General features: G+C 38.6%; 1 protein-coding gene across 1 annotated transcript; it reads left to right on the top strand.

The window, feature by feature from the left end:
* Positions 1-15627: 15627 nt before the first annotated feature.
* On the top strand, positions 15628-56629 carry zgc:163022 (putative ferric-chelate reductase 1). Its single transcript, XM_036578561.1, has 16 exons — positions 15628-15718; positions 20062-20245; positions 23488-23621; positions 28623-28720; positions 31698-31833; positions 32961-33155; positions 35009-35110; positions 37494-37638; positions 40906-41019; positions 44481-44596; positions 48164-48250; positions 49805-49896; positions 52726-52784; positions 53707-53844; positions 54254-54279; positions 56158-56629. Exons 2-16 carry the CDS (start codon positions 20062-20064, stop codon positions 56245-56247), a joined length of 1716 nt encoding a protein of 571 aa, XP_036434454.1. The 5' UTR covers positions 15628-15718; the 3' UTR covers positions 56248-56629.
* Positions 56630-72089: the final 15460 nt, after the last annotated feature.

A 72089-nucleotide genomic window follows, 5' to 3' on the forward strand; every position in this document is an offset into this window, starting at 1 on the left:
TCATAGCATGTTATAATGCATTCATAACACATTATAAACATAGCTATAAATATTTATAAAAATGCATTACACATTATAGTCATGCTTATTATGCATTATGAATTGTTAACATAATACATTATAAGTACTGTTCATAACAAATTATAAGAGCTCATAAGTTGTATTTGTCCGCTCTAAGTAAAGTGAAGCGTACTGTACTAAAGCCTCCTCCAGTGTTAAGAGTGAGGCTTCAAGTTGAAGTATTTACTGAAGGATTTACTGAAACACTAAAACATCACAGTAAAGCACATTACAGGCTTCAAATGTCAGAGTTTAAACTAGAGCTGCATCAGTGTTTTACCCAATGTGGGAAAGGTAATGTACACCACCGTTAGCCTGGTATTTGTCTTTACTTTACGCTCTCCAAGCTGGGACTGACTTCTTTGGCACTGACAGTATAACATGTTATTAACACTATTTATAATGCATTATATTCACAACTCATAATGTATAATAAACATGGCTATAAAGTGTAATTCAGTGTAATTCATTTTTATAAATGTTTATAATCATGTTTATAATGCCGTATGAAGGCATTATAACATGTTATAAATGTGTTTATAGATGCTTACAAACGTGACATTCATAGAAAGTGTTACCTAGTTTTCTAGTAAACGATGCACTTGCAGGTCCGGAACTGAATATTTCTTGTTCATTTATCTCTGTTCTTTCTCTCTTGCTGTTTTGAAAGCTCACATACCAAAGTGCTGACAGAAAGATCTTTTTATAAGCCACTCCTCATGAGCGGCGTTTGTCCTCAGAAGACTCACCTGTTCAGATTCTTTTGTATTTGAGACTCACTCCACACAAGGTCCTTTCTTCGTGCAGTGTTTCCATTACAGGGCCAAATGATAACAGGAGAAATTTGATCTAAAACTCAATCATCTTTTTTTTTTCTTATTTTCATAAGACATTTTGATCTATATCAAATGTATTGGTAACACTTTCCATGAATGTCACCTTTGTAAGCATCTATAAACACATTCATAACATATTATAATGCATTCAAAAGGCATTATAAACATGGCTATAAATATTTATAAAATGCATTACACGTTATAGCCATGCTTATTATGCATTATAAACTGTTAATACATTATAAGTACCATTCATAACAAATTATAAGAGCTCATAAGTCGTCTTGTCCGCTCTAAAGTGAAGCGTACTGTACTAAAGCCTCCTCCAGTGTTCAGAGTGAGGCTTCAAGTTGAAGTATTTACTGAAGGATTTACTGAAACACTAAAACATTCACAGTAAAGCACATTACAGGCTTCAAATGTCAGAGTTTAAACTAGAGCTGCATCAGTGTTTTACCCAATGTGGGAAAGGTAATGTACACCACCGTTAGCCTGGTATTTGTCTTTACTTTGCACTCTCCAAGCTGGGACTGACTTCTTTGGCACTGACAGTATAGCATGTTATCAACACTACTTATAATGCATTATATTAACAATTTATAATGTATAATAAACATGGCTATAAAGCGTAATTCAGTGTAATTCATTTTATAAATGTTTATAATCATGTTTATAATGCCGTATGAAGGCATTATAACGTTATAAATGTGTTTATAGATGCTTACAAACGTGACATTCATAGAAAGTGTTACCCAGTTTTCTAGTAAACGATGCACTTGCAGGTCCGGAACTGAATATTTCTTGTTCATTTATCTCTGTTCTTTCTCTCTTGCTGTTTTGAAAGCTCACATACCAAAGTGCTGACAGAAAGATCTTTTTATAAGACACTCATCGTGAGCGGCGTTTGTCCTCAGAAGACTCACCTGTTCAGATTCTTTTGTATTTGAGACTCACTCCACATTGGTTAAGTTTGTTCTCTATTGTTTGTGTGTATGTTCTCATATTTTCCCTCTGGCTAAGGAATTTGCCATTGAAGTGTATTTTGAAAGGAACCTTTTTATAGAAGAAGGTAAAAACACTCTTAACATTGAGTATAAGCTGATGTCTGAAGTTCCAAGTATCTAGGAGTTCCCTGTGTGCTCTGTTTGTGCAGGGGCTAGGAATGTGAGTTGGGGGGCCCTTGGTCTCTTAGGTCCAAATAGATGAGGTCATGTTAAAAAGAACCATATGCTCTGTCTCCTGTTTCAACAACAAGAACCATATATATATGCTGTTGGTCAGTCTGTTCGGGGGAGGACATTTAGAATTGGCACGGATCCTCTCTCAGGTGCTCTGTAGTGCTTGATATGATGCTGTTTTACTATGTAATAAATCTTTTGCTAGCAACTCAGTGTCGGCGGAGTTTTTCTTCACAACATCTAAACACCATCGCCACTAAATAAACAACACCATCATATCCATCACAATAGCGAGCAAGAGTGACTTGGCTCAGAGGCTTCTTGGGCTGGCCGCAACACTACATCGCAGCTACGAGGCTGCCTGGACTGGCCACTTGAACTATGCTACATCGCAGCTATGTCAATGCCTGGACCATCCGCTTGAACTATGCTACATCGCAGCTACGTCAATGCCTGGGCCAGCTGCTTGAGTGCCACTACCCTGCAACTACCCTGCAATAAGGCTGCCTGGACCTGTATGGTGTTCAGCTGATATACTGCAGCTACAAAGAAGGGCAGAGAGGGACCTTCCCTCATGGCTAATGATGGATTCACATATTTGCTGTAAACAGACAACAGCAAACCGGATATTCCATTGTTTTCAATAGAGCTGCAAAGGAAAATTCTGCCACCACAAGCAGCGACGGTTCATGGGGCGCAGCAGTGAGTGGAACGATCCTTCAAGAGTTCAACTTTTTCAACTTTTACCATCGACCACAGTGGTGGAATAAACCGGATGTTGATATTTTTGGGAGCCATTGATGCCAAACTCAGTAATGTATAACAAAAATAGAAGGGAACAGAGCGTCCTCCTGCCTTTTCCACCTTAAATAAACAATACACACTGCTAAAACTCTCCTCTAATAATCATCCATATTCGCCATGCCAACGTTTACGTAGCTTCATTCCGCTGTCGGCTGTGTGAGATGTGGAATGATAGTTTGTTCAACGCAAACATATAAGCGCTGCATGAGGACTCTCTCTGGACCAGTTAAGTGACTGATATCTACCCCCCTGTTTCTGGAGAACTTTGAGAATGCATATGTCATGGGTGGTTTTATTTATTGTTAATTGTGTGTTTTGTGGCTTCAACAAAGCATCATCGGGTTTGAGAAGGGGTTTTAAAATTAAACTTATTAGTGTGACACTAATAAGTAACATTTATATAATAATCATTGCTTTTTTTTTTTTGTTGTTTTGATTTTTACCCAATTTTCTCCCCAATTTAGTCGTTTCCAATTCCACCCGCTAGTTAGGACTCCCCCATCACACAATACTACCAACGCTAGGAGGGCGAGGCTAACACAGGCTTCCTCTGAGGCCTGTGAAGCCAGCCACCGCTTCTTTTCGAGCTGCCGCTCACGCAACGTCACTGGACAGCCGAACGTGCTCGGAGGAAAGCGCCAACTGCCAGATCTAGTAGTGTCGATAACATGTTATACTGTCAGTGCCAAATAAGTCAGTCCCAGCTTGGAGAGTGTAAAGTCAAGACATATACCAAGCTAACGGTGGTGTACATTACCTTTCCCACATTGGGTAAAACACTGATGGCAGCACTAGTTTAAACTCTGACATTTGAAGCCTGTAATGTGCTTTACTGTGAATGTTTTAGTGTTTCAGTAAATCCTTCAGTAAATACTTCAACTTGAAGCCTCACTCTGAACACTGGAGGAGGCTTTAGTACAGTACGCTTCACTTTACTTAGAGCGGACAAATACAACTTATGAGCTCTTATAATTTGTTATGATCAGTACTTATAATGTATTATGTTAACAATTCATAATGCATAATAAACATGACTATAACGTGTAATGCATTTTTATAAATATGTATAGCCATGTTTATAATGCCTTATGAATGCATTATAACATGTTATGAATGTGTTTATAGATGCTTACAATGGTGACATTCATGGAAAGTGTTACCAAGATTTCTTAAGCCACATTTGTAAATCCGGTCCCTAATACCTGAGAAGGCGTGAGGGATAGTGGTGAGTCTATTTTCATGCGCTTAAGAAACTTAATCTTAAGTAAGGCCCTTAATCTGCAAGTTCCTCCAGCAGTGCTGCAACATAGCACTTATGTCTTATTTCTGCCCCCATAAGAGGCTCATATGAAGGTGTTCGTCACTGTTTCAGTGTTAGACAAGAAGAAGCATGTTCATGATTCATGCTGTTCTGAGGCAACATATAGTGAAGTTTCAACCAGAGTCCCACTTGAATTGCAGGTTGACTGACTCTCAACTTGACACAGATTTGCACTTCAGAGACTCGAGATATGACTTGGACACACATTTCAGAGATTCAAGACTGTACTTGGTCTCACACCTTACAGATGTGAGACTTAACTCAGACTTCAAGACTCGAGACTTAACCCTGGTTTGATTTAAGACTTGACTAAATCTTGACTCGGGCATGCACCTCAGAGCCTCAAGACTTCATTCAAACTTGTACTTCAGAGACTCGAGACTTGATTCACACTTGGACTTCAAGAGACTCAAGACGTGACTCGGACTCAAATCTCTGAGACTTGAGACTCGACTCGGACTTGCACCTCAGGGACTCAAGACTCAACTTGGACTCGCACCTCAGAGACTCAAGACTTAAATTGGTTTCGCACCTCAGAGACTCGAGACTCAACTCACACTTATCTCAGACTTGCACCTCAGAGATTCTAGGCTCAACTTGGACTCGCACCTCAGCGACTCAAGACTCTACTTGGACTCGCACCTCAGAGACTTGAGACTCAGCTCAGACTTGCATCTCTCACACTCAAGATTTGATTTAGACTTGTTTGAGACTCAAGATATGACTCAGAGTTGCACTTCAGAGACTCAAGACTATACTTGGTCTCACGCCTCAGAAATTTAAGACTGAATTCAGACTTCAAGACTTGAAACATAACTCTGATTTGACTTAAGGCTTGAGATTTGACTTGAGACATGACTTAATCTTGTCTAGGACATGCACATCAGAGCCTCTAGACTCAACTTGAACTCGCATCCCAGGGACTCGAGACTCAACTTCGACTCACATGTTGATACAGATTTGTACTTCAAAGACTCAAGGCTTGATTCAGACTCACACCTCAGAGACTCAAGACTCGACTCAGGCTCACACCTCAGTGACTCAAGACTCGATTCAGACTTGCCCTCTCAGACTTGAGACATAATTCCGACTTAAATCTTAACTTCTGAGATTTGAGACTTGACTCTGGTTTGACTTAAGACTTGACTCGTTGACAAAATGTTGACACACATCTCAGGTCCTTAAGACTCAGCTCAGACTCACACCTCAGAAACTTGAGACTCAACTTGGACTCACACTTCAGTGACCAGAAACTCAACTTGGACTTGCACCTTGGAGACTCAGCTTGGACTCTCACCTCAGAGACTCGAGACTCAGCTTGGACTTCAGAAACTCGAGACTTGAGTCAGACTTGTACCTCAAGAAACTCAAGAACCTTAAGACTTGAGACTTGACTCGGGCTCACGCCTCAGAGGCTTGAGACTTGACTCGGACTCACACCTCAGAGACTTGAGACTTGACTCAGACTCACACCTCAGAGACTTGAGACTTGACTCAGACTCACACCTAAGAGACTTGAAATTTGCTTTGAACTCACATTCAGAGACTTGAGACTAAACATGGACTCATCACAAATACTCAAGACTTGATTCAGACTCACAGCTCAGAGACTCAAGACTCGACTCAGGCTCACGCCTCAGTGACTCGAGACTCGATTCAGACTTGTTCTCTCAGACTCGACACATAATTCCGACTTAACTCTTAACTTCTGAGATTTGAGACTTAACTCTGGTTTGACTTAAGGCTTGCCTCTTTGACGAAATGTTGACGACACACATCTCAGGGCCTTAAGACTCAGCTCAGACTCACCTCAGAAACTTGCAACTCAACTTGGACTCGCACCTCGGTGACTCAAGACTCAACTTGGACTCGCACCTTGGAGACTCGAGAATCAGCTTGGACTTCAGAAACTTGAGATTTGAGTCAGACATGTACCTCAAGAAACTCAAGAACCTTGGACTCATCCCTCTGAGACTTGAGACTTGACTCAGACTCACACCTCAGAAATTTGAGGCTTGATTAGCACTTGCAACCCAGAGGCTCCAGGCTTGATTAATCCTCATACATCAGAGACTCGAGACTTGATTCAGACTCACATCTCAGAGACTCAAGACTTGACTCAGACTCAAACCTCGGAGACTCGAGACTTGACTCGGGCTCACACCGCAGAGACTTGAGACTTGACTCGGACTCACACTTCAGAGACTCAAGACTCGACTCGGACTCGCACCTCAGTGACTTGAAATTTGCTTTGGACTCGCATTCAGAGACTTGAGACTACGCATGGACTCATCTCAGATACTTAAGACCTGAATGGATTCAGAGACCCGTGAACATCTCTAGTATAAACTAGTGAAAAAAAGTAGATTAGTAAAATGACCAGTGAGTTCATACTTGAATATTAGGTCACTACACCTACCGACACCCAGAGCCAGTTTACAGCATAGCCTTTATTTTGTGTGTAATTAGATCCTGGCCTGTGGTTGGATGCCCTTCACTGGGTGTGTCTGATGCTTCAGCAGTGTGTTACATGTCTGGCCAGTGTTTTTCCTCTCTCTCTCTCTCTCTCTCTCTCTCTCTCTCTCTCTCTCTCTCACTCGCTCGTTCTCTCTCTTTCCCTCTCTGTTTCGTATGTTGTGTGCTCCTGGTTGTAGTTACTGTCGCAGACACATAAGCTTTGTATTCTTTTTGCTCATGCAGTTTTGTGTGTGTCTGCGCTGGCTTTGTCTTGCCAGATAGAGTTTTGTCCAGTCCAAGTCAGCTTGTGTTTTCGTGCCTCATATTGTTAATCATGCTAGCTTTATTGCCTCGCTGTTTTACGGCTGTTTATGCTCTCTCTCTCTCTCTCTCTCTCTCATACGCTGCTGTGCTTTCTTGGGGTTCTAGACAGGTTAGATGGGTGCGCTCATACATTTTACATCACATAGCTGCCCAATGTATAGACACCTTAGGTAAGGGACGGACGCCAACCCTTGTATTTATGTTATAGCATAGGGAAGACCAGTGTAGATAGGTATTTTGTTTTGCTAGTAGGGGAGAATTTAAATTAAAGAGCTAGGGTAGTGTTTTTTTTTTCTTTCCGTTTGTTTTGATTATTTCTTTCCTTTAGCGCCATCCAGGTCCAGAATCTCGCTCTCTTTAACAACAAGCATATTTACCACCATGTAAATATTGTAAACAGTCATGTTTTGGAGGTCTCACTATGGTCCTAGCGTGAGTGTACTTTATCCCTAGCATGCAATAAAAGAAAAAAAAAGCAGAATCTGATTCGTGTCTTGTTCCTTCCTGGTTCATGCTGCAAACATCACATTTAAACCATATGTTACTGACCCCATTATCCCTTAGGCTTTCCTGTGGGGTTGTAACAAGTGTCTTATTCTCTCACACACCTGCAGACAGTGATGAAACAGTAGAAGAGCAAGAGGCAGACAGAGGCATGTCAAATAAACAAAATAATTAAGCTAAAAGTATTCATGTTTTGATAATAATAATTGACAGTATCATACTCGTATCATACTCACCATGTTTTAAAAAAAAATACATTAACACTGTTAAATTTTCAAAACATGCCACTCACTTCCCTGTCCATACAGTCTATATATGGAAACTAAGCTCCAAAAACAGCTCAATTTGAATGAATTGTTTCTGTGATGCCCCAAAAACCAACCCATTTACATATCGTCACTGTTGGAACAAAACCTTATATAGTCATGCTCTACATCACTCCAGTAGATTATTAGCATGGAGTATAGTGATCCTAAGCTTGTGTGCAGCTGTTTGGACCATGGAAACACATCTCTTGAAGCTGCCGACACACAGTTCTTGGGCTGATGTTGCTTCCAAGGCAGTTTAAGCTCTCTATTGAATGGACATCCTTCAGCACTCGGCAGCCTCACACTGTGAGTCTGCATGGTCTACCTCTTCATGGCTGAGCTGCTCCTAGATACCTCCATATTACAATAATAGCACTTACTGTTGACCAGGGCAGATCTAGCAGGACAGAAAGTCCACAAAGTGACTTGTGGAAATTACTGAGCTCTTCAACACTGCCAGTGTTTCTCTATGGAGACTGCATGGCTATGTGCTTGATTTTATACACCTGTTAGCAATGAATGTGACTAAAACACACACACACACACACACACACACACACATTATCTAAGCTGCTCATCCTCCTGGGTCGTGTGCTGGGGCAGGTCTTCAGTCCCTCACAAGGCATGGCTGAACCACCTGAACTCAATAATTAGGAGGGGTGTCCACCCACATACTTTGGCCTTATAGTGTACCTGCTTTATGAAAAGAATGCAGTTATTTAATTCTACAGTCTATCTCTCTCTCTCTCTCTATCTCTCTCCCTCTCTCTCTCTCTCTCTCTCTCTCTCTCAACAGCCATTCAGAGCAAGCCTTTTTTATTTGACATAATCTGTCTGAATTCAACAAAAGATAAAAAATGGATGACAACAAAAATCTAAGTGGACGAAAAACAGAAATGACAAGACAGTCATCTGTTATTGAGGCATTTATGCACACACGACTGTGAAGACAAATTGGCACTGTCAAATCTCAAAGACATTGTTTGACACATGGAACAAATTCCAGCAGACCCACTCCAAAATCATTCGGAAAGCTTCCCAGAAGAGGGTCCAATTCCATATTAACTCCATATTAATGCCCATGCTCATGCCATGCCCAAAGATATCCAACAAGCTCACATAGGTGTGATGGTCAGGAGTCCATAAATTTTTGACCATATAGTGTACAACAGTAGTAAAATATGTATCGAAAAAATGACTGATTTGTTGTTGACTTGATTGCTCAGCAATGAAGATCAAAATCCAGTTTGCTTCCAGTTTTGTAAATCATACACATTTCCATCAAAATACATTCAGAGAATGTGACTGAAGAAAAAAATATCGCATAGATCAATGGAGGGACGTCCGAAACAGGTGGCAACTACATTTTACCACTAATGTGAAAAAGGGTTAATCAGTTTATGAGACTGGGTTCATTTCTGAGTGTCTTTACTAAAGTAAAGCTTCTAATGTAAAGTTATGGAAGAACTGAATCAGTGTATGTGTTTGTGTGAATCGTGTATGTGTTTGAAGTGAAACTCTGTTGTGCTGCTGTCTCTGTGTCCTCAACACCCAACAGCAGGACAGCGGAGCCTTTTACGCCGACCTTTTACATTTTTATGCCTGGTTTTCTGCGTGTCTCTGCACGTTCAGGTATTTACTGTCAGAGTTTCTTGTTTTGCAAAAACAACTGTGACAGATTCCACAGAGATAAAGCGACTTATTTGATTTTTTTTCTTTTTCACAAGAACTGCTCAAATGAAACTGCATTGCCATCTGCTCCCACGGATATTCCTGCCCGCACACCAGCATTCAAAAGTTTGGAATCACTGTTCAACCACTGGTTGTGGATAAGTGTATAAAATTAAACTTCTTATCACAATAATCTTGAAATATTGAATAAAGCATATGAAAAACATTTTGATGAATGTAACACCTAAATTCACATAAGTTATTATTGTGCATGAACATCATTAATATTTTGTACCTGATTTGTTGAATTTTCAGTAATTTGTCCACCTCTGATTAAGCCTTGGGTTCACTACAGGACTTTTAAAGTCTTAACAGATTATAAAAGACTGGCCGTCTCACACTGTTTAACTGGTTTGTGCAGATTTTGGGTGACTGAAATATTGGGGGTCACACACTAAATGATTAGGGATCACACACTACTCAACATTTCAGCTGCTGCTGAACCGAACGGAGCTCACTGAACTCACTGAACTCTCGTGAACGCTCGCATTCTCCCGTTACTAGGAGACCGAAATTATCAAAAGTGGAGCAGCTGCTGCTGTTTTCTCTGCTGTTTTTGCTACACAGTAAAGAAGCAGCAGGTAGACATGTTTAAGTCAGGATCATGGATTTAAAAATGTGATCAGTTTGGTATTTTTAGAGTTTTAAATGCAAATAAACTCAATTAGGTCTTAAACTCAGCTCATTAAAAAGCTTCGCTCCACATGTGAGAGACTTTTCTCCATTTTTCTTTGTTTACTTGCTGTATTTTCTTCTTCGGTGCTCTCTGTTTTCATTGGTTGTTGCAGGAATCTGTTCAGATTGAGTTGTTGACCAGTTTTCACTGATTACACTCAGAGTCGGGTCGAAAAAATCAAACGTTTGATAAATTCAAACTGGTCTGAAAGGCGATCGGGAGGCTGTAAATCTGAGTCAGTGCCACTCACACGCGACTCGACTCTCTCTCCAACTCTCTCCAAGCCGACTCCGACTGACCAAAAAATCTGCAGACTAGAGCTGACCAGCTCAGACTCAGCCCTACTGAGAATCAGGGCTAAAATCAGGGTAAAAGTAATATAGTGTAACCCTGGGTTAACAAGAATTTTCAATACTCTTCCCACTTCTGATTAGTTGAACTTTCAGTAATGTTTACACATTTGATTAATTGAATTTTCAGTCATTTTTCAACCTCTGATTAGTTGAACTTACAGCACATTTTCCACTTCTGATTAGTTGAATTTTCAGTTTTTTTTTTGTTTTTTTTACCACTGATCAGTTGAATTTTCAGTAATTTTCCGCCCTCTAATTAGTTAAATTATTAGTAATTGTTTAACCTCTGATTAATTGAATTTTCAGTGTCTTTTCAGCTCTGATTAGTTGAATTTTCAGTTATTTTTTGACCTTTGATTAGTTAAACTTACAGTACATTTTCCACTTCTGATTAGTTGAATTTTCAGTACGCTTTGCTCTAATTAGTTGTATTCTCAGCCACTGCTGCACCAGCTCTTCAAGCTCCATTTTCTCAGCAGTGAGTGAATCAGCAGTAGAATGAGGTTATGATGTCTTTGGTTATATGGGTGGTGCTGACCCACAGGATTAGAGATGATATCGGTGTTTTGGAAAAGTCATATTACTCAATCACATGTCCTACCACTGAGAGAGAGAGAGAGAGAGAGAGAGAGAGAGAGAGAGAGAGTGTCAGATATGAGAGGATAAAAAGCCCTAAAAATGATTTCATTCATTCTCCACTGATCATAGTTTAAACATTCGGTTGCTTTTCAATACTTTCTAATTTACCAGCCTTTAGTCTTTCACCGCACCTGTTCTGTTTTTCTTCTTCCTCCACTGTTTTCAAGGTGGGAGTTTCAGGCTCATCTATAATAGAACACAGTGATGGTGTCAAAGTGGTTTCTAAAGCGGAGTGAGGACAGATGTTCAGTAGCTAATTTTCACTGAGGCAAAAAAATTTTTTCAAAAAAATAGTTCATTAAGGTAACAGCTAACATTAGCATTCACTGTTTATTTGATAGACTAATACATAGTCAGAATACTGCAGAGGTCACTAATAGGCAGACCGCGGTCTGAGTCCGGAACCCAGACACTGTCCTATGTGGACCTGGACCTATAACCGATAAACTATGGAGAATTATTTAATTTCGATGGGGTGGTCCTGTTTTAATCGGCGTAACTTTTCTAGCATCTACGGTATCGTTTTAGCGGCCCAGGAGACTCACAGACCAATCGCATGCGTTGTAAAAATCACACATGACACTACTCAGCCAATCAGATTTGAGCACTGAGCCTTGAGTGAGTGAGGGACACACAGGGGAGGGATGAGGCGAGAAACAGCAGTCAGAGGAGAAAGTGAGTCAGAGGGAAGTTATTTCACATGGCGTGATCTAAAAAGAGAAAACCGACAATAAATGTTGTTGAAATTTGACTGAACTGTACTTTAATGATTTGACATTCAGTTGTTGACTATAAGATGTTGATATACCTACTAGGCTACTTCAGTAAACAGTATATGGCACTGAATCAGGATGCAGGTTAGACATTATGATGTTCTGGACCTTTACTTGAGGAAATTTTCTTTGACTGGACCTTACTGAATTTTAATTAAAGACCTCTGGAATACAGCATAAATTACTTTGCCTTGTCATCTTAATCCTGTAATTGGGCATGACTTTTCAAAACTTGATCCAGCTTATTATCCACTGTCCAAAGAAAACATGGACCTCTAAAATGGTAACTGTAAAGGAGAGGGAAAAACATTCTTTACTTTACATTCTTTATTACAAAGTAGGTTAATGCAAAAAGAGTTTATTCCAAGCAATTTAGAGCATTTATATTGGTCCATATGTCATGAAATTTTCATAAAAAGTAAAGAGCCGCTGCTGAGCTCAAATCATGCACAAAAAGAAATTGAGATACTTTTTTATTTGAACAGTGATGTTATGCTGTGGAAATGGGTGTAGCTTAGCATGGAATTGCACACAATGTAACCATAGAAACAGGTGCAGCACAACCATGGAAATGGGTACAGAGTAGCCATGGAAAACAGTGCAGCATAACCATGGACACAGCTGTAGGGTATCCTTGCAAATACATTTAACCATTCATATAATCATGTATCAGTGGTGTGGTTTAATTTCAGGAGGGTTTTTTTTATAACAGTCCATGTTATAATTCTGTTTTTATCACTTGTATCAGTAAGAGTAGACCTGCACTTTACAGATTTCATAAACAACCTCCACATAACTTTGAAAGAGCATTTGGGGGGTGGATTTTGAAAAGTGTGGGGACAAAAAGTGGATTTTGAAAAGTGAGGGGACAAAAAGTGGATTTTGAAAAGTGAGAGGACAAAAAGTGGATTTTGAAAAGTGAGGGGACAAAAAGTGGATTTTGAAAAGTGAGGGGACAAAAAGTGGATTTTGAAAAGTGAGGGGACAAAAAGTGGATTTTGAAAAGTGAGAGGACAAAAAGTGGATTTTGAGAAGTGAAAGGGGACAAAAAAAACTGATTCTGAAAAGTGAAGGAGGACAAGAAGAACTGAAAACATCGCAGTTGAAGTACTGATGTCATATGTGTCCCAGTACACACATTCGTGACTCACAGCGCTGGTCTCATGATGAACTGCACTGTGGTGAACACTCTCAGAAGATGCAGCTCACAGCATGAATCAGCAAAAAGTCAGGTGAGCTCTAATTGGCTCGAGGGAAAACACCGGAGCCGAAACTCCACCTGCGTGACATATGTACCGTCAACACCCGCACACACCCACACATCTGTGGTGGGAAGATGTAGCCATAGTAACAAGACCACTGTTGTCATTGGCTACAGTGCGCATGCCTCTGTTAGCTACTGGCTCTCATTAATCCGGCCACTCATTAGCTAATAAACTAAAATATCAGTGTGAAAGACTGTGAGTCTGCAGGCAGCTGATTCTGAGAAGTGAAGGAAGGGAGATTTAGGTTTATCACACTGTTCTCTCAGATTATCCACTGAACAAATGAAGTAAATAACTATAATGTGTAGCCTACTGTATGTTTCTGCTGTAGTCTAACATTAATGGTAATTAAACACCTATTCAGTTGGCAGCATGTGTACATTTACCCTATAGAAACTGTGGATTTTCCTCCAAAACTAAATGTCTAAAAGATTTAGTAGCAATTTTATTTATATTATTCATTTATTTATATTATTAAATTGAATTATATTCATTAATATCAATTAAATTCATTAATATCCAATTATATTCATTAATATCCAAATTCTAAACATTTTAGGCTTTAAAGTTTTTGGCAAAAGCACAGTTTCTGTAAAATAACACTGTCCATTAAGTTTGGGGACATTTTTTAGAGTAATGTTTAATTTTCACTGCTCATTTTTAATTTGGTCTTTTATCACCTGATCACAGTTTTCCTTCTTTTGCAAAGGAAAGGGCAAAATATATATATATCATATATTGTTATTGTATACTGACAAAGAAACTTAAAATAATGTTTTCAACCATTGTGTTTAAGTTCATTCAATCTGTATATGAAGTGTTTCAGTTCAATGCTTTTTGATGCCAGAAAAGCCAAAGCATTTGCATATATCCTACTATTCAGCCTACAGCAGTTTAGCCCCGCCCTTTCAGCCTACAGCAATGTAGCCCTGCCCTTTTATCTTACAGCAGTTTAGCCCTGCCCATTCAGTCTACTGCAGTTTAGCTCCGCCCATTCAGACTACAGTGGTTTAGGCCTGCCTAATCAGCCTAGAGCAGTTTAGCCCCACCTATTCAACCAACAGCAGTTTAGCCCCGCCTGTTCAGTCTAGAGCAGTTTAGCCCCACCCATTCAGTCTACTGCAGTTTAGCCCCACCTATTCAACCAACAGCAGTTTAGCCCCGCCTGTTCAGCCTAGAGCAGTTTAGCCCCACCCATTCAGCCTACAGCAGTTTAGCCCCACCTATTCAGCCAAGAGCAGTTTAGCCCCACCCATTCAGCCTACAGCAGTTTAGCCCCACCCATTCAGCCTACAGCAGTTTAGCCCCGCCTATTCAGCCAACAGCAGTTTAGCCCCACCCATTCAGCCTACAGAAGTTTAACCCCACCTATTCAGCCTAAAGCAGCTGATCCCCTCCCACTGAGCCTACAGCAATTTAGCCCTGTCCATTCAGCCTAGAGCAGTTTAGCCCCGCCCATTCAGCCTACAGCAGTTATTCCCACCTATTCAGCCTAAAGCAGCTGATCCCCTCCCACTGAGCCTACAGCAATTTAGCCCTGTCCATTCAGCCTAGAGCAGTTTAGCCCCACCCATTCAGCCTACAGCAGTTTAACCCCACCTATTCAACCTAAAGCAGCTGATCCCCTCCCACTGAGCCTACAGCAATTTAGCCCTGTCCATTCAGCCTAGAGCAGTTTAGCCCCGCCCATTCAGCCTACAGCAGTTTAGTCCCACCTATTCAGCCTACAGCAGTTTAGCCCCTCCCACTCAGCCTACAGCAGTTTAGCCCCACCCATTCAGCCTACAGCAGTTTAGCCCCACCCATTCAGCTCACAGCAGTTTAGCTCCACCCATTCAGCCTACAGCAGTTTAGCCCCACCCATTCAGCTCACAGCAATTTAGCCCCACCCATTCAGCTCACAGCAATTTAGCCCCACCCATTCAGCTCACAGCAGTTTAGCTCCACCCATTCAGCCTACATTATTTCAGCCCTGCCCTTCTAGCTTGAAGTGATTTAGCCCCACTCATTCACACTGCAGTAATAAAGAGTATTTCAGCCTGGATTGCTTCTTGAAAGAATTCAGGTCAGCCAATCAGAACAGAACTCATTTGCACAGATGAGTCCTAAAGCCACAGTAACAAAAACAGGTCATACATGGAGCTCACAGTAATTTAAATTACATAAAACCACAAGAAAAATAAAAGATATGGTCCTTGAAAAGCTCAGTATCCCACACTTTTGAGGCAGAAACTCTGTTCTTCTCCTCTGTGGGAGAGGCTAATCCCTCAGCATGTAAATCCCTCTTTTCCTCACAGCGCAGACCCAGTCTGTTCATTGTTTACAGTGTTACAGTATACCAAAGCCTGCAGCCCACGTTACCTGCCAGACTGAGTCTCCGCCCACTACAAGAGTCTGTCTCAGGTGTCTCAGGTGTGCATTCGTCATTGTGCCGCAGCGGCTACAACTGGAAGCTTTACAGACTCTGACTGCTCGTCTCCTCAGCTAAGGTGAGTCAACAGGTGTTTATTTAATGTTTCCAGTGCCTCATTCTGAGCTGTAGTCACAGGTAAGACTCCTTATCTACAGGTACTCGCTCCTCTGTGCACTTGGTCATGTGTTGTGTGGTTTATCAGCCTAAAGCGCAGGATCAGATTAGATATAGGAAACATAGTGCGCTAAAAGCTTTCTTGCAGTAAGAAATGTTTTAGCTTTAGGTTATTAAAGCTATTAATATTTGGTATCACTTTACTTTAAGGAACATGTAATTGGGTATTTGTTAAGGTAATTTAAGGGGTTTATTTCAATGAAGCCTGAGTTAGACATGTCTAAATGGCGTATTACCTCTGTTATTATTAGTGAAAATCACTTAAATTCATATTATAGTTCACATGAAAAATGTCATTAAAACATGTCAACATTTGATTCTTAAAGGTTCTGCTACATTATAAGGATTACAACATGCATTTTAATAGGGAGATAGATATAAACCTTGTTATTTTTTTGTGATCAGAAGCTTTTATTTGTTTTTTTATCTTTCCCATCAAGACATTTCAGTACAAAACTATGTCTATATTCAGGGCCTGCCCAAAAAACAAACAAAAAAAAAACCAACAAAACAAACAAACAAAAAAAAAAACACCTCACATCACACTTGGTCTACCTTAGATGAACAGCGAAAGTGTAGGATAGATGATCCATGCATTCCTAAAATAGCCAACAGACCATGGACATTGAAGCACAGTATTCTCAAGTATCCTCACACCCACAAGCCTCTAGACACACCCTGTACCTTAGAAACCTTAAATTACACCATGAATTTATCAAATTTTATCAAAAGCTTAAAGCTGAAAGCCTATCAAAAATATCTGTCCAGTCACTAAACGTTCTAGGATCGGCTTTATTGACCCTGGTCGTCAAACGCTCTAATAATACAATGCGTTTAAACTCTGTGAACCACATCCTTTTCAAATGACTTCCTGGTTCAAACCATGATTTAAGGATGTGTTTTTTTGGCAGCTGTTGAAGCTGCATGTAAAACTCTCCGCTTAGAATGAGATCGGTCCAGGGTCTGTGGCAGCAAAGCAGCCCCAAGTCATGATACTCCCTCCACCATGCTTCACTGTTGGGATGATGTTTTCATGTTGGTATGCAGAGCCCTTTTTATGCCAAACCTAGTGCTGTGTGTTCTTCCTGAACAAGTCTTGTTTTGGAGTGTAAACATGCTCTTTGGCAAACTTCAAGCATGCAGCCATGTTTGTGAGAATAAAAAAGGAGGCAAAGGTTGGGTAGCTTTACAAAAAGTTTTGTTATATAAAGTTGACACCACATGCAGAACAAAATTCCATAATTTAGCAATTAGTTCACAGTCATAAAACATATGTATAAAGGTACCTATGTCTGTGGTATTGCAGTTCAGACACACTAGAGAGACACTTCATTTTGAATAATGCATAGGGGGTGGTGTGTGCTTTATGGATAACTTTATAATGGATTAAGCGATGAGCTAAATTTTTAGTAGGGATATTTTCCCAAATCCATTGTCTAACTGGCTTGTAGACAATTCTTTCTCCCAAATGTTAGTTATTGGAAGCTTATGGGATAAGTCAGCTAGTAAGCTACTGTAGATGGAAAAAACCATCCCCTATGAATTAATAGACAGACAATCCATTAAGGGACATTTGCTGATCTTAAGATTCCATGGAATGCCACAGGCCCGTAAAGCACTTCTTAGGCATAGATATAAAAGTAAGATTGGCTGGGAAGGTTATATCATTCTTTTAAGTCCTGAAAAGATCGTAAACCTTGATCATTGAAAATATCCCCAAGAGCATGAACTCCATGATCAGATCAGGCCTCGGAAAAAAAGGCTTGATTCCTGTTTGTATAGATTTATTGTTCCATATTGGAGATTCTGCTGAGAATTTAAATGGGCTGCCCATAAATCTATAGACATCTCACCAGAGAGGAAAAGAGTTTGTCACTATGGCATGGAATTTAAGTTTTAGATCCTTTCTTGAGATAACCATAAACAATAAATCCATAAACAATAAATATAGGCATAGATTAAGAGATTACGGCATACAGGAGAGGGATCTGAAAGCAGCATAGCAAGAATATTAATCCAATTGACACACTGAATTAAAGCCTTAGAACTAAAGATATAATCTATCCAGGAAAATACCTTGTGATGGGAGGATTAAAAGGTATAATCCTTACAATTATCATTTCTTAATCTCCAAAGTCACATAAATCATCAGAGAAGACATATGGGAATACATAGAAGAGGAAGACCTATCCAAAGCCGTATTGGACCCAGCATTCATCGACACCTAGAACATGATAGAAATCCACCAAGTCAACCAGAGATTTCGTAAGAGAGGGGAAAAAAGCAGCATCGCATTTGTTGGGAGTATATATTGAAATGAAAGCTAGCTTCACATTATTCCACGTCCCCAGTACATACGCGAAACTCCCATGCTCGTCATTCCCAGCTATACGTTTAAAACACTTATTCTGGCAACGGGTAGCATCAGCTGCCCTTAAGTGGGATTCTTGCAAAAGTACTATATCAGCCTTTTTACACTGGAGGTAATCTAGACACTTAACCCTTTTCACAGGGGAATTCAAGCCATTTACATTCCAAGAAATCACATTAAATCTATGCGGGAGCAAGAACCAAAGACTGAGGTCGCACTCTGCACAAAGACCAAGCAAAATAGTAAAAGTAACCTTACGTCCAGATAAATGAAAAATAACATAAAACAGCAAAAACCCTGGCAGTGCAAAATAAACCCTGGACAAACAAATAAACCCTCTAACTAAGGCGGCCTGCAGAGAGGTACGGACCCTCATTCCTGCCTGGAAAACAAAACATTCAGAGCCATGCACTCAAACAGCAAGGCTGCTCAATCCTTCCCCAATCCAAGTGACTTCTGGTTTTACAACTAATTCCATCCTCATATCCAAGGGGCAATAAAAGTCAAGACACTGAAAAGTACTTTAAACTGAAGATGCACCCTGAATAGCCTGTTCTAGGCTACATCAATGTAACACTGGAGCGAGAAGTCTAGGCTCAGCCCCAGCTAGAAAAACTGAGTTGTTTACTCTCAATAACCTTGGTTTTATATATATACTAACGCAAATGAAATATATATATATATATATATATATGCATATATATATATATATATATATATATATATATATATATACATATATATATATATATATATATATATATTTCATTTGCGTTAGTGCTTCACAACTATTTAGCATGAGTTGCTTTTATATATTACTTATACATGATAATTAGTAAGTGATTATCAATTATCATTTATTTAGGTTATTCATCAGGGCCTGGGTGGGCCACAGGTAGGCCTGGCTGGGCCTGGGACTACTCAGACTGATCACATCCCTATTAAATCAAATGGATAAAAAAATATCAAGCCAAATATTATAAGAAAATTAAATTTAAAATTGTTGTTGTCAGTTTTCTGCGAATTTGGTACTTACAATGCTCTTTTACTACAAAAGCTGACATAGGCTTTCTGAAAATGTCAAATCAATGCATCAAGTCATTACAGGTAAGACATAAATGGACAATAAACATTTTTCATGCCCTCTGTGGCAATGTGCTTTAGTCTAGGACGATGTGGTTTAGGTTTTTAAGGTTGTTTTGTTGTTTTTCCTCATCTTTGTACAGGTCAGCTGTCTGAACTCGGTTGTCTTCATTGGACAAACATGCATATGTTCGGACACATGCTTTATAGTGAAGGGTGTAGCAGTGTTGGTTGGGTTTATGTGCATCTAGTATTCAATTTGATTGCTATTGTTTTGTATTTCCACAAGGAAGAGCTGTTGGAATAGGTAGGGTGATGACTGCACGGTTGTCAGGAATAGGCTATAGCCTGATGTAATGACACTGTGGGACACTGCCACTTTTGGACACTGTATCTACCAAGTTAGCCTTCCTACTTTTTCACAGGCCTACCCAAACATGTATTTCTGCCTACGCCACTGCTATTCAATAATTTGCAGTATTTCTTTACTTGCATGTGTTGTCCTGCTCCTAGTGAGGGATCCAAACATGAAATTTCCAGGGGGGGCCAAAATTTCTACCAGTTCTCCTGCTATTAGATAATAATTACCAAATATTTAAGGCAACTTATTTCACAGAGTTTTTGAGTTAACTCAACTTGAGGGAATAGGAGTAAAGTCATAAAGTTACCTTAAATTTTTAAGTTGACCCAACTTTTCTTTTACAGTGATTTACAGGATGCTCTGCACACTGCTGGTTTTCACTATGGTCATTTTTTGGTCTAAACACTGTTCTGTTTTCTGTGTTCTGCAGATGTTGGCCTGGCTGATGCTCCTGGTCTGTGTGCGGATGGTGCAGGGTTATGACACCGGTTTGGTGTCAGGGAGCTGTGGTGATATGACCCCCAGCCACCGGGGTAATAGTGCCCAAAACAGCCAGGCTCCTTACTCCATCAGCACGGACACCAGCAGCTACATAGACGGACAGGAAATCACAGGTAGGCTGGGCTAGCTTTGAATTATGTTTGTTCAAATTCTCATGAATAGCCAAAAAAAAAAAATACAAAAAAGTTTCTTCACTGAAGAGAAACATGGATGTTCAATTTTTATTAAAGTCAGCATGAATGAGAAATCACAACTCATTCTCTTTCTATATCGTGACATGTTTATGAGTGAAATGCCATATTAGGGTTAGATTTAGAGTCTCTGACAGGGAAGGAATACTGACTGGGCCAGTGGGACCAGTGCCCAGGGTCCTTTGAATGCTAGGGGCCTCGGTGGGCCTTGGATTACAAGAGCTGAGGTGTCTCGAAGACTGGCTATATATATATATATATATATATATACTATGGCCATAAAAGTAAAATATCATAAAAGAGAAATGAGAAACAGGTCATAAACACAGGAATAACAGACAGAGAATAGAATGCTCAGCACACAATGACTAGAGTCGGCAATACTTCTCAAAGAAATGTTACAAACAGACTGATATTCATACACAGGAGTAAATGGAATACAGATGACAACAGTTCAGTAGTCAGGTGACTTGGATCTGGGAAGTGGTTCATGATTGGTGGAGTCCTTGGTAGCTGAGTTGTAGTGTGTAGATTTGACAGAGGCTGGAGGAAGAACTGGAGGGGTGAGAATATAGCAAATAAGTTTGTATTACTTTAAACTGTTGAGTCCCTTAACTTTGTTTTTCTTGTAAACTGTAATGAAGTGAACCAAAATAACAAAGTGTTCTGTGGCACAAGTGAGAAGAAATAAAGAGATAAAATAGCAAAATATATGAAATATTTACACCGATCAGGCATAACATTATGACCTCCTCGTTTCTACGCTCATTGTCCATTTTATCAGCTCCACTTACTATATAGGTGCACTTTGTAGTTCTACAGTTACAGACTGTAGTCCATCTGTTTCTCTGATACTTTATTAGCGCACTTTTACCCTGTTCTTCAGTGGTCAGGACCCCCATGGACCCTCACAGAGCAGGTACTATTTGGGTGGTGGATCATTCTCAGCACTGCAATAACCCTGACGTGGTGGTGGTGGGTTAGTGTGTGTTGTGCTGGTCTGAGTGAATCAGACACAGCAGTGCTGCTGGAGTTTTTAAACACTGTGTCCACTCACTGTCCACTCTATTAGACACTCCTACCCTGTTAATCCACCTTGTAGATGTAAAGTCAGAGACGATAGCTCATCTGCTGCTGCACAGTTTGTGTTGGTCATCCTCTAGTCCTTCATCAGTGGTCACAGGACGCTGCCCACAGGACGCTCTTGGCTGGATATTTTTGGTTGGTGGACTATTCTCAGTCCAGCAGTGACACTGAGGTGTTTAATAACTGTACCATAATCCACTGAAATGATATGTTCTAAGCTGTGCTGACTCCACACACCCCGTCTCGTCTCCAGGCTTTTATTTTACTGTTCTGTTTTAAAACATTCAGTTATGAAAAGGTACAAATACGAACTTTTCACCTGGAAACACTTATTTAAGGTTCACAATCAGACCTTAAAACCACTGTTGGAGCTTTGAGGGAACATTTACACTGTTTGTACCTTGATCAATGAAAAATGTACCTGACCAGAACCTTTATTTCTAACAGTGTATAATTTAAAGACAAGTTCAAACAAATTTCATCAAGTTGTCTTTAAACAAACTGCACTGTTTTATATCAGCAAAAATGATGTAGGTATATAAAAGTTTGAACACCCCTGGTTAAATTACATCCTCTACAGAGAAACACTTTTATTTGGCATTTTCTGCTAATTTTGCAGTTGGTGCACGATTTCTATGTATTCCGCAAACATTACATGCTATTGCATTATGTTACATGTCTGTGCTCGATATTGCTTATATCCGCACTTAACATTGACACTGTAAAGTAAATAAAACATGAAATAAATATGAAAGGTGTCACAAGTGGAGCAAAATATGGAAATATTTCAAATATAAAGATGATACATTTATGAATTCTAAGTTGTGTGAGTTATCGTTGTGAAGGCTAGCTCGTAGTATGTTAAATCCTCCTCCACAATATGGAGATGTTAGTACTCAATCAGGTTCTGTGTGCATCATTGAAAGAGAGGAAACTGGTTCCTTCAGTAGAGGAAGACTTTAAACTGCAATGTAAATCTGCAGTGTGCAAAGTGAAGAATGTGTTACCTGAATGAGTGACAAGCCACAGAACTTCTGAACGGTGTGAATGTACACCACTGTTAGCCTGGCTCTAACATAACATTGCAAATCAGCATTTTTGTAAAAGTTATTAGCCAGATAAACAAAATCTGTTTACAATTAGAACAGTTAGTGGAGATGATTGGCCAGTGTTTTCCAATTACGGTCTTCTGGGATGCCTGCTCCATACATTTTAGTAGTTTAACCCTTGTGTGGTGTTGGGGTCTGTGGGACCCATTTTCAATGTTTACCAAAAGAAAAAAATGATGTGATTTATTATTATTTCAACCTCAGATTCTTGGTCTTTACTCATTTTCTGTAAAGAACATATAAAATAACCCATTTTCAGTGTCTTCACTCTGTTCACCCCCCACACATTTATATTACACGTGTGGTGTTGGGTGAACCCGCGGGGAGTAAAAGTGTGGAGGTGCTGTGTCCTTCACTCTGTTCTCCTTCTACATGGCCTACTGTTAGTGTGTGTGTGTGTGTATGTGTGTGTGTGTGTGTATGTGTTTGTATATGTGTGTGTGAGGGTGGACAACATGGACAGGCTGCTGACTGGCTACAGCTGCTAAAGGAGAACCCTACGCTGGACACTTGTGATATTTGAAACATCTGGTATTTTTACATAAATTGTTATGACTGTATTGATTTAAAAAAAAACAATAATATGGTGGGTCCACCAGACCACTGAGTAACAAACATATCAACACCACACAAGAGTTAAGCTCACTGGAGATTTGTTAATGGACTCCTTGTTAAATCCCCATTACTGACACCAATACATTGATACAGTGGTATTGATGCAACCTTAATTAAAACTGAAGACGTCATTTACATTTGTTCATGATATTGCCCATGATAAATGAATGAATATATAAATGAATGAATGAATTAATGGATGGATGGATGAGTGAAGAATTAATTCAAATATAACAATAAAATAAAATAGATTTTTCTTTAAAAAAAAAGTCAAATTAGTTAGGGAACAGGGTTAAAAACGCTGCTGTTAAAAGAAGCAAATGGAAAGTAAAAATAAGTCTTCTTGCTTTTCAGTGACGCTCGCCGCTCAGTCGGGATCGTTTAAAGGCTTCCTGCTGGAGGCTCGAGAGGTTGGAGGCAGCAATCCTGTGGGCTCCTTCACTTTAGTGAGCAGCAATACTCAACTGCTGCCATGCTCTTCACAGGCGGTAGGTTCTCCTCAAGAAATGACTTCATAAAACATCTAATCAGAGAATTACATGGATGAAACATCATCGAATGTCTTTACATTATAATTAAACATATTCACAATCTTTGTAAACATAACTCTATGATTATATAAGATTAAATCTGATAAGGACACCTGGATTTTAGGCCAATAATCAGATTTTTCAGTGCCTTTGTGCTGTTTACCTGCTGTCTTTCTTTTTTCTATATTTGTGCATTTATGCAAAGACAGAGAACTGCTGCTCAGGAAGCATTACATTTACAGCATTGAACAGACACTCTTATCCAGAGCGACATACAATTTGATCATTTTACACAGGTAGGCAAAGGTAGTGTTAGGAGTCTTGCCCAAGGACTCCTTACTCATATAGTGTGGTGTGCTTGCCCAGATGAGGGATTGAACCCCAGTCTACAGCGTAGAAGGCAGAGGTGTTACCCACTACAGCAGAGGTCACTAATAGGCGGACTGCGGTCCGAGTCCGGACCCAGACGCTGTTGTATGCGGACCTGGACCTATAACCGATAAACTATGGAGAATTATGTAATTTCGATGGGGTGGTCCTGTTTTAATCGGCCTAACTTTTCTAGCCTTATGGTTGCTTTAGCGGCCTGGGAGACTCACAGACCAATCGCATGTTATAAATATTACACGTGACGCTACTCAGCCAATCAGATCTGTGCATTACGATGAGCACTGAGACTCGAGTGAGTATTGCACACACAGGGGAGGGACGAGGTGAGACACAGCAGTCAGAGAAGAAAATGAGTCAGAGGGAAATTATTTCACATGGCGTGATCTAAAAGAGAAAACTGACCATAAATGTAGTTGAAATGTTACTGAATTGTACTTTATTTGATTTGATATTCAGTTATTGACTGTATAAGATGTTGATATACCTACTAGGCTACTCCAGTAAACAGTATATGGCACTGAGTCATGATGCAGGTCAGACATTATGATGTTCCAGACCTTTACTTGAGGACATTTTCTCTAACTGGACCTTATTGAGTTTTAATTAAATACCCCTGCACTACAGTATATCAACCACAGCAGTACACACTACAAGCTTAATTCAGCACTACACCTGCTGTACACCTACCAACATGGCAGAAAAAAACAAGGAAAAACACATTTTTTTATATGTTTTGTATTATATTTGAAACAAGGTTACACAGTGCCAGCAAGGATTCCATCTAGCCATTGAATTAAAAAACACTTCTGAGAAATATGGAGTTAGTTCTCAGAGGGTTCTCTAATGTTATGCAGCTTCTCGTTGCTGTTTTGTTGCATTTTATGGCTTTATTAAATCATATAAGTGCCGAAACAAAGCATACGGGCAAACATTGCAGCTGGGGGAAAATCCATTAATCAGCTGCAGCACCTTCTCTCTGTTTACCCTTTAATATCACTGTTATGTTTTCTCTCTGATAAGATAAGGACACATTTTAATGTATTCATCAATCCATGGGAACCTGCTGCCTTCTGTCACATTTTGTAGCTGCGGCTGCAAAAACATGATTCCTATGTATTCACATGTTCAATATTTATTATGCAAATCGCTGCTGTCGGAACAAAACCTCGTATCTCCATTTTTGTCATTTTTCAGGTTTTGGCATAGTTTGAAAATGCCTGTTGCCCTTTACAGTGTGTATAATTTTTATGTTAAATGGACCAAAAGAAATGGCCCAAAATTGCTTGAAAAGACGTCTGGTTCCATTGACTTACATTAAAAGTGAAGAATGTTTTTCCTTCTTTTGTAAACTTATCATTTTGGAGATACAAGGTTTTGTTCCAACAGCAGCAAAATGTGTTTGTTTTTTTTTTTAGCGGCAAAAAAGTATCACAAGCAAGCATACAAACTTTTATGCAAACTGGCAATTTTGTTCAATAAAGTAGCATTGATAGCTAAATATGAATGACTGAGTGAATGAATTACAGACCAAGTCCATGAGGTGTTTCGCATTTAAAAATGTTGCACTTGATTCAAATAAAGTTGTGTGAAGAAATAAGTATACCCCATGAACTCCAAATAGACCTATGTGGACATCCTCAGTTTCATCTTCAGGGTGTATAGATAAATGTTAGGTAACAGACCAAAAGATTTGTCATTTTTTGGCTATTGAAAACGTAAATATACCCCTGGCTTCAGTAACTGATACTGCGCCCTTTGGAGGACACAACTTTATGTAGGCGTTTCCTATAACTGACTACCAGTTTCTGACATCTACTGGGAGAAATTTTGCTCTCTTCCATGCAGAGTTCTTTAAATGTGCAATGTTTGAGGAGTTTCTTGCATATGCAGCCCATTTCAAATCCCCCCAAGAGCATTTCAGTGGGATTCAGATCTGGGCTTTAACTAGGCCATTCCATAACTCTCCTTTTGTATTTACTTGTATGTTTGGGATCATTATCCTGTAGGAAGGTCCACTTCTTCAGCCTCTACTTTTTGACAGATGGTCTCACATTCTTCTTAAGCGCTCTCTGGTATTAAATTGAATTCATAGTCGATTCTAGAACCGTAGATTGGCCGGCAAAGCAGCCGCAAAGCATAATATTTCATACCAATTACACTTGGTATGAGGTTCATCTGATCAAATACTGTCTTTTGTTTTTGCCAAACACTGCTTATGCCATTACCATAAGCCATGTGTCCAAACAACTCTGTCTTTGTCTTTATCTTTATCTCTATCTGTCTGTAGCTCATTGTTCCAGAAGTCTGGGTCCTTGCCTAGATATTCTTTAGCAAACTTTAGTTTAGTGCAGATGTAGCAAAGGCCTTCCTCCTTGTGCACTTCCTGTGTATGTCAAATTTGTGCGGTCTCACACCAATAATAGATGAACACACTTTGACATCCACAGTGGCCAAAGCTACCTGCAGATCCTGTGATGAAATTTTGGGGTTCTTAGATTCTTCTTTTAGCATCTTAAGATCGGCTCTCAGTTTAAACTTGCTGGGGCAGCAAGGCCTGGACACGTTGGCAGTGGTTTTAAATCTTCTCTACTTGTAGACGATTCTGGACAGTGAAAGGACTGATTTCGAATATTTTGGAAGTCTTCTCAAACCCCTTCCCAGACTCATATGCATCTACAACGTTCTTTCTGAAGGCCTCAGAGAAACTTTGGATCAGATATCCAAAGTTTAAGTAAGACAAGTTCCTCCAAGATGTTCTCTACTGGTGTCCTAATCATTAGTACCTGATTGAGTGCACCTGATTTCAATTTGACACATTGGAAGAAGTGATATATGTAGGGGTGCATTTACTTTTTACACATAACAAAACTGCATTTCTGTTTAATTATGTAGAAGATGACAAGAATGACCTTTGTCTGTCAGCAATGTTTAAATAAAGACTGGATATCTCTGTCAAAATATGTTGAAAAAGTCAAAACTTTTCATGGCGTATACTTACTTCATCACCTGAGAGTATATACATGATTTCTACGTGAATAAAATATATCACATCAACACAGTTTAAACCAAGAGTAAGTAAACTGAAAGACAATAATAGCATTGATGTAATGTATTTTATTCAAGTGAATACCATTTAAATCAGTTCATTTCACCTCACTGAAAATCAGTGGTGGACAGTAACGAAGTAAATGTAATTCGTTACTGTGCTTAGGTAGTTTTTTGTGTATCTGTATTTTACTGGAGTATTTCCATTTTTTTACTCCTCTACATTTTACAAAATCTGTCGTTTCTTTTGGTTTATGTGTGTATAAAATTGTAACATGTCAAAATGAAAGAAGTGCAAAGCAAGAACACCAATCAGGGCACAGCGGTCACTTTGTTTTGAGCTTGTTTTGACCTGTTGGTCATACCGACCCAGAGCAGCACACAGATCAACATCAGTGCAGCAGTGTAAAATTTTGGGAGAGTCTATTCAACATAAATGATGAACTAACCTAACTTTGTGTAAATAAACCACAATATAGAAATATGTACACATATGCAGTTGTGACTGATGTCTGAATTTATACAAACACTATTTCATTTTATAGTAAATTAGTTTTGGCTGGTTTATGTTTATGAACAGAGACCTACAGATGCAGTTTAGTAAAGGAAACTCATTTGTGAATCTGAGTTTAAAGTTTTTATTAAACTTAAACTTGTAACTAAGTTCAAATAAATCTTAAACTGAAACTTTGCTTGTTTGTAAAGTGATTTCAGAGCCACTCAGTTCTACCTGATGGAAACTGTTTGCCTTCAGTGTTTTGTGTTTATGATAACTTTAATAGACATCAGCGTCACTAATTAATGACTCTATTAAAAGACTGGTTTACCAAGAGAGACACTGGAGTATTTTCACCTAAAATGAGTTAATGAAGCGAGTCTTGTTACAAAAATGATAATAGGACATTAGAACCATAATTAATCTTTTAGTACTTTTACTTTTGATACTTAAGTACACTTGAAGGCAAATACTTTTGTACTTCTACTCAAGTGGAGGTCTAAAGGGAGGAACTATTTTACCCTGGGTATCTCTACTTTAACTCAAGAACATGATTTGTGTACTTCGTCCACCACTGCTCAAAATACAATTAAATATGGTTGGCATTTGATTTTTATTCTGGCATTCAGCATTTAAAGCTCAACGGACTGTGTATTTAATAAGTTTTGTTCCAAATATTCAGAACTAAAATCGATGTTTTTCATATGACGGCCGTTTCTTTTTATTGTCACACTGTGTTGCCTCATGGCAACGCACACCAAAAAAGACCCTGTGCCTATTATTTTTATTTTTAATTGTTTTTTGAGTGTAATAATCATTTCCATATAGAGGGTTCATAAAAAATGTTCAGTCTCACGGAAACCCTGAGTTTTCCCATTATCAGACTTAAGTGCATGTATGTATCATCTGAATTATTACCCAAATCAGATTTTTCTGCAGTTATCAAATTATTTTGTACATATAAACAGGCTTACTGGAAGTAGCCTAAAACTAAAAATGTTTCCCAATCCTGTCTTGTGTGATTTCAGAATGCAGCCGTCTCTCACACGTCAGCTTCCTCAAAATCACAAATTCAAAGTAAATGGAAAGCTCCTTCATCAGGAAACAGCAAGAACATTGAATTCAGGTAACGAGGCTGCTCTCCTGCTCCGATTTTATATGTATAACATGTATTTTGTCATTTAACCATTAAAATGTACTTCTTATGCTGACAAACAGAGGTGTAGTGAAAGTAAAACAACTTGAGTCCAAAATACTGAGTAACATATAGAACTGCAGTGGAACTTCTCAGTCAATCCGTCATCTGTCAGAGCAGGAAATGAAGACTGTTATACTCTATTCTTCTTTTTTCGAATCCTTTCAGTCTAAAATAAAACATTAAAGCTCTGAAGTAAGAGGAGCGATCAACAGAAAAGCAGAACAGGAGCTGAACCAACACAACAGAATGAAATTAAACTCTCCAAAAAAATGAATTAGAAACTAAATCGAACTTTAAGTTGGTTAGACAAAGATGTTGCTAAAATGTTTTGATGGAATCTAAGAGTTTTGCTAAGGTTTTGCTATGTTATCCCAGGTGGTTGCTAAGGTGTTGCTAGGGCAATGCTATGGAATCCCAGGTGGTTGCTAAGGTGTTGCAAGGCTGTTGCTATCGAATCCCAGATTGTTGCTAAGGTGTTGCTAGGCCATCGCTGTGGTATCCGAGGTGGTTGCTAAGATGTTGCTAGGCTGTTGCTATGGTATCCCAAATGGTTGCTAAGTCATTGCTATGTTATCCCAAGTTGTTGTTATCCCAAGTAGATGTAAGGTGTTGCTAGGCTGTTGCTATCGAATCGCAGGTCATTGCTAAGGTGTTGCAAGGGGCATTGCTATGGTATCTAATATGGTTGTTAAAGTGTTGCTTGGCCTTTGTTGTGGAATCCTAGGTGGTTACTAAGGTGTTGCTGGATGTTCCTATAGTGTCGCAGGTGGTTGGTAAGATGTTGCTGAACATTGCTATGGTGTCCCAGATGGTTGCTAAGGTGTTACTAGGCTGTTGCTATCAAATCCCAGATCGTTGCTAAGGTGTTGCTAGGGGCATTGCTATAGTATGTAAGTTATCATATAAAGTACAAATCAAGTAAAATATTAAGTATAGTAGATGGAGCTAAGCAAATGTACTACTCCATTTACAAAAAAAGTTGGGACGCTGTGCAAAATGTAAATAAAAACAAAATGCAATGATATGCAAATCATTTAAATAGTACAAAGACAACACATCAAATGAAACTAATATATTGTATAGTTATTTGGAAAATATATGCCCATTTTGAATTTGATGCCAACAAGACAATCCAAAAAGTTGGGACGGGGGCAACAAAAGACTAGTAAAGTTGTGTAATGCTAAAAAAACACCTGGTGGTTAATTGGCAACAGGTCAGTAACATGATTGCGTATAAAAGAGCAGCTCAGAGAGGCTGAGTCCTTCAGAAGTAAAGATGAGGAGGGGTTCACCACTCTGTGAAAGACTGCACGATCAAATAGTGCAACAATTCAAGAATAACATTTCTCAATGTAAAATAGCAAAGAACTTTTGCTTTTCATCATCTACGGTACATAATATCATTAAAAGATTCAGAGAATCTGGAAAAATCTCTGTATGTAAGGGACGAGGCCGAAAAACAGTATTTGCTGGCCGAGATCTTTGGGCCCTCAGGCAGCACTGCATTAAAAACAGATATGATTCTGTAGAGGAAATCACTGCATGGGCTCAGAAACACTTCTGAAAAACACTGTCTATGAAAACAGTTCATCACTGCATCCACAAATGCAAGTTAAAACTCTAAAACGCAAAGAAGAAATCATAAACAGGATCCAGAAACGCTGCCACCTTCTCTGGGCTTGAGCTCATTTAAAATGGATAGAGGGGAAGTGGAAAAGTGTCCTGTGGTTCAATGAATCAACATTTGAAATTCTTTTTGGAAATTATGGACACTGTGTCCTCCGGGCTAAAGACCACTCAGCTTGTTATCATTACATAGTTCAAAAGCCAGTATTCATGATGGTATAGGGGGGCATTAGTGCACATGGCATGGGTGATGTGCACATCTGTGAAGGCACCATTAATGCTGGATGATATATACATGTTTTGGCAACATATGCTGCCCTCCAGACAACGTCTTTTTCAGGGAAGGCCTTCATTATTTCAGCAAGACATGTAAGAAGAATGTAAAACCACTTTCTGCATGTATTACAACAGCATTGCTCCATATTAAAAGAGTCCAGGTGCTAAACTGACCTGCCTGCAGTCCAGACCTGTCACCACTGAAAACACTTATGAAATGAAAAATATGACAAACGAGACCCCGAACTGATGAGCAGCTGAAAACCTATATCAAACAAGAACAGGAAAACATTTCACTTTCTAAACTACAGCAGTGTCTCCTCAGTTCCCAAACACTTATAGAGTGTTGTTAAAAGAAGAGGTGATGAAACACAGTGGTAAACAGGCCCCCGTCCCAACTTTTTTGGAACGTGTTGTTGTCATCAAATTTAAAATTGATTTTAAATAAAAAAAAAAAACAATAAAATTTCTCAGTTTCAACATTTGATATGTTGTCTTTGTAGTATTTTCCTTTAAAATATGCTTTAAATGATTTGCATATCATTGTGTTCTATTTTTATTTACATTCTGCACAGTGACCCAGCTTTTTTGGAAATGGGGTTGTAATTACTACCCACTTCAGCAAGCACACTCAAGGTTTTATTTAAGTACAATAGACTTTTTTGCATAAAATAAAGCAAAGCAAATGAACAGCTCTGATGAACAAAGGCTGTGTTCTTTATCACTACAGATCTCCCAAAATCTCTCTGTTTGGGGTCATTTTGGGTGATTAGTTATCTACAGCAGCCTTGTAGCTCCACTACAGAATTAAAGAAGGGAAATTCAGACACCGAACATGCCCTGGCTGATCGACTGCATGTGGACTAAGAGGGAAAACTGTGTACATTTGATTTGTTGTTAGTAAATGATTCCTTTAATTAACAGAATGGGTTATTATCCATCCCACACTTAACTAGCCTCGTGGACTGTTGCATGTTACTTTATCCCATCATTTATTTCCTAGAGCAACAGTTGTCAGGGATTTCTCCACCTTTTGGGTGGGAGTGAAGAGCGCAGCAGTGACCTACAGTGGACCGAAGGTTCCAGTTGACTCTGCCTCATCTGGGTCTTCTACTCAATCACCAGCCAACTCAGGATCGGTGAGTATGTACAGCAGCGTGAAGGAGGGAGGACAGTTACAGGGCAAATAACAACAATATATTCACTGCAAATACAGCACTTAGAGAGGCTATGGACTCAGGTTTATGGATGTTTAATGGTAGTAAGCAATTCAAATGACAACTGTTTCTCAGGTGTAATAATAATAATAATAATAATAATAATAATGATAATAATAATAATAATAATAATGAAACGAATAACAATAGTAACAATAATATTAACAAGGCAATTACTTTTAAAATCGAATTGATAAGTGCAAATATTTCAGTGGTGCAAATGATTAAATGATTAGTGCATATGACAGAACATTGTTAGTGTCTCTGGTCATATTAAGCACAATTTATCATATTTTATCATTTAAAAGACAAATTATTGTTGTCTTCTATCTAAATCAACAACCATCTGTGGTTGTTAAGGTGTTGCTAGTTTCCTGCCTTCCACCCAAAGAGTACTAAGATAGGATGGTGATGATGATGATCACCATCATCATCATACTTCTCTTTGCACTTTAACCCTTGTGTGGTGTTCTGTCTGTGTGATTGTGATTTATTATTATTTCAGCCTCAGATTCTTGGTCTTTACTTATTTTCTGTGAAGAACATATAAAATAACCCATTTTCAGTGTCTTCACTCTGTTAACCCCCCACACGTTTATATTACACGTGTGGTGTTGGGTGAACCCACAGGGAGTAAAAGTGTGGAGGTGCTGTGTCCTTCACTCTGTTCTCCTCCTACATGGCCTGCTGTTAGTGTGTATGTGTGTGTATGTGTGTGTATGTGTGTGTGTGTGTGTGTGTGTGTGTGTGTGTGTATATGTGTTTGTATATGTGTGTGTCTGTGTGTGTGAGGGTGGACAACATGGACAGGCTGCTGACTGGCTACAGCTGCTAAAGGAGAACCCTACGCTGGACACTTGTGATATTTTAAACATCTGGTATTTTTACATAAACTGTTGTGGCTGTATTGATTTAAATGAATAATAATGTGGTGGGTCCACCACTGAGTAACACACACATCAACACCACTCAAGAGTTAAATGGGCCCTCTAAGGCTTTGAGAATGATCCATTGCTGCTCACTGCTAATGCATCTCTTGTTCTATCCAGAGTACCATATCCAATTCCGGTTGTGGGAGCACTAAGACGTGCTTCAGTAACCCCAGTAGCTGTGACCCCTCCTCAAACTCTAACTGCTACTTCATGTCCGCTACACCGTCTGCTTCTGGAGCTCCGTACAAGTTTGAAATCGTCGGCGGTGCAGACGGCTACGTCTCCATTGGCTTCTCTGATGACAAAGAGATGGTATGGATTCATCACATTTAATCACAAAGCGTTTGTTTAAGCTGAATTATCACATAACCTGAGATCATTAGTCATGTTTACAATCACCCATGATGATCTACCGCTGTGTTCTCCTCCATATATTGCACAGTTTAATGTAAAACCAGTTCAGCACTTTATAACTGGCTAATGACACAACAGCAGTGGTGGATGAAGTCATGTACTTGAGTCAAAGTAGAGACACCCAAGGTAAAATATTACTCCAGTAAATTAGAAGTTCCTCCCTTTAGACCTCCACTTGAGTAAAAGTACAAAAGTATTTGCCTTCAAATGTACTTAAGTATCGAAAGTAAAAGTACTAAAAGATTAATTATGGTTCTAATGTCCTATTATCATTTTTGTAACAAGACTCGCTTCATCAACTCATTTTAGGTGAAAATACTCCAGTGTCTCTCTTGGTAAACCAGTCTTTTAATAGAATGCCATTAATTAGTGACGCTGATGTCTATTAAAATTATCATAAGCACAAAACACTGAAGGCAAACAGTTTCCATCAGGTAGAACTGAGTGGCTCTGAAATCACTTTTTACAAACAAGCAAAGTTTCAGTTTAAGATTTATTTGCAACTTAGTTACAAGTTTAAGTTTAATATAAACTTGTTTTAAACTCAGATATTTACCCACAAAGTCGAGAGCAATATGTTATATCTGTTCACTAATTCTTTGATGTGTCGTTAGCAGTCATAGTCATTTACTTTGTTACTGTCCACCACTGCACAACAAAGTGATGGAACATCAAATGTTTACACTGTTCCCTTAATAAAGCATACAGTAACACTTTCTATGAACATCACGTGTGTAAACATCTATAAACATGTTCATAACATATTATAATGTATTCATAAGGCATCATAAACATGGCTATAAATATTTATAAAAATGCATTACACATTATAGCCATGCTTATTATGCATTATAAATTGCTAACATAATGCATTATAAGTACTGTTCATAACAGATTATAAGAGCTCATAAGTCGTATTTGTCCGCTCTAAGTAAAGTGAAGCATACTGTACTAAAGCCTCCTCCAGTGTTCAGAGTGAGGCTTCAAGTTGAAGTATTTACTGAAGGATTTACTGAAACACTAAAACATTCACAATAAAGCACATTACAGGCTTCAAATGTCAGAGTTTAAACTAGAGCTGCCATCAGTGTTTTACCCAATGTGGGAAAGGAAATGTACACCACCGTTAGCCTGGCACTAACTTACCACTGCAGCCCTGACAGCACCAATGGTGAGAAATATAATACGGGAAATCTGAGGGCATAAATAAAGATTATAACCATGTTTATAATGCCTTATGAATGCATTATAACATGTTATAAATGGGTTTAGAGACACATATCAAACATGATGTTCATATAAAGTTTTACCAAACATACTGCTATGTTTAAAAATGGACATAAATGGACAAAATTCCTGATGGTTGCTACTATTTTTAGCTATGTGATGAACTTTTTTGTTTATAGAAAACACCAATGAGCGGCAAAAACAGCCCATTTTGGAATAAGTGTTTCTGTCATGTCAGTCATATACATATATCCACCTATATGGCCTATAGCAGTTTAGCTCCGTCCTCTCACACTGAACTTATAAGGTGTGTTTCAGCTCTGAGAGACAAAATACAGGGCAGCCAGTTTGAATAGAGCTCATTTACATACATTAATCTTAAATGCACAGCAACAAAAACAGCCTGTCTAATTCTAAGGGATAAAGAGAGGTCAGGAAATGGTCAAGTAGACATGAATCACTGCGTTAATTGTTGCTTTTGTATGTCTGACACCTGTTTGTGTGCTTGGTTTTTCGTTTCTAAGGGTAACGATGATATCTATATCTGTGGAAAGGACAGTAATGGCAATATCCAGTTACAGCACGCTTTCTCCACCGGAACCACAACACCAGGCAACATTGCACTGGTACTGCTCTTACACTGTTATTAACATCATTATATATCATTATATATCATTATATATCACTTTAACCACACTCATTAACACACACTCAGTCATACACACTCATAGACTCTCATAGATCTCTCTCACATACACAGATAGAACACACACAGCTGCGCTGCAGTGCCCCCTGCTTTCCGGATAGCTCAACTGCATGGACCAAATGAAAGAACTAATAGAAAATATAGGCCTCATCCAAAATTACGTACTATCATCAGTATAGTACACCACATTAATCTCACACACGCATGTGAGCAATTCTTTTAGACTGTCAGTGTAGATATAGTATATACTCCCATCAGGCATAACATTCTGACCACCTCCTTGTTTCTATGCTCATTGTCCATTTTATCAGCTCCACTTACTATATAGGTGCACTTTGTAGTTCTACAGTTACAGACTGTAGTCCATCTGTTTCTCTGATACTTTGTTAGCCCCCTTTTACCCTGTTCTTCAGTGGTCAGGACCCCCATGGACCCTCACAGAGCAGGTACTATTTGGGTGGTGGATCATTCTCAGCTGGTCTGAGTGGATCAGGCTATAAAATGGTCATGTAAAATGAATTATGGGCATTTTTGCTGCATAAAACCACACAAATATTTTAAGTGGACTTCAAGAAGGAAAAAATAAAATACCAGAAAAACGTAGGATATTTGACACAGCATCAGTACGGTGTCATATACAGTACTGCGCAAAAGTCTTCATCAAACTATTCATCTTAACAATAAGTGTGTTAGTGCTTGTAAAAAACACTATATATAGTGCTGTGAAAAAGTATTTGCCCCTCACTTGATTTCCTCTATTTTTGCTAATTTGTCACGTTTAAATATTTCAGATCATCCAATTATTTTCAATATTAGATAAAAACAACATGAGTAAACACAAAATGCAGCCTTTAAATGATCATTATATTCACTGAAGATAAAGATTTATTTAAAAGCTGTATCACCCATGTTTGAAAGTAATCGCACCCCAAACCTAATAACTGGTTGTGTCACCCTTGGCAGTAACAACTGCAATCAAATGTTTGTGGAAGAATTCTGCCCCACTCTGCTGAATTGTTTTAATTAGGCTACATTGAAGGGTTTTCGAGCATGAACTGGGGGTCATCGAGACGCTTTTGGAAAATGCGAGATGAGCCTTTGTGTTCTTTTTGGTCAGCAATGGTTTGCACTTTGCGACTCTCTCATGGATGCTATTTTTGCCCATGGACTCTTATTATGGATCGTGTACATTGACCTTAACTGAGGCAAGTGAGATCTGCAGTTCTTTAGATGTTCGCCTGAGTTCTTTCGTGACCTCCTAGATGAGTCGTCTATGCGCTCTTGGTGAAATTTTCGTAGGACGGTCACTCCTGGGAAGGTTCACCACTGTTCCGAGTTTTCTCCATTAGTGAATAATGGCACTCGCTGTGGTTCTCTGGAGTCCCAGAGCCTCAGCAATGGCTTAGTAAGCCTTCACAGACTGTCAGATTTCACTTTGTTTTCGCACCTCTTTAGAACGTGACATTGAGACTGCTTCACATCGCCAGACAGGTTCTATTTAAGTGACGTTTAGATTCAGCAGGTCTGGCAGTGATCATGTCTGGGTGTTGTTACTGAAATTGAACCCCACAGTCAATTGAATTTGGCTAACTGGTTGATTTAAGAGGGCAATTACTTTTTCACACAGGGCCAGAAAGGGCTGAACAGCATTTTTCTTTAAATAAATGAAATCATCATTCAAAAACAGCATTTTGTGTTTATGTGAGTTATCTTTGTCTAATATTAGAAGCAGTTTGATGATCTGAAACATTCAATGTGACAAATATACAAAAATAGAAGACATTGGGAAGGGGGCAAATACTTTTTCACAGCACTGTACCATCGGAATAACCTTGAACAGACATAAATACAGTAAAAAGTGACAAGTATTTCTTATTTTGGTTCCAGATTTCTCCTGGACGCTCCCAGCCATCGCACAGATTTATTAAATTCCACCAGCAGCACATTTAACATAATAAAGGCAGGCAGTGGATCATAACTACAGTTAATACTGGGCTTCCACAAGGTATTTGGAACTGGTTAAACGAGCTGACATAGATAAAATAACTACTTACTGTATGAATGTTACATGTATTCATTCTAATATTGTGTTTTTCTAAGCAAGTAAACTCTCTTCGCCCAGATAAACAGCTTTTTAAACCTCAGGCGCCTAAAACAGTCACACTGTACTGTACACTGCTTAAAATTTTAGCACCCCTGAATAAGCACCCTTCCCATAATGCCTTCTCTTGTCCCTGAACACACCCACATCATGAACGTGTGCCTGTATGTTCTCTCACACTCGTCGGTTTGTGTGTTTGAAGGGGAACGTTTCAGGTTTCAGTTCGTCACTGACTAATGGAGTGATCAGCTGCTCCTTCACCTCTGCAAACACCATCAGCACCACGCGGAGCTCCTCCTCTCAGAACAGCTACTACATCTTCCTCGCCTACGGCGCCACCAAGAGCGGTACGCAGGAACAGCACTGAGCCTAAAGCCCAAAGAGTCCGTTAGAGCAAAGTCACAGAATAATGAGTACATTTAAATCACTACTGTCAGAACAAAACCTTGTATCTCAATTTTTGTCATGTTTCAGTTTTTGACATAATTTGAAAATACCTGATGTCCTTTACATTGTGTGTAAATTTCATAATGAATGGACCAACAGAAAAGGCCCAAAATGACTTGGAAAATGTCTGGTTCCATTGACTTACATTAAAAGTAAAGTATGTTTTTCCTTCTCCTGTAAAGTTACCATTTTGGAGATACGAGATTTTGATCCGACAACAGAGAAATGTTTAAAGCTTTTCTTAGTTTCTTAGGTTTACTCAAGTTTCAAAAGCAAACAATCAGTTATTAACATTAAATATGGGTGTAAAATTACTCGATATCTTGTTACTGTGTAAAGAAACACACTCATGCATTAGATATTTTGTCACCATTGGAATCAAACCATATCTTTACAGGAAACTTTACAGCAGAAGCAAAAACATAACTTTGAATGGAAGCTAATAGAGAAATTATTTATTCTAATTAATTTTTGAGCATTTCTATTGGTCCATTCATAATGAAATTATGACACAATGTAAAGGGCACCTGGCTATTTCAAATTATGTTTCCAAAATTTAAAAAATATATATAAATACATGATAATCATGAGAAAATAATTGATGAAAAAAGCTATGATAAACTCTCAAAACAAACTGATAAAACACCCATCAGAAAAATCAATATTTCCTTTATATGATGGGAGTTTAAAAGACCTATAACACCTATTCAGGTTATGAGGAAAGTAAATAATATAATAATTTTTATTAAATAAATAAGATAAGCTGTAGATGATCAACTAAAAATGATCAAATAATCTATTGTATGTAATATTAATAGATACAGTCTTAAAAGGATGGTTCTTCAAGTAAAGACAATGGTTCTATATAGAACCATGAACACTCAAAGCACCCTTTGGATGATTAAAGGGTTCTTTTCTTGGTGAAATGGTTTTTCAGAGTGATGGAGAATGTGTTGTATAAGGTTCTATAAAGAACCTTTTTGAAAAAGGTTCTATATAACACCAAAATGGGTTTCTGCTATTGTTATGATATGAGCTAGTAATAATAAAAAGAACCCATTTTGGTGCTATATAGAACCCTTTTCAAAAAGGTTCTATATAGAAGTATATTCAACACATTTTCCATCATTCTGAAGAACCATTTCACCATGCAAAGAACACTTTAATCACACATTTAAAAAAGACGATTCTTCAAAGGTTCTTTAGTAAAGAAAGAACTAGAATGATGAACACTCAAAGAACCCTTTGCATGATTAATGGGTTTGTTGCATCATGAAAGCGTTCTTCAGACTGATGGAGAAAGCGCTGTAGATGCATCTAAATAGAACCTTTTTGAAAATGGTTCTATATAGCACCGAAAAACGTTCTTCTATTGCTACTGTGTCAAGTTTGTAACAACAAAAGAACCCTTTTGGGTGCTATATAGAACCCTTTTCAAAAAGGTTCTATAAAGAACCATCTATATCACATTCATGCACATTTTCCCTCAATCTGAGGAATGCTTTCATGATGCAACAAACTAAGGGTTCTTAGAGTGTTCAGACTTCTATATAGAACCTCTTTGAATATGGTTCTATTTAGCACCAAACGGGGTTCTTCTATTATTATGAGCTTGTATTGTAACAATAGCAGAAACCCATTTTGGTGCTATATAACCATATTCAAAAAGGTTCTACATAGAACCATCTACAACACATTCTGCATCAATCTGAAGAATCTTTTCACAATGCAAAGAACCATTTAAGCATGCAAAGTGTTCTTTGAGTGTCTGTACTAAAGAACCCTTAAAGCACCATCTTTTTTAAGAGTGTTCATTTACATGCGCACCAGTAAAACATACATGCAGATTCAGCTGCTGTGTTTATTTTCTTCTAATTCAATGATGCACACTGAAGCTACTTGAGTGCTAATAGCGCCCTCTAGTGGGGAGAATCATTAATCATGAGTGAGTGAGTTACAAGCAAGTTTTGGTAACACTTTCTATGAATGTCACGTTTTTAAGCATCTATACACACATTCATCACAAGTTATAATGCATTCATAAGGCATTATAAACATCATTATAAATATTTATAAAAATGAATTACACTTTATAGCCATGTCTATTATACATTCTGAACTGTAAACATTATAATAAACATTATAAGTAGTGTTAATAACATGTTATACATGATAGCAGAGTGTTGTCATTGTAAGCGCTAGAAACCTTCACTCTGTAACACTACACTACAAAACAGTGAAGCTAATTTCTCCAAGCATTCTATTGGATAAGCAGTGTTAAGATACCACCAAGCTAACGGTGGTGTACATTACCTTTCCCACATTGGGTAAAACACTGATGGCAGCTCTAGTTTAAACTCTGACATTTGAAGCCTGTAATGTGCTTTATTGTGAATGTTTTAGTGTTTCAGTAAATCCTTCAGTAAATACTTCAACTTGAAGCCTCACTCTGAACACTGGAGGAGGCTTTAGTACAGTACGCTTCACTTTACTTAGAGCGGACAAATACGACTTATGAGCTCTTATAATTTGTTATGAACAGTACTTATAATGCATTATGTAAGCAATTTATAATGCATAATAAGCATGGCTATAACGTGTAATGCATTTTTATAAATATTTATAGCCATGTTCATGATACCCTATGAATGCATTATAACAGGTTATGAATGTGTTTATAGATGCTTTCAAACGTGACATTCATAAAGAGTGTTAGTTTTCTGGGATGCTTTATTTACAGTTTTATTCAGGTAGACAGATGTTCTGTTCGCTCATTTTTAAACACATTTTTTAAATTTAAACTAACGAAATTGTAATTTTAAGTTTAATGCCTGAATGAAGTTTAAATCTGAGTTTAAAGTAACTGTGAAACAGGATTAAATTTAGTCTAGATTTACTGTAAAATACTCCACGATTAGAATTACTGTTTAAATGTGAGTCTGATTGGTTTTATTCCAGGTTTAAAGTTTGGTGCAACAGGATTAATAGATAAATTTAGATTTAATCCAAGTTTAAGCCCAATCCTTGTTGGTGCGACCCACCCTTAGATTCGTTTAGATGAGTTCAGAATATGGGATTGACTACAGAATGACAGACGACTTCAGAGGTCTGTCAGTCTTTACCAGGTCTGTGTGATGATGAAAGCTCTGGCTGTTTTACCTGAACAGGTGTGATCCAGATGCACAGCACCACCCCCTTCATCAGCAGCTCTAAAGTGGACCTCTCCAGCGTCACAAGCCTGGGGAGCGGAGAGGTGTTCCCCCCCATCGTTAAAGCCCACGGTCAGTGCCGGTGTGATTTCTCTACATTATCACAGCAAGATCTGCAACCACTCATCTCCATAGTATTACCTTTGACTCTTACACGAGTTATGACTGTCATTTACAACCCCATTACCAAAAAAGTTGCGACGCTGTGCAAAATGTAAATAAAAACAAATTGCAATGATGTGCAAATCATGTACAGCCAATATTTCATTGAAAATAGTGTAAAGATAACATATCAAATGTTGAAACTGAGAAATGTTATTGTTTTTTTGAAAAATATTTGCCCATTTTGAATTTGATGCCAACAACACGTTCCAAAAAAGTTGGGACAGGGGCATTTTTACCACTGTGTTTCATCACCTCTTCTTTTAACAACACTCAGTAAGCATAAACTGAGGAGACGCTGCTGTAGTTTTGAAAGTGGAATGTTTTCCTGTTCCTGTTTGATACAGGATTTCAGCTGCTCATCAGTTCAGGGTCTCCTTTGTCATATTTTTCATTTAATAAAGTGCCAAATGTTATCAGTGGTGACAGGTCTGGACTGCAGGCAGGTCAGTTTAGCACCAAGACTCTTTTAATACAGAGCAATGCTGCTGTAATACATGCAGAATGTAGTTTGACATTGTCTTGCTGAAATAATCAAGGCCTTCCCTGAAAAAGACGTCGTCTGGATGGCAGCATATGTTACCAAAACATGTATATATCGTTCAGCATTAATGGTGCCTTCACAGATGTGCACGCCACCCATGCCATGTGCACTAATGCCCCCTATAACATCATGAATTCTGGCTTTTGAACTGTGCACTGATAACAAGATGAGTGGTCTTTAGCCCGGGGGACACAGCGTCCATGATTTCCAAAAAGAATTTTGATTATTCAGACCACAGGACACTTTTTCACTTCGCCTTAGTCCATTTTAAATGAGCTCGGGCCCAGAGAAGGTGGCAGCATTTCTGAAACCTGTTTATATTTGGTTTCTTCTTTGCATTTTAGAGTTTTAACTTGCATTTGTGGATGCAGTGATGAACTGTTTTCACAGACAGTGTTTTTCAGAAGTGTTTCTGAGTCCATGCAGCGATTTCCACTACAGAATCATGTCTGTTTTTAATGCAGTGTCGCCTGAGGGCCCAAAGATCACGGCCAGTAAATACTGGTTTTCGACCTTGTCCTTTACATACAGAGATTTCTCCAGATTCTGAATCTTTTAATGATGTTATGTACCGTAGATGATGAAAATCAAAAGTTCTTTGCTGTTTTATGTTGAGAAACGTTATTCTTGAATTGTTGCAATATTTGATTGTGCAGTCTTTCACAGAGTGGTGAACCCCTCCTCATCTTTACTCCTGAAAGACTCCGCCTCTCTGAGCTGCTCTTTTCATACCCGATCATGTTACTGACCTGTTGCCACAAGGTGTTTTTTTTTTTAGCATTACACAACTTTACCAGTCTTTTGTTTGCCAGTCAACTTTCTTGGAACGTGTTGTTGGCGTCAAATTCAAAATGGGCAAATTATTTTTTTTAAAAAACAATAAAATTTCTCAGTTTCAATATTTGATATGTTGTCTTTGTGCAATTGTCAATGAAATATAGGGTTTAAATGATTTGCACATAATTGAATTTTGTTTTTATTTACATTTTGCACAGCGTCCCAACTTTTATGGAAATGGGGTTGTACTATACATTCTATGAAAGGGGAATCCCACTGATTTCTCAAAATTCCTGGATAACTCAGTGTGTGAGATGTAAACAGTGAGATTCAGAGTGGTTTGGTGTGAAATGGTTCAGATGTCTTTACTGTGGTGGTGATAGGAACCAGGGGTTGCCGTGTTGTAGACATGGCCAAATAATATATTCCCCAAAGAATATTTTTACATATTAAAAAATAATTCTTTGGGGACTGTTTTGTCCTGCATGTGTCTCTCCACAATCAACAGATTTTTTAAATAAAATCCAAAAAGATTTTATGCCAAATCGTGTCAGAAATGATTGTAAAACCAACCATTTCATGTAGTAACTTTCTGTGAGGGAGCTTTTAGAGGTGGACGTCTGGTTCCTATCACCACCACTGTGAACAGTTCTGACTCGGTAAGTTTCTCTAGAACAGAGCGTTTCACACCAAACCACTCTGAATGACTCAACGACTGAAAGGTGGCCAGAAGGGGTTCTGCTCTTGTTATGATGTCAAGCTTGTACACACTAACAGAACCCTTTTTGGCTTAAGTAGCAGGGCTGCTTGTGTGGGAATGAGGATCAGGTACTCAGTACTTGGGGGAGGATGACCTCTGGTGGCCAGAAGAGGGATTGCTGACAGCAAATGGTTCTACATGGAACTCATAGTGCTAAATAGAGCCATTGTCTTTACTAAAGAACCCTTGAAGAACCATCTTTTTAAAAAGTCTACAGAAAATTTGAAAAATCAGTGGAATTCCCCTTTGATATGACCTGATTATTTACATTCAACCGTAGACTTATGCAGTTCATTACACTGTTATTTTGTAATGAATGACATTTATGTTTGATTTACATTCTGTATGGACAGGTTTCAGTCTGCCCTTTGTTTTCTGTTTGTTTTGACATAAAAAAGACAAAAACAGCAAAAACGTAAAAGATATTGTTTTGGGCAAAACCATAACTTTTCATCAAATTTAAATCACAATAAAATATCTCCTCTTCTCTTTACAAACACTAATGTAGTTCAGAATCTGCACTTTCCACAGAATTTTGACAGAAGTAATTAACATAAATTGGATTCAAATAAGATTCAATTATGAAAAGGTTATTAAGTGTTAAATATGAGCCAATATAAGATGTTTTTATATTGACAGCAATAATTGTGACTTTTAACCCCTTAAAGTTTAAGGGCTCCTAAATGGACCCAGGCTTTAGGTTCTTTAGCTTGAGTAGTTATGTCAAGTAATTACAGTTAAATGCAAAAGTTTGGGCACCCCTGCTCAAATTCCATGTTGTTGTTGAGTGTAAATAAGTCACACATTTTAATACACAATTACTGTTTATTTGCTGAAGTTAACATATTGAGGGAAAACGTAAAGCCATATAAAATGTCCCATAATTTTTGCACAGGCCAAATTGTATGCTTTATTTTTTCCAGCATGTTAAATTCAGTGTATTAAGCTTGAGGAGCACATATGACTGCATTTTTTTAATAGTAGTTATTGAATTATTTACAGAGATGACTGGTTAAAAGTCTGTATTATTTACTTTTAATTCATATTTAATCTTATTTTAGCATATGGTAAGGGTCCAGTGGGTTAAGGGTTAAGCACAGAGTTGTACACATTATTGAGGGAAGAAAAAATGAAAGGCAAAAAATATTATAATTCTATTAAGCCACATATAATTTTAAATGTTTTATTTAAACATGACAACACAGGAAAATGAAATCGTTCCAAACCTTTAGTGAAGAGTTTTTCCTTTAATTCCGTTGTTCTCCTGCTGATGGCCGTGTTCTCCTGCAGGCTGTCTAATGCTGATAGCCTGGATGACCACTGGCAGTATCGGCATGCTGATCGCCCGCTACTTAAAGAAAGCAGCTAAGGGGACCAAGCCCTGTGGCAAGGACTTCTGGTTTGTGGTAAGTTTCTGGTTGTACTGGATTTACCCTGCAGTCACTCTGGTGGTGTCCTCCCTCCTCAGTGGGCTGTATGTGGGTGTTATGAAGGCTTTCCCTGAGAAATTTATATGAAATGAAGAACTGCTTAGTCAGTATTTACAGTGGAGTCCAAAGGTCTGAGAAATGCGTCTATTTTACATTCATTTCTAATTACAACATAGTTTTTCACTACAAATTTTATCATCAGCATAACAATTGAGTGAAAAGTAGAATCAGTGAAATTTTACCATGGATTTTAGATTTTCTTTCTATTTGATATGTCCTTCCTTTGCTTTAACGACAGCATGCACTTGTAAGCATGAGCTTCAGTGAGAGAATAAGGCTAAAAAACTGTCATAAAACGGTCACTATAACTGTCAAAAGTTTTCTTGTTTATGTCCAGATTTAAAAAAATAAAAAACCCAGATTTTAATATGGTCAGAAATTTGGACTCCACTGTAAGTAGCTGATCTTTTAAAATGATCATAAATTCAGAGTAGTGTGTATGATTAAGCTAATATATTCCAAAATGTTGATCAGGTTAAAATTGAACAGATTTTGTTTTCTTATCGCTTCAGTACATTATCTCCTTAAAATCTCAGGCTTATTACATACTAAGACTTATTATTCAGGAGCTACAGGGAATGTAATGCAGACTGGCTGTTCTTAGATTATAGAAGTGTGTAATAAAACTTTGGGCCTGCTGGTCAGCCCTGACCATTTAAGGGGTTAATCACCCACCCAAACACCTCCTGCCTCTTGATTGGTTGAACGCATTAAGTTAGCCAGACTCATTTGCATAACGTTCCAAGTACTGTGCCACTGTACCTGACATATGTGGATGCAGTGGAACCCTTAAGCCAGTGGTCACCAGGGGCCGTATTACAGAAATTTCCTATCTTTTTGTCTTAACTTAAGATCTGACAGGTCAAGATAAGGTTTTTCACAAATTCGTATTACAGAAGCAAAATCTGATCTTAATTTAGGAATCTTATCTTATAAATCTTAACTTACTCAATTGAAGTCGACAATCAACTGTTATTTCTGTTACCTAGCAACCGACCCTACACGCACAGCTGAAACATGAACACCGAATTAAAGTAATCAAGCTTGTTAGCCAGGCAGCTAGCTACCGTTACTGATGTAAAGAAGGTCAAACTAAACTAAAGAGCGATAAACTGAGAGCGCCCCCTGCTGTTTATCAGAGCTTTGCTGCTCCACAGTTTCAGTCTCCATTTCCCAAACGCCTTAGCCGAGCGCACTAACATTACTCTTCCTAATAAACAGACACACGTTCAGCTCCGTCTCCTCATTATTCACCACCATCACTGTAGGTAATCAGAGGGGCAGTGGAGATCGAGTCTGCAGCGTCTGAGATCTTTAAAACGCAGAGTTAGAAAAGAAAATCATCTCACAGTGAAAGCAGCGTTTTACAGTAGAAATAAATGGAGCTCATTATGCTGGTAGTGAACTATGCCGCCTGACACTGCATAAAACAATAGAAACAGATGGTTAAACAGAAGTTAAGACACTCTGGGGTTTATCTTAAAGTTAAGAAAATATTTAGGAGGTTTAGTCTAGTTAGGATGTTTGTGTGATACTGTTTTCTTATCTGGAGTTAATGATGAGATTAGGAACTTAAGAACTGTTGTTCTCTAATAGCTACTGTCCTAAATTCAGTCCTAACGGAAGTTGTCATGGTGAATAAACAGATAAGGTTTCAGACTTAAAAAAGTTTCTGTAATATGGCCCCAGCCCTGGTCCTGGAGATCGACCTTCCTGCAGAGTCTAATTCCAACCACAATCTGCCTCACCTGCTGCACCTAATTAACTTCTTCAGAAGACCCTGATTGGCACGATCAGATGCATTAGTGTAGGTGTGGTGGAGAGAGGCAGCATGTTAGATGCGGGTTGAAACTAAACTCAGCAAGAAAGTAGATCTCCAGGAGGAGAGTTGGTGACCACTGCCTTAAGCCATGGCTACACTTCACTAAACTAAATTTTGACCTTTTTAACTCTGTGGAACCACCAAAATGCACTTTGTCATATTCTTTACTTTATATCTTTTATGTTTCATAAGCTTCATTCAAAAGATGGCTGTAACTGTCTTCTTTCCAGTCTAATAGGTGGGTGATGTAATTTGGAACCCTTATAATAAAAGAAACTGAACTCACAATTATTTTTCTACTGAAAGTCGACCCATTTTTCCACAAATCTGGGCTATAAACTATGAACAGATGGCGTCTCTTCAGTGATCTGCTCTGTAAACATTATTTTTACAAAATAATACAAAGAGCGTCTAAGATTTTTGGCTTTCAGCAGTAAATTGTAAGCATATAGCAATATGTGTAGATCATAAAACACATTCTGTTCATTTGAGGTGAACTTTTACGAAAAAACCCAAAACGTTACATTTATTTCATGCAGTTACTGAATAATTTGCTGTACGATTTGAGCATGTAAATTCAGATGGAAAAAACTAAATATACCTATGAACATAAGAGGTTTAGGCCCAATTCTCAGTCTGACTAGGTCTGTGCTGGTTTGCTCTACTCTGCAGGTGTTGTGTTTTGCAGATCATGAGTGTCAATCATCTTGCAGATCAAAATATATTTATATAATTTATTAGATCAGTCGAAGCTCTAAAAGGTACACCAAAAGTGAAATTATGAATTTTTTTGCTATTTTTAATTTGAAAAAATAGTTTGCGTTACTTTTAACTATTGAATCTGTTTACTTTAATATTTTATTTGTAAACTCCAATGAAGTGAACCAGAAGAACCATCTGTTTCTGTGGCACAAGTGAAAAGGAAAAACTGAAAAGGCTGTCAATGTGTTGGGGTTACAAGAGAAAGTCACAAAATACTACATTTTGTAAATTATGTTTTTACATTTTTACACACTTAGTCTGACAACATTTTACAGATTTTGATTATGAAATAAAATTTAATTTCTTTTACATATTTATCTTATTAAAAACTATTTAAAATCAATCAAAGTTCATTCTTAGTTATTCAACCAGCCATCATTTTTGTGTATCAAAAAAAGAACATTTTAATATTAATTTTATTCAAGTTGGGTTTTTGCCATGTTCGTTAGAATAACCCTCCTTGTAGTGGGAGAGTACGAGTGTTCGCATGAGTTTGGTGAGTTCAGTTTGGTTCAGCAACAACGTATAAAGATACAAAGTCCTTTAGTGCATTTCAGTGACCCAAAAATAACCTGCAGAGCTCAGTCAGAAAGTGACACTCAGTCTTCTTATAATCTATACCAGGCCTGTCAAACTGGGGACCTTCCAGGCCAAAGTGAAGTGAAGCGAAGGCCTTGATAATTAGCTGATGAGCTGAATCAGGTGTGTTTAATGAGGCAGAGCGCTGAAGCTGCAGTGTTTTGGCCCGCGAGGACTGGAGCCCGACACATGTGATCTACAAAGACTTTAAAAGTCATGTAGAGTGTCCAGAGCTTTAGAGGTGCAGAGCTTTGAGAGCTGTGTGCAGTAATGTATAACTCTCTCTCTCTCTCTCTCTCTTTCTCTCTCTCTGTCCTCAGACGCATGTGTTCCTGATGATTCTCTCCGTTGCTGCCACTATTATCGCGTTTATCCTGGTGTTTTCATACGCTCAGGACTGGGCCGGGGTAAATATGGACCTAATGCCCACTACACTCACCTCGAACACTCACAAAGAAAACTGTTTACTGCTCTGTTTACTGCGAACACTGTCAGTTACACTGAAATTGGCAGAGGTGTGGACTCGAGTCATATGACTTTGACTCGAGTCTGACTCGAGTCATATGACTTTGACTTGAGTCTGACTCTAGTCATATGACTTTGATTCGAGTCTGACTCGAGTCACAAATTTGATGACTTGAGACTCGACTCGAGAACATTGAGAAAGACTTGCGACACAACTTTGACTTGAACACCAATGACTCTGACTTTTCTGCAGGTAAAACAAGCACAACATTCACCACGAGGCTGGAGCTGACTTTTTATTCGCCAGCTTCATATTGGAATTTGCTGTTCCACCTTAAATGGTGCAGCAGCGAGGCACCGGCACGTACTAGTGCTGAACTAGCTGAGCTAGTTTTAGTGCTGAGCTAGTTTTAGTGCTGAGCTAGTTTTAGAGCTGAGCTAGTTTAGAGCTGAGCTAGTTTTAGTGCTGAGCTAGTTTTAGAGCTGAGCTAGTTTTAGAGCTGAGCTAGTTTTAGTGTTAAGCTAGTTTTAGTGCTGAGCTAGTTTTAGAGCTGAGCTAGTTTTAGAGCTGAGCTAGTTACTACTGAGGTAGTTTTTATTTTAATCCTGTGCGCAAAATGTTTCCAAAAATCCTCAAAAATGATCTTCAAATATAAAATTTTTAAATTAAGTTTAAAAGTACTTTTAAAGTTCTTTTCATGAGTAGCGCCCTGCTCTTTGTGTACACCAGTATGTCTGTCATGCACTCTTAAAGGATGGTTCCTCAAAGGTTCTTTGGTAAAGAAAATAGTTCTAAAAAGAACCATGAACACTCAAAGAACACTATTATTAAAGGGTTATTAAAGGGTTTGCTGCATCATGAAATGGTTCTTCAGAATGTTCTGTAGATGGTTCTATAAGAAACCTTTTTGAAAAGGGTTCTCCTATTGCTTGACATCATAACAATAGAAGAACCCTTTTGGATGCTATATAGAACCCCTTTCAAAAAGGTTCTATATAGAACCATCTACAGAACATACTTAAGAATGCTTTATGATGCAAAGAGCACTTTAACCAAAGGATTCTTTGAGTGTTTTTAGAACTATTTTCTAACCCTTGGATTTTGTTGGAAGGGTAAAAAAGAAATAATGAAAAATTAATATTCAGCCACACACTGATAACATGCTGTCATTACAAGACTATAGTACTGTTACCTTTATTCAGTGTTATGGCTTTAAATTAGCTGAAAAATGCAGACTGACCTGTTTAGGACTCGAAAATTAGGACTATTGACTTGAGACTCGTCTGTACTGACTCAGGACTTGAATTGAGACTCGGCTACCTTGACTTGAGACTTGAGTATCAAGACTTGAGACTTACTTGTTACTTGCAACTTAGTTCCTACCTCTGGAAATAAGTGGCAGATAATTAGTACCTGTGTTGTTTAATGAAAGGCCAGTATGCTGTCATGCCATGTCATCTCCTCTGTGTGTGTGTGTGTGTGTGTGTGTGTGCAGGGAGCTCATCCTGTACTGGGCCTTATAGTGATGATCCTCAGCCTGGTACAGCCGATCGCTGCCATGTTTCGCTGTGGACCCCAAGACGAGAGGTGAGAGATGGGAGGGGGTGGTTTATCTCTTAACCAGCCATTACTTTAAATGTAGTTAATCAGCCAACAATGAACCAACAGAGTTGTTTGACTTACAAACTGAAAATATGTCTACATTACATAAATGAACTGGTCTACATAAAATGGACCAAAATGAATGAAAGTATATTTCAGTGAATGAAAAGTGTTTACATTGATCTGAAGACACTTCCGTTCCAGTGAAACCTAAATAAATTAGACTGAAATTTGAAATTGAACTTAGTTGAGGCAACAGAATCTGCGTTTTGACTCTATTTGATTGAATGGAGTCGTGTGGAACAACTGAATTAAGTTCACTAAATTATTTTTGTGAGTGCGTCTTTTGTGTCTGAAGTTTGCTTTAGTTTTTGCACTGGAGCTACGAGGCTAATGAGGCTAACTGATAAAAAATCAGATCTATAATGGATCTTTTGTTCCTGTAGTGCAATCACCGTTTTCATCAGATCAGCAGCATTTTCCCAAAGATATTTGAGTCAGGCGTTTACTAAGCAAGCTTGTTCATTCTCGCATGTTTCCACATAAAGTTCTACAGTTTGACTAGCTATAAATCTAACTTTGGCTGATGTGCTGAAACGTTAACAAATAATGAATAAGAATAAAGTCGAACGGAGACAAAAAACGTGAAAAAAGTCTTGTGAGCGGTAAAGTTGGTTTCATTTTCGCATTTATGCTTTTGTTCTTGAAGAGTTTTCAAATGATCAATGATCAAAAATGTTAAAATGGCTACTTCATCATTATTGGTAACTACAACCCCAATTCCAAAAAAGATGGGACGCTGTGTAAAATGTAAATAAATGTAAATAAAAACAGAATGCAATGATTTGCAAATCTCATACACTCATATCTTATTCACAATAGAACACAGACCACATATCAGATGATGAAAGTGAAACATTTTACCATTTCATGAAAAATATTAACCCATTTAGAACTTAATGGCAGCAACGCCTCTCAAAAAAGTTGGGACAGGGCCGTGTCCACCATTGTGTAGCATCCCCTCTTCTTTTAACAACAGTCTGTAAATGTGTAGGAAGTGAGGAGACAAACTGCTGGAGTTTTGGGAGAGGAATGTTGTCCCATTTTTATCTGATGTAGGATTCTAGCAACTAGCAACAGTCCTGGGTCTTCTTTGCCAGATTTTTTGTTTTATGATGCTCTAAATGTTTTATATTGGTGAAAGGTCTGGACTGCAGGCAGGTCAGTTCAGCACCCGGACTGTTTTTTCTGTGAAGCCATGCTGTTGTGATGGATGCAGTGTGTGGTTTAGCATCGTCTTGCTGAAATATGCAAGGCCTTCCCTGAAAGAGACGCTGTCTGGATGGGAGCATATGTTGTTCTAAAACCTCTACATACTGTTCAGCATTGATAGAGCCTTTCCAGATGTGTAAGTTGCCCATGGCATAGGCACTAATGCAGCCTCAGACCATCAGAGATGCAGGCGTTTGAACTGTGTGCTGATAACAAGCTGGATGGTCCTTCTCCTCTTTAGTCCGCAGGGCATGGCATCCATGGTTTCCAAAAAGAATTTCAAATTTTGATTCATCTGACCACAGAACAGTTTTCCATTTTGCCTCAGTCCATTTTAAATGACCTTTGGCCCAAAAAAGATGGCAGCGTTTCTGGATCGTGTTGACATGTGGCTTCTTCTTTGCATGATACAGCTTTTACATGCATTTGTGGATTGCACGGCGAACTGTGTTCACAGACTGTGTTCCTGAGCCCATGCAGTGATTTCCAGTACAGAATCATACCTGTTTTTAATGCAGTGCAGCCTGAGGGCCCGAAGATCACGTACAGGGATTTCTCCAGATTTTCTGAATCTTTTGATGATATTGTGTACTGTAGATGGCGGGATATCCAAAGTCTTCGCAATTTTACGTTGAGGAACATTTTTCTGAGCCAGATTGGTGAACCTCTGCCTTTGCTTCTGAGAGACTGTTTTTTAATAGTACCATTTACCTTTCCAGCCTTTTGTTGGCCCTGTGCCAACGTTTTAGAGATGCGTTGCTGCCATCAACATTTGATTACTGAATATTACTTTCAACATCTGATATATGTTCTATTGTAAATAAAATATGGGTCAATGAAAATTGCAAATCATTGCATTCTATTTTTATTTACATGTATTTACATTTTACACAGCGTCCCAACTTGGATTTGGGGTTGTAAATCAATCAGCTCTCAGTTAGTTTTTCTGTGAAATGATCGCCTAATAAAACTCTTAGGACACATTGATTAGTGTGGAACGGCTGGGAAGCTTAGGGACGTCAACAAATAACATCACAACATCAACATAAACTCATGACACTCCAATATAAAACCTTAATGATCCGGGCCTTTTAGCAGATAGAGTTTTTAGAATGGCCTCTATTTCCAATGATCAAGATTATTCTTAAGATTGACCTTTTGACTTTGGTAGAAGGCACAGAAAATAAAGTCACCTATAATTTATCATTTATGAAGTCATTTATAATCTATCGCTTCATAAACAGTGCAGTTTTTGTGTTTGCCTTGCTTTAAGTTCAATTAGTGTTTAAAGAGTCTTCTTGGTTCTTGTCTTTATTTATTTATATGGTTTTAAAAACACTAAAAGTAATCCAAAAGTAATGAAAAGTAATCATATGACATTATTTTAATGTGGTAATCTTGGGATTAGATTACAGATTACTAGATTTTTAACAAGTAATCAGTAATCTAATATATTTTAACTCTCCCGATCCTGCTGGGAGGATTAGCAGTTGCTTTTTTGCTGTTTTGAAGTTAACTCACTTTGTTCTTTTTCACCTGCAGGAGATACATTTTTAACTGGGCGCACACCATCAACGCATTAGCCATCAAAGCACTGGCAGGTATGAAAATGACCCTGCAGACACATAAAAGCATGACTGTTTACTGTTTTGCAGTAAAACTGATCTCTAGGACTGACAAGAGAAAGGGGCCATTTCTGCCACTCATTCTACTCGTCTCTGTTAACAACATGATTTGTTGTTGTGACATTTATTAATTTTAAAATGTAAGTACATCACATAACGAAGCCCAAAATTTGTAGATTTTCTTTAGTTTGTGTGTCACAAACTACCATTTCGAACAAGAAAACACATGAAAAGGAAAATACTTCACATTCAGTGGCCTTTTATTGTTACTCTGATGAAAGAAATCAATCACAATCGTTTCCATAGCGATGTGAATTGTGTTGTGAATGCTCACTTAGAAACAGTCAGTGCATCCAACAATAAAGGCAGCCTGGAGATTCTTTTACACAGTGACTTAGTAGCTCACAGGAAGCTCCAGTTCCACATACTGACCCACTTTTACTGACCAACATGGACATGAACATTCAGTGACATTCAGTTTGATGGGATTAAAGGGAAATTCCATCGATTTTTCAAACATTCTGCATAAGTAACCGGTTGAGATGTTAACAGAGTCATTCAGAGTGGTTTGGTGTGAAACTCTGTTCTAGAGAAACTTACCGAGTCAGAACTGTTCACAGTGGTGGTGATAGGAACCAGACGTCCACCTCTAAAAGCTCCCTCACAGAAAGTTACTACATGAAATGGTTATGAATACACTGCCTGATGACTGAGACACTGTTTTATAATAGATTTTTTTTGATAAAGTTTTGGCTTAAAATGTATTTGAATCCATTTATTTGAATCCATTCAGTAAAGTTTACAGTCACTTGTTAAGTTTTAAGTTTTAATTATGAGAGCCAGGACAGGGATGCCATGAATTAGTTTTTCTTGCCTAATATGTATTTTAACTCTGCAGTGGCAGCAATCTTTACAGGCCTAGCACTGGTGGACACTTCTGACCAGCAGTGGCTACCAAAAGTTATGGGGGGGTTCGTGGCCTGGGAGGCAATTTGCTTCTTGTTCCAGGACTTCCACCAGAGAAGGAAGAAAAAAGGTAAAAGCTTTGGTCATTAGCTCTATAGCTGGATTAATTTTAACAGTGGAGGTTTTATTACTCTATTAGCATGAGGTCTAACTCAACACGCCACAGATTCATACTGGATTAAAATCGCTCCACAATTATTACAGTCAGACTGTAAAACTACACACACTGCAGATTCATACTGGATTAAAATCACTCTACAATTATTACCATCAGACTGTAAAACTACACACTGCAGATTCATACTGGATTAAAATCACTCCACAATTATTACCGTCAGACTGTAAATCCTATTTATGAATGTGCTGCTTTGTGCCTCTGTTAGAGCACATAGTCTATAACTCACAGTTTATAAAGACAACCAACTGTGTTTTCAGACATGTGGGCCAATTTTGTTAATGAAACAAATACTTCTTTTCAGATGTCATGCAGCAGGACTCAGATCGGGTAAGTGTTTGAATTTATATTAATTAATTTTGAAGTTTTATAAGAGACTGTAGTAACTGTGGCATTTGTATTTATTTAGAGATTAGAGTCATATTCATTTTATTATATATTCATATATTCTGTCGATCTATTCATCATGAAAAATTCCCGCCCCTGGCCTTTACATTGCAGGAACATTTCATGGTAAATGGAAGTTAAGAATCTTTTTTCCCACCTCTGAAAAGTGCAGATTCCAGAGACACAAGGTTTTGTTACTGTGGTGACAGTTTACTGTGGGGAAAAGTGCAGCCTTGAATTTATTTGATTAAAATGTGCACATTACATTAAAATAATTTTACAATACTGAAAAATTGTAAATTTGACAGACAAAAATCACTGATGGAATATTTTATTTAGGGATGCATCGATATCAGTACTGGTATCGGGCCGATACCTCGCTTGTGATTCTGTGTGACGTAAGCTGAGTTTACACTGCAGCACTAATGAACAAACGCAGTGCAGGGGGCTCTGCTCACACAGAGAAGTGTTACTCTGTGACAGTTGGACACAAAGCCACCGGTCATTTCAAGTGTTCCCTCTTGGCAGATTCCCACCAGGAATACGCGACATGATTTTAGCCCATTTTAGACACAAACACAGTCACAACCACGCCCCCAGTACGAGTGGAGACATGCAGGTCAACTAAAAAAATTAGCTACCAAAGTCTGTATACGCAGACTTTGCTCTGTTTGAATAGCGAGGTATAAACGTTAATACAGTGATTATTTGTAAAATAAGCTTTAGTGAGACCGTAGTGTCCTACTGTGTACATCACTGTCTGCTTTTAGCTTCAATGCACAGTGTCAGCAGCGCTGTTCAGTTTCTCGGTGTGTTTGCTCAGTACTCGGTGCACAGCGTGTTATTTTGAATGAAATAAGTGTATTTGAAACTGTCCGTAGACAGAGCTGCCTGTAGAGGCTGCGTTTAACGTATAAATCGTTGGCTTTGTACATGTGCGTACAGTGTGAATCACCAAAGATTTCTAAAATCACACAGTGTCTGTCTGGCTTTAGAGGACATTCAGCTACAGCTTAGCCAGCCGAGCAAAAGACTCCATGACATAAAACTCAACAAGTGAGCTCCTTGGATGTGTTAGCCTCAGATGTGATTCCTGCTGTCACTGCACTACAGAGACTGCTGGTGAAGGTCACAGATGAGGATCAAAACTATGAAATGTACTGTACTTACAGCTGTACAGAAACGCTTTTCTGAGGAGGAACTTTTCCTGCTCTTCTCTGCAGTGCTACTCGATCCAAGCTAACTAATGGTTCATAGCTAGCTAATGCACTCTGTCTAAGTGTTGGCCGTATCATCAGGAGATCGCGAGTTCGATCCCTGGTGATGCTACAGCCGTCCGTGGCCGGGAGTCCAAGAGAGCACAATTGGCCTCGCTCTCTCTGGGTGGGTAGGATGGCCCCCCTCTCCCCCCATCACCTAGCGAGATGCTAGTCAGCGCAGGCATCTGTTAGCTGACGTAGCAGATCTGGCAGTTTGGCATTCAGCTGTCCAATGATGTTGCGCTAGTGGCAGCTCGTAAAGATGCAGCTAGATTTGAATGATTTAACAGTTACGGTACATATGGTACATACTTCATTCTGGGTTACTCAGTGTGGTATCAGGCTCAGTACTGGCAAGTACTAAAACATGTCCTCATACTCAGTCTGAAAAAACTCGACACATCCCTAATTTTATTCGTTAAAATACTGAATTCAACGCTAAAAGCCAGAGTAGCGTACAGTATAACAAAAAGTCAGTGTGAGAGATGATGAAACATTGTATATAGTTCATGCAGTGATGAATATGAGGCACTGAGTGATTCATGAACTTGTTTCTTGACAGGCGAGAACAGAAAGTCTTCTCTTGGTCATGTTCTTCCTCGGAAACATCGCCTTCTTGGTGGCTCTGCTTGTTGGAATTGGCAACGCGTAACGTCTGACAGACGAAGACCACCTCAGCCAAATCCAGCTCAGACGTGCAGTTTCCTCTCATTCTGTATAGAAACTCAGGATTTCTGGTTTTGCTGTAGTGAGACGGGTTAACGTTAAAATAAATGGTCCCCTCTCATGGTAGGTGAGGTCAGCAGCATCATGGACCAGTTCTCAGAACTGCAAATGATACTGATTGTTTTGTCTTTCTTCAAATTTTTTTTTATTTTGATATTTCAGTGCGGTCACAAAGATTACTGATTACTCTTCTTTATGGACACATGGATTCCAACTTATACTGGTTTTCGTGTTTATAGTATTTCTCATTTATTAATTTGTACTGTTATGTTATTCCTCTGTTCATTATTATACATACATACATACATACATCATCTAAACCGCTTATCCTTCTGGGTCATGGTGGGGTGCTGGAGCCTATCCCAGCTGTCATTGGGCGGAAGGCAGGATACACCCTGGACAGGTCGCCAGTCCATCGCAGGGCAGACAGACATACACAGTCACACCTAGGGGCAATTCAGCATGTCCAATTGGCCTGACTGCGTTTTTGGACTGTGGGAGGAAACCGGAGTACCCGGAGGAAACCCACACAGACATGGGGAGAACAGGCAAACTCCACACAGAAACGACCCTGGTCACCCGGCTGGGAATCGAACCCAGGCCATTCTTGCTGTGAGGCGACAGCACTACCCACTGCGCCACCGTGCCGCCCTTCATTATCATATTAATACAATATTCCTCTTCCATTTCATAGTTTTGCTATTCTGTTTCTACTTTATGATTATTTAATTCTTGTCTAAATGATTAATTGTATGTTTATGTTTATCAATTTAAAACCAAAACTCTTTACATGAATAATACAACTAATTATGTGGCACATTTCATGCATAAACACGCAGCTCCGCGTACTTTACAGTGTATTTAAAACAAGAAAACAGTAAATAAAATAGAGTCTGGCAAAAAACATAAAATTAAAAGAAAATAATGTTTGTAAAATTAAAGCACATTTAAATAAACGTAAACGTTAATTTTCTAGGCTAATTCTGATTTCAGTCTAAATTCTCTGTGCACAGTTACTTAGATTTTTGTATAACTGATTCGCAACTGATGTGAAACTGCAAACTCTGTGTTTTAAGGGGAACTCCACCAAATATTCAAAAAGTCTGCATAATTAAATCATTAAAATGAAAACAGAGTCGTTCAGAGTGGTTTGGTGTGAAACCCTCTGTTCTAGAGAAACTTACTGAGTCAGAATTGTTCACAGTGGTGGTGATAGGAACCAGACGTCCACCTCTAAAAGCTCCCTCACAGAAAGTTCCTACAGGAAATGGTTATGAATTCACTGCCTGATGACTGAGACACTGTTTAATGACAGTTTTTGGCCTAAAACGTATTTTTAACAACCCATTTATGGTGGAGGGATACATGCAGGGCGCTGTGAGGCAAAATAGTCCCCAAAGGAAACTTATTATTTCAGATTTTCCATCATCAACATTCTATATAAACTCAGAAGACTAGTGTAGGTTCACTGGTGGTTCTGGATAGTAAATAAAATGACTATATTTGTGTTATGTTGTTTTGAGTCACAGATTTCACACCAAACCACTCTGAATCACTGTGTTTACATCTCACACAGTGAATTATGGTAAATTGGTGGAGTTCCTCTTTATCTCCCGCAGGGCCACAATAGAGCCTAACCTCTCTACAAACTGAAGTTTGTGTAACATATGGCTTTTTTGAGGGTTTATGTGATGTAGTACCTCTTCTGTCCACCTGGTGGCCTCAGCACTTCACTCAGGAACTCTTTAGAGACGAGCTGTAGAAACTGAATGTTAAGTCTTAAAGGTTTGGCAGTGTTTTAGGATTAAATGTTGATTTCATTGTGTCCTCAACACAAGCACTTACTCTGAAGCTGTATTTCTTAGGAACCTTCCTGAGGAGGCTTCAAACACAACCTCAAAGCGATACGTCAGAGCTTTTCAACCTAATCTGTAGGTGTTAAAGTTGTTTATTGTGAAATGTTTCCATGTAAGACAGAAATCTGGCTTATTAAAAACTCATTTATAATAGAACACATCGAGCACAAGCTGAATTGAATGAATAAACTCATACGTTGTAGAGATTTTTCATGACTTCTTCAGTCAGTATTTATAAATGAAGCTGTAAATCTGTGTAATTGGTTCTTTAGAGACTCTAGTTTTCCAGAGGGAAGAATTTGTGGAGTTTTTACGGGCTCTGGGATACTCAGATACCCTTGGTCAAAGTTAAAGTAACCGGAACAGCTTTTTATTTCACTGTAAAATCGCTCTGTTGCTTCATAAGAACAGGTTTGTTAAGCCATTCTCTCAGCCTGTCTCCTCCAACACCTGAAACTGAAACTTAGAGATGCCTAATATAGTCACATATTTCTTTTATTATAACTTTTATCCACTTCTGCCCACTGACTTCTATTGTAGACTTCTAGTGTAGTTGGTTTTCAGTTAAAGGGGAATACCAACGATTTTCCTGCATAAATATATTGTAGTCTTTTCGAGAAACGTTCTGGGTCATTCACTCTACAGCACTTATTAGCTGAGTTGTTCTGAGAAGGACTTTTATTGTGAAGGCAGGGCTAGCCTGCAATCTGTGTTTATGCCTGTAGAACAAGAACAACAGAGAGTCAGAGTTGAGGCTTAGAGTGAACAGTTAGCCAAACTCTCTTTGTGCACGGTGTGGCTGTGGCCAACTACAGCTCTTAAATAAAGCGCTGTAAACTTGTGCATAAATTGAGTCTTTTTTAATAGCGTTGAATGCTATAATACTGTTTAGATGTAAACAGAGTCGTTCAGAGTGGTTTGGGGTGAAACGCTCTGTTCTAGAGAAACTTACCGAGTCAGAACTGTTCACAGTGGTGGTGATAGGAACCAGACATCCACCTCTAAAAGCTCCCTCACAGAAAGTTACTACAAGAAATGGTTATGAATTCACTGCCTGATGACTGAGACACTGTTTTATGGCAGTAAGATTTTTGGCCTACATTGTATTTTAAAAACCCATTCATGGTGGAGGGATACATGCAGGTTAGTCCCCAAAGAAAGCTTATTATTTCAAATTTTCCATCATCGACATTCCATATAAAGCTCAGAAGACTCATGTAGGTTCACTGGTGGTTTCGGATAGTAAATAAAATGTCAATATTTGTGTTGTAGTCATGGTGACCCTTGGTTCCTATCACCACCACTGTAAAGACATCAGTCAGTTTCTCTACAATGAAGCATTTCACACCAAACCACCCTGAATGACTTTATTTAAACCTCAACCACTGAATTAGGTGGAAATTTCAGAATTCCCCTTTAACAAGATACTGCAGCAGACATAGCAGCTGTTCACAGAAGCTCGTTTTGCTATTTAAAAGAGAACGTTCTGCATAATTTTATGGATGAGTCAGAATAACAAATCCAGAGTGGTTTGACATTAAATAGTTCATTGTAAAGAAACTTGCTCCTCCAAAACCACCAGCAAACCCACACGTTTTCTTTTTTATATGTAACGTTGATGATGATGAAATAATGGTAAATCTGAAATGATTTTAATTCAATTTAGTTGAATTTAAGTCTGAAGTTTTAAAAACTGGTCTATGTCCTTTTGAAGAAAAACATCGAACTGTATGGAAAAAGCCTGGAGAAGAACTCCAGCCATAAAGGGCACTGTAAAGCACAGAGGTGGAGATGTCGAAAGTCTGAAACTCAACATTTTAACAAAAAGAAATTGACAGTGTTGAAGTGATCTGTTTAAAATAAATGCCACTTTATACAGTTAATGCAACTGAAGAAACGGACGTAGTTATTGGTCTTTGAATAGAGCATATTATTGTGACTATAGTCCTATTATATGACTATTCTATCACTATTCTGTGTATAACTAGGAAACACACAGTGCTGTGAAAAAGTATCACCCCCCCCCACCCTCACCTCCAGTTTCCTCTATTTTTGCATATTTAACACACTAAACGGTTTCGGATCCTCAAACACAATTTAAGATAAGACAAGGAGAACGTTATGAAACACAACACAGTTTTCAAAATGGTCATTTAATTTATTGAAAAAATAGCACCCCCTAAACATTTTAATAACTGGTTGTGCTACATTAGCAGCAACACCTACAACCAAATGCGTCCTATAGCTGGAGATCAGCCTTTCTCATCACTGAGGAGGAACTTGGGCCCACTACTCTTTGTAGGATTGCTTTAACCCCTTAGCATAGTTCAACTTGTTTGTGTGTCCGGCCCCAAACCTGGGGGATATCTGGGCTAGCAGCAAGTGGTACGCGGGCTGGGCAGCACTGTGGAACTGAGGATCTTTGAAGAAACAAGACAAAAATGTATGTGTAGTTGAAGCCAGCATAAGTTTATTTCTGTATTAATACTTTTTAATTCTTCACTTTCAGAAAGATAGAATGATCCCTTTTTATTTTCTGTTCTGACACCATATTTGTGAGCTATTTAGAAATTCATACATATATATATATATATATATATATATATATATATATATATATATATATATATATATATATATATATATTCATATATATACATAGGCATATATTTACATGCTACATTATTCCATTGTCATGCATCCCACGGACCCTGCTCTCACTAAGCACTCGATCTCCCAGAATCCTCTGGGAGATCACCTGACCGGCGCACCATGTACCTCTGGGAGATCACCTGACAGTCTCACCACCAGTGCCAACCAATCACCGTTCTTCCTTGCCTGAGTATTGATGATAATCACCTGTGTCAAATCATGTTGTCTGTTTAGTATATAAGCCCAGGCTTTTAGCTTAGCACTTTGTGAGATATTGTATCTCTCCATAGAGCTAATGACTGTTATTCCTTGTGTTGTTCTACCTGTGTACCGTACCTGTTTCCAGTATTTTTGAACTCTGTTTTTTGTCTTTGCCCTTGGACTGTTTTTCAGCTACGCCTCTCTTGAACCCTAGTAAAGTCTATTTAAACACACGTGTCTGACAGGTCTGGTTGCGTTACACCCATGCATACTTTCATTTAAAACATAGTGAACTGAAGTGTTTAAGAAACATTTTTCAGTACCTGAGGATCAGTGAAGAACCATGACAAAAAATGTATGTCTAGTTGATGCCATGCTCAGGCCTTGAAACTAGTGTTTCTCCAAGCAATGTACAGGGATGCAGAGCGCCGTCTCCTGGTTGAATGGCAGAGCACCATATAAGACAAAATAGGAATTGCTGAAAAGCTATTAGAGTTCTGACAATGCCAATTACAGGGCAGTTGTGGGAGGTTAGGGAACAAGCCTTGTGATCGGAAGGTTGCTGGTTCGATCCCCTCAGCTGACAGTACATGACTGAAGTGCCCTTGAGTGTGTATGTGGTGTTTCACTGCACGGATTGGTTAAATGCAGAGGTCTAATTCTGATGTGTTCAGACACAGTTGGCTAAAAGGTTCAATTAATTCAACTACTCGTTTAAGGTGCTGAAACAGCTTCTCAATGGATTTTAAGTCAGGATTTTTACTAGGCCACTCCAAAACCTTTTTTTTTGAGCCATCCAGAAGTGAATCAGAAGTGCTCTTGTGCTTCAGATTGTTGCCTTTCTGCATAAACCAAAAGCACCTGAGCTTCAGATCACAGACAGTCAAACACAAATAATCAAACACTGTCCTGCAGGATTTTCTGGCAGACAGCAGAATTCATGGTTCTGTCAATTATGGCAAGTCACCCAGGCGCTGAAGAGCCAAGCATCGTCATATCATCACACTACCACCGCCATGTTTTACTGCTGGTATGAAGTTCTTACTGCAGAATGCTGCGTTAGTTTTACAGCAGATGTGATGGAACCCTTCTCTGCCAAAAAGTTTTTTTTTGCCCAGTCTCTTTGTAATAGTGGAACCATGAACACTGAACTTATCTGAGGCGAGTGAGGCCTTCAGTTCCTTAAATGTTCATCTGGGTTATTTTGTGACATCCTGGATGAGGTTTGCTGTGTTGTTGAAAGAGTTTTAGTAGGCTGACCACTTCTGGGAAGATTAACCACTGTTTGAGTTTTTCTCTGTTTTGGAGATAATGGCTGTGGTTTGCTGGAATCCCAGAGTCTTAGAAATGGCTTTGTAACCCTTTCCAGACAGATATGTTTCAATACCTTTTTGTGGCTCTTACGCAATTTTTTTTTTGCTGCTTGTTGAGACATTTTAATGTACTTCACATTGTTGGAAAGGTTGTATTTAAGTGAAGTATAGATTAAACAGGGCTGGCAGTAACCAAGCCTGGGTGTGTCTGGTCTAACTCCCAATTATCAACTAAGTTTGGTTGATTGAGTGACTGAGAGGACAATTACTTTTTCATTGTTGGATTTATCTACATTTTTAATACATAAAACGATAACTTACAAAATGTATTTTATTTTGACTCAGTTTGATTTTGTCTTACTTTGAATTTTGTTTGAAGATCTGAAACAATGAAGTGTGACTAATATGCAAAATCAGAAGGGGGCAAATACTTTTTCACGGCACTCTACATACATGTCCAATGCCAAGCGTGGGCTAGAGGGGTATAAAGCCCCCCAGCATTGGGCTGTGGAGCAGCGGAACTTCGTCCTGTGAAGTGATGGAGCTCCATCCAGTATCTTTGGGATGAGTTGGAGTAATGCAGAACTGACTATCCAACATCAGTACCTGACCTCACTAATGCTCAATCAAATCCTCACAGCAATGTTCCAACATCTGGTGTAAAGCCTTCCCAGAAGAGTAGAGGCTGTTACTGCAGCACAAACTCACTATTAATACCCTTCATTTCAGAAGAAACGCTGGTGTCTACAATCATTACTGCAGCTGTGTTGTGTAACAGTGTCTTGGCCGGATCAGAGCAGGTGGGAGTCTTTTGGACGTGGAGTCTCAGACTAAACGAACGTTCTATGACTCCTGAGCAGCCCTGATTGTTCGAGTATGTCAGCAGCAGCAGATCCTCACCTTTCCAGCCCAGATGTTTTACACATGAGCTTTTGTTTAGCTGAAGGGGGGAAACAAACATGTGTTTTAATACAGAGCTTAAAAAGAAAAGCAGAACAAGTCCATTTTCCTTAAAGCCTACACACTTGAAAAAGATGCTCCTACAAGGGTTTTTTAGTAAAGAAAATAGAAGAGTTCTACATAGCGCCAAATATCGTTTTTTGGTAACACTTTCTATGAATGTCACCTTTGTAAGCATCTATAAACACATTTATAACATGTTATGATGTATTCATAAGGCATTATAAACATGGTTATAAATCTTTATAAAAAAGAATTACACTGAATTACACTTTATAGCCATGTTTATGATACATTATGAATTGTTAATATAATGCATTATAAATAGTGTTAATAACATGTTATAATGCCAGTGCCAAAGAAGTCAGTCCCAGCTTGGAGAGCGTAAAGTAAAGACAAATGCCAAGCTAACGGTGGTGTACATTACCTTTCCCACATTGGGTAAAACACTGATGGCAGCTCTAGTTTAAACTCTGACATTTGAAGCCTGTAATGAGCTTTACTGTGAATGTTTTAGTGTTTCAGTAAATCCTTCAGTAAATACTTCAACTTGAAGCCTCACTCTTAACACTGGAGGAGGCTTTAGTACAGTACGCTTCACGTTTCTTTGACAAATACAACTTATGAGCTCTTATAACTTGTTATGAACAGTACTTATAATGTATTATATTAACAATTCATAATGCATAATAAGCATGGCTATAATGTATAATGCATTTTTATAAATATTTATAGCTATGTTTATAATGTCTTATGAATGCATTATAACATATTATGAATGTGTTTATAGATGCTTACAAAGGTGACATTCATAGAAAGTGTTACCGAAATTTCTTCTATTGTTACAAGCTTGACATCATAACAATACAAAAACCCCAAGAACCCTGTGCTATATGGAACTCTTTTAAAAGGCACTCTGTCTGAAGAACACTTTCACGGAGCAAAGAACCCAATAATCATACAAAGACTTCGTTGAGTGTTCGTGGTTTCATATAGAACCATTTAATTTTACTAAAGAACTCTTGAAGAACCATCTTTTTAAAGAGTGTAGCCTCACTACAATCCTTATAAGAGAGAATATTGGGTAACACTTTACTGTAGGGTACTATCCTTAAGGCTACATGACACCTACATAAGCTTGTCATATCAACTGACATAACCCTACAAAAGTGTTTATATATACTTATTCCAATAGGCATCATTCATTATAAAGGTAACATTTGCCAGTTTTGATCAAAGTTAGCTAAAGTAGTGTTTATGACAGATGACGCCTATTGGAATAAGCATTCATAAACATTTATGTAGGACTATGTCAGTTGTCATGACAAGCTTATGTAAGTGTTATGTAGCCTTATGACCAGCACCCTGCAGTAAGGTGTTACTGAATATTGTTTAAACATTATAGATGTATTAATGTTTTCTTGGGCACATTAAGCCCAAACAAGATGAGTAACTGTTGGAGAGCAGTGAAAATGAGAAAACAACTTCAAAGTCATGTTGCTGTCCAGCCAAATATGTTGTACAAATATATGCAGGACAATTTCCAGTCAAAAGGGCCATTCAGTACAAGTTATTCATTTTTCAGCATCAGGAAAACAGCAGGAAACAAGTATTTCACAGAAAGTTCCACAGAAGCCTCAACAACTAAAGTGTTCAGTGAGTCACTCTTCACCTCTATTCCAGTTTCCATTTTTCAGTTTCAGGAGACTCACTTTCAGTTCCTCAAAGAATCTACAGACACACCTCCAAAGTTCAGTCTTAGAAGCTGGTTGATCATTTTCTGAAGTAATCAAACACGTTCAGTGGTGTTGAGGTCTGGACTCTGGGGTGTCAATGGACTGTCCATCTAAAAGCCCAGACCTCAGCATCATTGAAAAAATACTGTATAATATCTTACGCAAAAAGGACGTATCAAGAGGCTCATGGGAAACATGCACCCTCCCTAAGAAAGGGACTGCTTATTGTTGTTGTTGTGCTTTTTGTTGGCGTAAGTGGTGTTATATGTGTTTATTGTGTCATTTTCTGTTGGGGTGTGGGTTTGGTTGAGTGTCTGCTATGGAGTGGATGTGCGTTTGGAGTGGCTATTTCTGCTGTTCACTCGGAAACAGCAAAGCTTGTAGTGTATTTGATGACTTTAGACTCGAGAAAATCGAGAAAGACTTGGGACTCGACTTTGACTTCGACACCAGTGACTCAGACTCTGACTCGGACTTGAGCTTCATGACTCAGAAAGACTCGAGACTCAAAGTGGCGGAAATGTGAAATGTGGAGAGTCTGCAGACGGCTACAGAGTTGGTTGCTTTTCTTGTGAATGAATTCGTTTCCTGCCGTAAATTGAATAAACAGCAACATCGTCAGATGTCTGTCACTGTGTTTATGCTCGGTTTATTTTATTTCAGAGGACAAGAGAAGCGTTAGAGCTCAAGTTCGCCACCAATATAAAGTTTTTTTTTTTTAATTAAGTTCAGTAGTACTTTCAAAATTCTTTTCATGTGTAGTTACAGTGTGCCTGTCATGGTTATCTGTGTACCATGGATTTTGCATTTTAGTTGGAAGGGTAAAAATAATAATAATAATAATCAAAAATTAATAAACAGCCATTCACTGCTAATGCGTCATTAAAAGGCTACAGTTACCATTATTCAGTGTTTTGGCCTTAAATTAGCCAAATAATGCAGACTGACTTGTTTAGGACTCGAAGATTAGGACTATTGACTTGGGACTCAAATTGAGACTCGCCTGTACTGACTCGGGACTTGAATCGAGACTCGACTATGTTGAGACTTACTTGTTACTTGCAACTTAGTGACTTGTTCCCACCTCCGTAATATTGTACAGTATCATAAATAATTTGTTAATTAAGGAGTATTGAAATTGAGAAATTAAGATAAACAATGCTGTGCAGAAGTCAGAGACCACCATCCTTTTGTTTAATTTCCAAACAAAACTATGAAGTACAAATTATTCGTTTTCCAGGAGATATTTCTGAGGAGGTTCTTTAATAAAGGCAGTTGTTCTATTTAGAACCATTTCATGCTTAAACGGTTCGGTAACACTTTCTATGAATGTCACCTTTGTAAGCATCTATAAACACATTCATAACATGCTATAATGCATTCATAAGACATTATAATCATAGCTATAAATAGTTATAAAAATGCATTATACATTATAGCCATGCTTATTATGCATTATGAATAACATAATACATGATAAGTACTGATCATAACAAGTTATAAGAGCTCATAAGTCGTATTTGTCCGCTCTAAGTAAAGTGAAGCGTACTGTACTAAAGCCTCCTCCAGTGTTCAGAGTGAGGCTTCAAGTTGAAGTATTTACTGAAGGATTTACTGAAACACTAAAACATACACAATAAAGCACATTACAGGCTTCAAATGTCAGAGTTTAAACTAGAGCTGCCATCAGTGTTTTACCCAATGTGGGAAAGGTAATGTACACCACCGTTAGCTTGGTATTTGTCTTTACTTTACACTCTCCAAGCTGGGACTGACTTCTTTGGCACTGACATTATAACATGTTATTAACACTACTTATAATGCATTATATTAACAATTCATAATGTATGATAAACATGGCTATAAAGTGTAATTCAGTGTAATTCTTTTTTATAAATATTTATAACCATGTTTATAATGCCTTATGAATACATTATAACATGTTATAAATGTGTTTATAGATGCTTACAAATGCAACATTCATAGAAAGTGTTACCAACAGTTCTTTTGCATGGTGAAATGGTTCTTCAGATTGATGGAGAACGTGTTGTGCATGGTTCTGAAAATGACGTCAAGCTGGTAACAAGAGAAGAACCCTCTTTGGTGTTCTATAGAACCATTTTCATAAACAACCATATACAACATGTATTATGTGGTTTGCTGGTTCTTCTGGCTTTAAAACACTCTGGGGTGTCTTTGTAAAGCTGTTCTCTCCTCTGTCTGAACTAGAGCTCTGTGAGTTCGACTCAGTGCTGCAGTGTGAATCATGTGTTAGCTCAGTGAAGTGGAGATGTTCCTGCAGGACAGGACCGTCACACTCAGGCCAAAGACAAGAACACACAAACAGACATACGGCCTGCTGCACCTGCATCAGTACCACTCAGTCACCTGCAGCATTACTGCACCTTCTCCCAGTCCTTCAGCAAACACCACATACCAACACGCAAGAACAGATAAACCCGTTCCCCTTTAGAGCGATAGTTCAGCAAAATATCTCATTTAGAAGTCAGATTTGCCCCCTTACTCTAAACATAATCAGTCAGCCAAGACATGCTTAGTGTCTGAAGTTTGCTTCTTTAGTTTTGCACTGAAACTACGAGGTTAATGTACCTAACAGGTAATGGAAGCTTATACCTTACCAATTGGCATGGTGCTAACGGCAGGCCTAAATCATCTTCTATCAAGCCGTTAGGAGTTAATTAGTTCAATAATCTCTAATAGACTTGATTATTTTGTTTCTTTGTATCACATAATGTTATGGATGAACATGGACATGTTTTACTTGACAATAGGACCAATTTTCTGTCAAAAAACATCACTTTAGGCCTTCTGGAAGTTCTACACTCTTACAAAAGATGGTGCTTCAAGGGTTCTTTAGTAAAGAAAATAGTTCTATATAGATCCATGAACACTCAAAGAACCCTTTGCATGATTAAAGGGTTCTTTGCATCATGAAAGGGTTCTTCGGATTGATGGAGAATATGCATGAATGTGCTATAGACGGATCTATATAGCACCCAAAAGGGCTTTTCTTCAGTTACAAGCCTGACACTGTAACAATATAAGATCCCTTTTGGGTGCTATATAGAACCATTTCCAAAAAGGTTCTATATAGAACCATCTATAGCATATTCATGCACATGTTCCATCAATCTGAAGAATGCTTTCATGATGTAAAAAAAAACTTTTAATCATCCAAAGGGTTCTTTGAGTGTTCATGGTTCTGTATAGAGCCATTTTCTTTACTAAAGAACCTTTGAAGCACCATATTTTTAAACGTTTAGATACGTCACTGAATATGAAAATGGGTCGTATTTTAAACACGTTTTATTCAGTTGTTGTTAATGGAAAACTCTTTACTGAGAGAGCCACAGTAAACCTGCTACAAGCTCAAATATATGTTAATGTCTGTTACAAGCTTCAGATAAAACATATGGAATCACTTTTACAAGCTTCAGTGTGTTTAATATAGACCTGCTAAAAATGTTTGTGTGCAGCAGTACTAGCTTAGCGCTAACATACTATTAGAAATCCCATAGGGACATTAGCAGAAACTTGCGCTGTCGTAAAGCTGGAGTTTTCACTTCATTTTATCTATATATTATTAAAATCTGACTGGCTGAGCCACATTTGAATTGCTTGATTTAAAATGCTCAATATGCAAATGAACACACAGTCTCCTGAATTTTGTATTTTGTATTACAGTGACTAACAACCATTGCTTTCTGCTATTGCCTCATGCTTTCAGTTCATTATCAGTGTGCCAGTGTTTGAATCTGAAGGTCCTATTGGAGTCAAAAGATGAACCAGTGGCAGATGTAAAAGTGAGATCCCGTCACAGAGTAGAGTATCTACTCTCTCTCTATCTATTTGGTTTTATATCTCATTTCCTAAGACAAAAATACATTTAAAAATGCTGTTGTCATCGGTGGTCTATGAATTTGGTACTTATAATGCTCTTTCATTACAAAAACTAAGATGAGCTTAGTTATCAGGATGATGCAAGGACACCCTACTAACCATGTGGGATATCATAGCAGCCACCTAGCAATCGTTAAAGATGCAATAGCAACCATACAGCAACATCACAGCAATCATTTGAAACACCAGTGCAACCACCTAGCAACACCCTGTTACCTATGTGGGATACCACAGCAACCTAGCAAGACCATAGCAACCATCTGGGATACCACATGAACAACATAGCAACACCCTAGCAATCACCTGGAACACCACTATACCCATCTAGCAACACCCTAGCAACCAATAGAGATACGACTGGTACCACCTAGCAACCACCTAGCAACCACCTGGAATACAATAGTAACCACTTAGTTATGCCATCGTAACCACCTGAAACATCTTGGCAATCATCTGGAACACCCTAGCGACTAGCTTGAGTATCACAGAAACCACCTACCAATATTCTAGCAACCCCTAGTGATATCATAGCAACTATTTAACAGTACCCTAGCAGCCTCCAGAGACACAACAGCAACTACTTAGCAACACCCTAGCAACCACATTGAAAATCACAGCAACCACCTAACAACACCCTACCAGCCACCTAGGATACCATAGAATCCACCTAACAGCACCCTAGCAACCACCTAGGATACCACAGAATCCACCTAACAACACCCTAGCAACCACCTAAGATATCATAGCGACAACCTAACAATACCCTAGCAACCACCTAGGATATCATAGTGACCACCTAACAACACCCTAGCAACCACCTAGGATATCATAGCGACCACCTAACAACACCCTAGCAATCACCTAGGATATTGTAGCGACCACCTAACAACACCCTAGCAATCACCTAGGATATCATAGCGACCACCTAACAAAACCCTAGCAACCACCCAGGATACCATAGGATTCATCTAACAATACCCTAGCAATCACCTAGGATACCATAGCGACCACCTAACAATACCCTAGCAACCAACTAGGATACCATAGCATCCACCTAATAACAACCTAGCAACCAACTAGGATACCATAGCATCCACCTAACAACACCCTAGCAACCACCTAGGATACCATAGCATTCACCTAACAATACCCTAGCAACCGCCTAGGATACCATAGCATTCACCTAACAACACCCTAGCAACCACCTAGGAAACCATAGAATCCACCTACCAACAACCTAGCAACCACCTAGGATACCATCGCATCCATCTACCAACAACCTAGCAACCACCTAGGATACCATCGCATCCACCTACCAACAACCTAGCAACCACCTAGGATACCATAGCATCCACCTAACAACACCCTAGCAATCACCTAGGATACCATAGTGACCTCCTAACAACACCCTAGCAACCACCTAGGATACCATACCATTCACCTAACAATACCCTAGCAACCAACTAGGATACCATACCATTCACCTAACAATACCCTAGCAACCAACTAGGATACCATAGCATCCACCTAACAACACCCTAGCAACCACCTAGGATACCATAGCATTCACCTAACAACACCCTAGCAACCACCTAGGATACCACAGAATCCACCTAACAACAACCTAGCAACCACCTAGGATACCATAGAATCCACCTAACAACACCAATCTGCACTGTGTTTCAGGAAACACTCTTTTCTAGTTAAACACTAAAATGTTGTTTTTCTCATTATGTACTGAACTAAACTGTCTCTGATCACTTTCTTCTACAGATTCTCCCCTCCAGCTTCCAGAAACTGGAACGTATTAGTCTGTCTGTCATTAATGTGCACTCACAGTGTACCTGCTGTGTGAGGAAGAGTCTGTCGGCTCAGGTGTTTCTCCTCATCAGTAACACCCAAACAACACATACAGGCTTCCCTCCAGCTGCGTCCTCCACCCTCCACCCTCCATCAGAGACACGCCCTGACATTAAAGCAGAACAGCACAGAAATCACACACAGTCCAGCCAGAACAACAGAACAGAGTGCTTTTAACTTCACTTACACCGATTAAATAACACCCTGCTGCACCGTAAACAACGATTTGGTGCTTTAACTTCAGCTTAAAACTGAGATTCTGTTAAACTTCAAAAGCATTTAACAGAATGTAAGACTGATTACTGTTCTGTTACCTCACTATTACAGGCTCAATCAGCTCTCAGTGTTAATTCATAACGAATAGTTTTGTTGGAATTTCTAGAATCTTCCATGCTCTTGAATTCTTTACACCCGTGCAGTCGTATGCCAGGACGGTGCTGTTCTAATGATGGTGTGACATCATTAGTAAATCATTAGGAAATGATTTCCTATGAAAACAGACATTATAATCAGTGTCATCTGTCCTGGTGATTTAATACACAGCCTTAACTATATGCTCTGAGTTTGGCCCACAATTCACACTGCAGTAAAGATTTAATAGCGCTGTTATTTAACCCCCACACACGCCAGCCAAGAGCTCTACATCTGGAACATCTGGAACATCTGTCATACAGGGATCTTCAGGAAAGTCAAATGTGGAAGTGAGATTAACTTTAAAAGACCAACTCAGCTCCTCAGAGAGCTATTCTCTCTCTCTCTCTCTCTCTCTCTATATATATATATATATACACTTTATATAACTGTCTATTTTCCAAGCCTCTCTCTTTCTTTCTCTCCTATTTTCTCTCTCTCTCACTCAGTCTCTTCTCTCTCTGTCTCTCTCTCTCTCTCTCTCTCTCTCTCTCTCTCTCTCTCTCTCTCTCTCTGGTGAAAATCATTACTCTGCTGTTTTTCCATTTCTACAGAACATGCAGCAGATCAGTGAGAAAACGCTTCATCCTGCTGATGTTCACTTCCTTTCCAGCTAAAGAGAAAGTGTCTGTTCCCTCACTTCACTCGTCCATTCATTCACTTGTTCTCCAGGCAGAGTGAAGTTGGGGGGGGGGGGTGGTTAATTTGCACAGCAAGCAAAACCACAGGTGTCCCAGCGCTACAGAGGAGAACAGAATAAATATTATAAACAGAAATCTAATCTCTAAATCAGTGCTGGAGCTCAGCACAGCCACATGAGTAAAAACACAGAGGACTCTTTAAGTACATTTTATTCTT

Source organism: Colossoma macropomum, unplaced genomic scaffold (assembly GCF_904425465.1).
Source record: "Colossoma macropomum unplaced genomic scaffold, Colossoma_macropomum, whole genome shotgun sequence".
NCBI lineage: Eukaryota > Metazoa > Chordata > Actinopteri > Characiformes > Serrasalmidae > Colossoma > Colossoma macropomum.

Bases quoted from the DNA above. Each gene is read 5' to 3' on its own strand.
- zgc:163022 (XM_036578561.1), top strand. From the start codon at position 20,062: ATGTTGGCCTGGCTGATGCTCCTGGTCTGTGTGCGGATGGTGCAGGGT. The intron at 28,721-31,697 runs GTAACGAGGCTG...TTTATTTCCTAG, and splicing joins AGCAAGAACATTGAATTCAG to AGCAACAGTTGTCAGGGATT. The intron at 49,897-52,725 runs GTGAGAGATGGG...TTTCACCTGCAG, and splicing joins TGTGGACCCCAAGACGAGAG to GAGATACATTTTTAACTGGG.